The sequence below is a fragment of the Silene latifolia genome, chromosome Y, assembly GCF_048544455.1.
Source record: "Silene latifolia isolate original U9 population chromosome Y, ASM4854445v1, whole genome shotgun sequence".
NCBI lineage: Eukaryota > Viridiplantae > Streptophyta > Magnoliopsida > Caryophyllales > Caryophyllaceae > Silene > Silene latifolia.
The window spans coordinates 396969261-397041349 of record NC_133538.1 but is presented as its reverse complement, the minus strand read 5'-3'; the positions used below and the strand labels follow the sequence as shown (position 1 = coordinate 397041349).

Below are 72089 nucleotides of genomic sequence, written 5' to 3'. Positions count from 1 at the left end.
TCAGGTTTTTCAGAGGAGAATGCTCTTCAAAACCCTAATTTTTGTTTCAAATGATGATTAGGTCGAAGGAGGAGAAGCTCTCCTTTTGATCCCTCTCACTCGGCAAAACCGAGACCCACACAAGGGAAGTGGGCTTCCACTTCCTCTTGGTTTTAACTCGTGGTCCGGTTCATTAAATTCCAAATGTATATGACGCGGTTTGATTATAAACCTGTTATCGGTTACGGAAATTTAGGCATCAGCTAATAATACGGGTTAGCTGAATTATTAATTCGTGTCCGACAAAAACAGTATTGTATAGTTATATTCAATATACATTTAATTAAATATAAATCGTTTATATTTAATTTTACGAATTAACTGGTTAATTCGCCTTAGCCCATGATATTTAATCCGTATTAAATATAATATCTCAACATCACATATTTGACTAATTACTAGTCAAATAACTCGGACTAACTGGTTAGTCAATCTTGGCATCTACATGACAAGTATTTTCATCTTGTCACGTCTCTCAAACGTATCCTATAGGTGTGACTTTTAGGGACCAGTTGATCACCGCCATCTGTATGACAATAACGTCAAACTTATCTAGCAAGCCAACCGTTATTGATAAACGTGGATCAACTGATAATAATACCAAAGTATGCCCTTTGATCCTTTTAGAGGTTTATAAGTCCTTGCACTAACTGTTAAGGACACCAACCCCAACAAGCTCCCACTTGTCCGTACAAGTGTATGTGCAATGACGTTATCCGCACTAACTGGAGGACACAAGCTCCAACAAACTCCCACTTGTCCGTACAAGTGTACGTGCGATAACCGATCCTCATATTCATTTAAAATTTCTCCCACTCAATGTAAAACAATTTGCAGATCCGAATCCACAAAGGTCGTATTTTACAATCGATCTGTATCAAGAGTGGTTTCCCCGACTAGAGAGTAACTTAACTGATAAAACGAATCCGTATCCGAGCATGGCCATGCATTTCGATTCTGACTCCTCGAGTGGCCCCGAGAAATATCGAGTACACGATAAAGGTGAATATTTCCTTCAACTCGACTCCTTCCGATCTAAGCACAGCATGAAATGACCCAGAAAAAATCTACTTGGCCCCCTGTTACGGATGACCGTGAGAAAGAAACCAAAGTCACCCAAGACCTTGTCCGAGATATGCCCTTGTGCTAGATGGTGTTCTCCGATTGCCTTGCAATATTGGGAGAACTGATGTGTGTTTTCTCGAGATGAGAGATCTCAGGTTTTTCAGAGGAGAATGCTCTTCAAAACCCTAATTTTTGTTTCAAATGATGATTAGGTCAGAAGGGAGGAGATATCAGCTCATGTGGGCAATTAAGGACTGAAAAGATATAATGTTCGTTCAGTTCACTTTGTGGTGTTCAAAATTTGTCGTACAAATCCACATGACAAACAAAATATATATATAAAATATCAAAACGATGATGTCGTATAGAGTACAAGAGAGAATGAATCTGATCCATAAAAGAGTACTACAACTTAGGAACACGTTTAATTCCCATGGAATTAACATGCCCTTCATGCTTATCTTGTCATAATGCTTTAGTGAGAGGATCTGCTATGTTATCATCTGTAGCAATCTTTTCTATCACTACTTCCTTTTGCTCCACGTAATCCCGGATTAGATGAGCTTTCCGTTGTACATGTCTAGACTTGTTGCTAGACTTTGGCTCCTTAGCTTGGAAGATGGCACCACTATTGTCGCAATAGATGGTGATCGGGTCATTCGAACTAGGCACTACAGAGAGCCCATGTAAGAATTGACGCATCCATATCGCTTCCTTTGTAGCTTCAGACGCGGCATAGTACTCGGACTCGTCGTAGAATCTCTTTGTATGATTTGTTTCGAACTCTTCCGGTGACTGCAGCGCCATTAAGAGTAAAAACGAAACCAGATCGAGATTTCGAGTCATCTCGATCCGTTTGGAAGCTAGCATCTGCGAATCAGGTTGCGCATAGCTTTTGATCGCCTCCATAAGTCAATGCCCAATCTTTAGTCCTCCGTAGGTACTTAAGAATGTTCTTGAATGACCAGCCAATGTGGTTCACCTGGATCTTTGTTGGAATCGAATTGTCATACTCAATGCATATGCCACGTCCGGACGTGTGCATATCATGGCATACATGATTGATCCTATAGCCGAAGCATAAGGAATCCGTGTCATGCGCTCTTTCTCTTCCGGTGTCTCTGGTGCACGAGACTGGCTCAAATGCACCCCTGGAGCCATAGGAAGGAACCCCTTCTTGGAGTTAGTCATACTGAATCTCTCTAGGACTTTGTCTATGTAAGACTCTGGATCGAGAGATAACATCCGTCGTGATCTATCTCGATAGATACGGATGCCTAGAATTCTTTGTGCCTCTCCCAGATCTTTCATCTGGAAATGGTTTTTCAACCCTACTTTCACCGAAGTTAAGAGAGGTATGTCATTCCCAATCAGGAGTATGTCGTCAACATACAATATTAGGAAGACAATCTTGCTCCCACTCGACTTGATATATAGATATGGTTCCTCGACCGATCGAGTAAATCCATTGTCTTTTATCACTTGGTCGAAGCGATGATTCCAACTCCTTGATGCTTGCTTAAGTCCATAAATGGAACGCTTAAGCTTGCACACTTTCTTAGGATGTATTGGATCAATGAAACCTTCGGGTTGTACCATGTACAACTCTTCCTCCAAAAAGCCGTTTAAGAAGGCGGTTTTCACGTCCATTTGCCAAATTTCATAGTCATGAAAAGCGGCAATCGCTAAGATAATCCGAATGGAACGCATCATGACTACGGGTGCAAAGATCTCATCGTAGTGCAAACCTGGCACTTGGGTGAAGCCTTTAGCAACTAGTCGTGCTTTGTAGATATCTTGCTGACCTTCCACAGAATGCTTTATCTTGTAAAGCCATTTGCATTGAAGGGGACGAACCTTAGCAGGTAAGTCAACAAGATCCCACACGTTGTTCTCATACATGGAGTCCATCTCGGATTGCATGGCCTCAAGCCATAGCTTTGAGTCAGAACTAGTCATGGCACCTTTATAGGTTGCGGGTTCACTACTCGTTAAGAGTAGAACGTCATCTATGTCGTGTTCCTCGACCATACCAATGAATCTGTCCGGAGGAATAGAGACTCTTCCCGACCTCCTAGGTTCCTCAGAATATTCACGCAGTAGGGATTGAAGGAACAGGTTCCTCCAATGGTTGCTCTGTTTGGTTTGGAATCTCCGACAGTCGAAGGTTCTATCACTCTTTGCATTCTCGAGAAATTCCTTCTCTAAGAATGTCGCACTAGCCGCAACAAAAACGCGTTGTTCGGTTGGCGAATAGAAGTAATGACCACGTGTTCCTTTAGGATAACCTATAAAGTATGTCTTGACCGATCGCGGGCGAGCTTATCCTCGTGTCTCCACTTGACATAAGCCTCGCAGCCCCAAACCCGTATAAAGGACAAGTTAGGGACCGTTCCTTTCCATAGTTCATATGGAGTCTTGTCATGACTTTAGACGGACTTGTTAAGTATTAGAGCGGTGACAAAGAGCATAACCCCATAATGAATCAGGTAAAACCGTGTGACTCATCATGGATCGAACCATATCAAGTAGTGTTCGATTTCTCCGTTCGGACACACCATTCCGTGAGGTGTTCGGTGGAGTTAAGCGTAGGGCGATCCCCGGTCTTTAAGGTGTTGATCAAACTCGTGAGAAAGATACTCGCCACCACGATCCGAACGCAGTGTTTTAATCTTTCTACCCAATAGGTTCGTACCCTATTCTCGGTATTCTTTGAATTTTTCAAAGGATTCACTTTTGTGCTTCATTAAGTAGACATAGCCATATCTACTTAAATCGTCCGTGAAAGTGATGAAATACCTATAGCCTTCTCGTGCGGTGATTGACATAGGGCCACATACATCCGTGTGTATGAGTCCTAATAGGTCAGCAGCGCACATTCCAACACCTTTGAAGGAAATCCGAGTCATCTTACCGATGAGACATGATTCACACGTGCCAAATGATTTAAAATCAAAGGCCGAGATAGCTCCATTTTGATGAGTCGTTTTACGCGTTTCTCATTGATGTGTCCCATACGGTAGTGCCATAGATACGTTTGATCTTTGTCACCAACCTTTAACTTTTTATTCATTACGTGTAATATTTCCGTGGTCTGATCTAAAACATAAATTCCGTTCATGGAGACTGCCTTGTCATAAATCATATCGTGTAATGAGAAAATGCAAGTATTATTCTCTATTACAAATGAAAAACCAAGTTTATCAAGTGCGGCGAAATAATGTTTTTCGAAAGACTCGGGTACATAATAGCAATCATATAATGATAACTCAAATCCGCTAGGAAGCTGGATCACATATGTCCCCTTTGAGATGGCAGCCACTCTTGCTCCATTCCCAACACGCAGTTCCACCTCACCCTTTACGAGGGGTTCGATGTTTCGGAGCCCCCGCACATGATTACGGATGAGAACCACAACCAAGTATCAAGTACCCAAGTTCCGTAACTTGCGTGGTTAATCTCAATCTTATGAATAAAAGTAGAAGAAGAAGACATACCAACAGGTTTAACACGACCTGCTTTTAAGTCCTCATGATAAACAGGACATGTGCGTCTCAATGCCCGATCATGTGGCGGTGATGGCATTCCATGTTATCTTTCTTGCTCTTTGTCGCGCCGATGAGTTACTCGACTCACCGGGACCACTCTTACCCGAGCCCGACTTCTTGAACTTCGCCTTACCTCGCTAGGTTTGCACGAGCTTTGCCCTTACCCTTTCCTTTATTTGACACAACGAGAACATCTTGTTTCATGCTCCCACTGGACTTCATGTCCTTCTCGGTCTGTACGAGAAGGGAGTGCAGTTCATGGGGAGTTTTCTTCAAATCATTCATATAGTAATTCGCTCTAAATTGCGAATAACCATCGTGGAGTGAGTGAAGTATGCGGTCGATAACAATGTTCTCGCTGATGTTACAATTAAAGGTCTCAGTTTTTCGACATTCTCAATCATGCTGAGAATGTGTGGGCTAACCGGTTGGCCCTTCTGGAGTCTCGCATCAAAGAAGCGAGTGGTATGCTCATAAGTCACGATTCTCGGTGCTTTCGAGAATTCCTTGGTGAGCGTGGTGAAAATCTTGTTTGCACCATGGGCTATGAAGCGTTTCTGCAAATTGGGTTCCATTGCAAAAATGAGTACGTTTTTAATCGCACCCGCTTCCATACAGAAATCATTAAACTTGGTGATTTCAGCAGCTCTAGCCGTGGGACCTGGGTTTGCCGGGATGGGCTCTAATAGATATTTGAGCTTCCCGTCAGCAGCAGCAGCATTCCGTAATGCCGCCTCCCAGTCCGCGAAGTTGGATCCATCATTCTTCAGTCGAGTAGACTGATTCATCTGATTCATGAAGATCCTAAGCCAGGACTCACGGTCCAATGTGGCACTTGGCATTGGGTTATCAGTAGAACTGACCATTTGTTGTTTAGCAGTTTAAAAACGTGATCTACACTGAAAAAGAAAGAAAAACAAAACGAAATAAGCAACTCATCGAGGTGATTTAAGTCTATTTTAAAATTCATTTTAAACATGTAGACTCTTGCACTTGCATAATTGATCTCCCTCAAGAATGATACAAGTGATCCCAAGACTCAATTTCGGTAAATTGATAAGCCAATTGTTTAGCTAATTCTTCTGGAAGAACTCTTGGTCGATAGATTTCCGTAAATCCTATCTATAGTCCACCATGATCACAGGATCGTACGAGTGACCATAGTGTTGAGATAAAATAGGTCAATCGGTTCCAACTTACCCGACGTAGAAGGGGTCATATTATGCCTACCGACGAAGAAGGGACTCATTGGAGTTTGACCTATAAAGACCGTTCTCAATTTTTGTTTATACGAGGAAGATCCCATCAACTAAATTATAATTCATATTAAGTGAACGAATAACTAGCGTCTGCGTGAATGAATTAATTTGGGTGATGGCTTATAAAAATCGTGTGACATACGAATGTCAAAGAAAACTAACTCGTGACCTCTATATGTGTCAGTTTTCATGCAATTATTAGGTGGTTTGGTTTTTAGGCGGAATATGATGCATATAATCGTTACGGAAAAATAAATAATTGAATGCAATACGTAAATAAAAATTCCTAGTGTGGCCTATCCTAGTAAAACAAAACATAAAACAACTTTGGAATCCACCGTTGGACCCGAGAAGCTTGTCTTGATGTTCCATCTTGATCCAAGTAGCGGGAGTGAGCATCCGGTCTCCATCTTTGGTCTTCTCAAAAATTACAATTTAAAATTACAAAAATAAACCTATTTACATTCTAATTAAAAACTGTAATTACAAGTGAAAAATCCAAAACGGAGATACGAGATCTCAAAATACAACCAAGACCGTGTTCCATCATTACGGTAACACGTTCTACTAAGGCCACACTAAGTTACAACCGTTTGCAAAAATTAAATACGTAACAAAAAGAAACATTCACGGCATTCAAGATAAACGATAAATAGATGCATCAACTAAAAACAAATTCATTCGTGACATAATTCCGTAATTATGTTAAATTTATCCAAACCACCTTTTAATGATTAAAATTCATGTGATAAAACCGCTTCTATCATTTAATTTTAATCCATTACAATCCGTTACTTTAAATGCGCTTTAAAATAACTTAATGGTACGTGTGTGAACCGTGTCACAATCATAGCGAGTGTACAATATCCGTATAAAGTACATATTAAAGCCAAAAGAAAATTTAAATCAAAAGAAACAAATTTTCAAAGCTGTTAAAACGGAAATCCTTCGATCCAGGGACATAAGTGCTCGATCGAGGGACAAAGGAACTCGATCGATCGAATCGCAAGTCGATCGAGAGGGTTGCCAAACAGGAAGTGCTCGATCGACTAAACTGGTGGTCGATCGAGTACCTTTATCAGCAAATCTACTCGATCGAGTACGAGGACAACTCGATCGAGTAGTAGGGTTTAGAAAGGGGTCGATCGAGTACAACAGGGACTCGATCGAGCAAAAGGTTTTTGAAACGGGGTCGATCGAATACAACAGGGACTCGATCGAGCAAAAACAAGACAGGAAAAACACTCGATCGATTAAAAACTTGTTCGATCGAGTACAAAACTTTCTGAAAAACTCCAAACCCTCGTGAAACAAGTTTTATGATACAAAACCACAACAATTTTGATCAAAAACGCATAAAATCAATTTTAACAATTGACAAAAACATGACATATTGTTATAATCTCCGTATAAAACAACAATATGCAAAAATCAACGAAAACAACATGAAATAACCGTGTAAAACATGTCACGGTTTCATAAAAACGCAATGACCAAATCAAAAAATTTCTGCCGTGAGAAAAATTGGTGATGCCGCACGGTTTTTAAGACAAAAACAATCGTTTCAAAATCGTTTTATGAAAAACACATAGAAAATTTACGTGGCCTCGCTCTGATACCACTTGTGGGTTAATATCCGTATACTACCCTTTAATTGCAGGACTATAACGTAAATTTAAACATGCAATTTATAGTCATAAAACGAAAAACATAATGAAATGATTAATGTATAGAAATCAACCTCGGGTCCTTTGATGCACGGCGTAAAGAACAGAAATCAAACCAGATTCCCTCCTAATTGTTGCACCCAAGACCTTGTCCGAGATATGCCCTTGTGCTAGATGGTGTTCTCCGATTGCCTTGCAATATTGGGAGAACTGATGTGTGTTTTCTCGAGATGAGAGATCTCAGGTTTTTCAGAGGAGAATGCTCTTCAAAACCCTAATTTTTGTTTCAAATGATGATTAGGTCAGAAGGGAGGAGAAGCTCTCCCTTTTGATCCCTCTCACTCAAGCAAAACCGAGACCCACACAAGGGAAGTGGGCTTCCACTTCCTCTTGGTTTTAACTCGTGGTCCGGTTCATTAAATTCCAAATGTATATGACGCGGTTTGATTATAAATCGTCATCGGTTATCGGAAATTAAGGCATCAGCTAATAATACGGGTTAGCTGAATTATTAATTCGTGTCCGACAAAAACAGTATTGTATAGTTATATTCAATATACATTTAATTAAATATAAATCGTTTATATTTAATTTTACGAATTAACTGGTTAATTCGCCTTAGCCCATGATATTTAATCCGTATTAAATATAATATCTCAACATCACATATTTGACTAATTACTAGTCAAATAACTCGGTCTAACTGGTTAGTCAATCTTGGCATCTACATGACAGTATTTTCATACTGTCACGTCTCTCAAACGTATCCTATAGGTGTGACTTTTAGGGACCAGTTGATCACCGCCATCTGTATGACAATAACGTCAAACTTATCTAGCAAGCCAACCGTTATTGATAAACGTGGATCAACTGATAATAATACCAAAGTATGCCCTTTGATCCTTTTAGAGGTTTATAAGTCCTTGCACTAACTGTTAAGGACACCAACCCCAACAATTACCGTCCCAGAAACGGATTTTCCTGCATTCAGACGGGCCCGGAGTGGGCCCGATTGGTTGTAGCTTCCCTTCAGTCATAAGCTTTTGAAGAGCTGCAGCATAGGTTGTGTTGAGGTTGGTGAATGTCCTTTGAGAACGTTCAACCTTGCTGTTTGACTTTAGACATTCAGGAGGATTGTCTTGACTGAGAGGTGCAATTATGATTTTGCCAACTTGAATCATATCTTGAATGGCATTCTTGAGTTTGAAGTAGGCTACGGTGTCATGGCCCTTACCTTGATGGTATTGGTAATAAGCATTACCGTTCCAGAAATGTTTTCTTCTGTGTTCTGGTGGGTCCGAAGTCGGGCCAATGGGTTACAGCATTCCTTCTGAAGCAACTATCCCCAGAGCAGTGCCATATGTTATTCCCGGATCTGTGAATACCCTTTGATGTTTTCCCATGATTCCAACATTGGTGTTTTTTGGGATGTTTTTGTGAGTTTTGTTTTTCTTGTTGTCAATCCTGGGCGGAAGCAGGATTTGGTTGTTGTCAATGGGAAGTTTTTGGGACGTTGCTTGGTATTTTGAAGGGGTATTTGGCGAGGTAATTTCATGTTTTTTGTTGGGGGGTTCATGGGTGTGTGGACCATTAGATGACTCCTCATTTTCAATAGTTGTTGGTTCGTGAATGGAGGGTTGGTCTTCTCCTTGATGGTTAGCTTCATTTTCGGTACTACCAAACCTCTTCTCCAAATTAGCTACCTGAGTGTTCAAATCATCGATAGCCACTTGCAGCTTTGAGAATATGTTGTTGATAGAGACGGAGAGCATCATTATAGCGCTTTGTATGCCATCTTCATCAATTGCATGAATTTTCTCATCGTCAGGAGAGATGAGATGAGAGCAGTCTAGGGAAGATCCCTGACCGTCTCCAAAAGGGTTTTATGAAGGGTTGTTTTTGTTGTTTGTTGATGGAGGTAATGGTAACTCTCCCTTTTCGATCATATAAAGTATGGTACCTTTTAGTGGGAGACACATTTCAGTATCGTGTCCGCGACCTTGGTGATATTGACAAAACAGTTTTCCGTCCCATCTACGTCCTCGCTTGCAAGGTAGAGGGTCTAGAGTTGGACCAATCGGTTTGAGCTTTCCTTTGGAGATTAGCCTTTCCAAGGCTATGGCATAAGGCATACCCAAATCGGGGAAGGACCTATGAGGTCGTCTGGTATTGGTTGGTGGAGCACCCAAGGAATTGGTTTCAGTGGTTTTAGTAGCCTTCCAACTAGGGTTGGTTTTCCCATTGGCAAGCAGTCGGTTTTCAAGGAGCTTAACCCTTTGCTCAGTATCAGAAGAGGAAAAATTCCCGGTTATCATTTTCTCCTCAACTTGGGAGAGACGAGTGCTCATGTTTTCCACGGTAGCTAGGAGTCGAAGGACCACGTTGTTGGTTTCAGCGGAAGTCATGGCGGATGAAGGTTGATCAGCTTCTTGAGTTTCTAGTTGGCGATTGATGGCACCCAAGGGATTCCTATTTGACATAACGATAGGCGTTATAACTTGTCTTAGCAAGGGATTTCACAAACAAAGGCAAGTACGACACATATGTACAAAAGGCAGTTTTGTAGTGAAGACGCGACGGTGTGACTAGGTTATGAGTTCATTAAAGATCGTGAATGACCTCTTGTGTTTGAACTCTTGGTGCATGACTTAGACTCGAGTGTCAACATTGGCATAGTGACGCCTAGACAGACGACTTCTGACTTAGTTTGGAGGTTTGTCGATGGAGTGAAGTCGTTGCACAAGACATACATACAAACTTTACCTTTTACCCATAATGTAGGGGGGAAGACGGGTTTAATACCCGAGAGGTTTTGACTCTGCTAACGCCACTGAAGATATCTCGATAATTAGGCAACACGACGTAGATCAGAAGCTAAGCACTAATTTCGGCGGAGACTTGAAGTTATCTAGTCGACTTGACTTGAAATCGACTCGAGGCTGAATCGGAATGGTGGATGAAATTCTCGAAAATAGAAATTTTAAAAAAGATTCATTTGTCGTTTTATGGACGTCTTCCAAAGAGTAGGGATCTTCAAAAGATCGGCCAGTTGAAAGGATGTTCTTAGGTTTGCTTTCAAAAGACGGCTTGAGTTGAAATTACGGCGGCTCTGAAAACAATGTGTTGTTTCCGAAAAACGGTTTTTGAAATTCCGAATCACGGATTTGAAAATCGAGAATTGAAGAATTTGGAATCATCATCACAATGGCCATGAAAGCGGTTAAATTAGTTTTCAAAGAATTTAAAATAGGGTTGAATAATTGAAAACGGTTAAATTTGTTTTCAAAGATTGAGTTTTGATTTGAAATATGAAAATGGTTTAATTAGTTTTCAAAGATTTGATTTTGAATTGAAATTTGAACATGGTTAAATTTGTTTTCAAATAATCTGAAATTGGATTTGAAATCTGAAAACGGTTAAATTTGTTTTCAAAGATTTGATTTTGAATTGAAATTTGAAAACGGTTAATTTTGTTTTTAAAGATTGGATTTTGATTTAAAACTTGAAAACGGGTAAATTTGTTTTCAAATGATTAAGTTTTGATTGGAAATTTGGAAATAGTTTTAATTGTTTTCAATGATATGAAAATTACAGAATTTGAGGATCGAATTCGTCATTATGACGAGTTAGAAAACCGTTTTAATCTTTGAAAGACGGTATGCAATTCGAAAAGTGTGAGAATTGAAATCGTCATTACAACGGCTTAGAAAAGCCAATTTTGATTTAGAAAACGAGATTTGAAATTTGGAATGTTGCACAGGTTGAAATCGTCATTACGACGGATTGAAAAACGTTTTTATTTGAAAACTGATTTCGAATTTTTGAAAATTCGAGGCTAGAATTCGTTATTACGACGGCATAAAAGGGCGCTTTGAGAATGCAACGGTCGGCGAGGGACGAGGTTTGAAACGGTCATTACGACGACGTAAAAGGGTATTTTGAAATGGTTTGTGAAAACTAAGCGTCATTACAATGGTATGAAAAGGTGCATTTGAAATTGGTTATAAAAACCGGGATTATAAATGTCCATTATAACGGCATCAAAAGTTGTGCAACGGTCGGCAAAAGACCGAGGTTTGAAACGGTTGTGAAAACCGGGTTTGAAATCGTCATTACGACGACCTAAAAAGGCGTTTTTTGAAATGGTTGTAGAAAACCGGGTTTGAAAGTCCTCATTACGACGGCATGAAAAGGTTTTCAACGGTCGGCGAAAGACCAAGGTTTTAAACGGCCATTATGACGGCGCAAAATGTTTTTTTGAAACGGTTGTAAAAAAACCGGTTTTGAAAGTCGTCATTAGGACGGCATAAAAAGGGTTTGCAATAGTCGGCGAAAGACCGAGGTTTGAAATGGCCATTATGACGGCGCGAAATGTGTTTTTGAAAGTTTGAAATGACATGGAAGGACTTGTGATCACATAACACATAAGCACTCGTAGTTTCATTATATTATGCATAATGCTGACACGGGTTTTGGCTTAAAAGGGTGGGTTACACACCACGCAATCAAACCCCGATTTTCGAGAGGGATACCAATCCGAACAAAATGAGTAAGGAGGGTGCCCTAGCCTCGTGGTCGAAGGTGATAAAAGCTCTTTGATGAAACAGAAATGTGTAACATCAATGTTATGCTTGACTCAATCGGGATGAGAAACGCGGGGATGAGAAAACTCACGCCGATGAGACGAGCCAATTGGTCGATAAAGGTTACGTTGTGGGCCCGGACAAGGAACCCGACTTATGACTGTAATATCAATTAATGCATGATACGCGCATTTTATATAGTCTTTTTAAGCCTCCTTATGCACGTAATTCTATGCGATTCTCGTGGTTCTATGCTACGAAATGCCCCGAATATTCTACTTTGGTTTGTTTTGCTTTATTTGCAAGAATTGACCTGAAGTAGCGGAATCAAGCCTTTTATCGTCTGTTTTGCTTGCATTTAGAGGATGAGTGGATTTGGAGCAGAAACGCTGCTGGCTTGGGACGTGTAGTGTCATTTCGGAAGCTAAATAAATAATTCAAGGCTGAAACTAACGACTAACGTTGCTGGCTGAGTCAAAGTCACTCGATCGAAGCCCTTATTGGTCGATCGAGCACTTTTGGAGAGGAGAAGACCTCGATCGAATGATTTATGTGTTTGATCAAAATGTGTTATTTAGGGTTTCCTCGATCGAGTTGTTTGTTTATTCAATCGAGAGGTTTTTGCTGGTTTTTGTTCGATCGAGCAATTTTAAATGGCTCGATCGAGTTGTGTATTGGACATGGGCTTTTTAGCTTAATAACGTGTTTTAGGTCAAATAACAAATCCTTATCCTATAAATAGGAGAGGGTTAATTACGTTTAGGGGTTCGACTTCTACCTCCGGTTACTGCTGCTACTTTGTTCTTTTCTTTTCCCGAATCTCTTTATCTGTAATTCTTCCCTTACTCTTTCTCTTTCTTTATTCTCTCTTTAATTACAATGCTTATTATTTCTCTATTCTTTCGCTCTTGCTCTACCACTATTATGTCTAGCTAATTTGCTTGCTAGGATTTAGGGGATTCGGTGAACTGTTGTTAGTTGCTAATTAGGTTTACTGATCTTCCGTAAGCCTTAACCTAGACCGGAAGGTTGGAAGGGGTGAGACCCGCATTGAACAATATGATGCTTTAGTGAGGGCGGAAGTTAAGCTAATAGTATTTTAGGGTGAATTGAGACCGGAAGGAGATATTCACTGCCCCCTAGACTGATACACGCGATCGATCTGTGACCTTAGCTGTAATTAACCGATATTCATTGATGACCCAACAATCCTAGTTCTCTTCCTTTACTGTTAATCTCTCTTACTCTTTTCTCACTTTAATCTCCTTTAGTTTTAGTTCAAACAACTTAAACCCCCAACCGTGACTATAGACAGACCAGGATTAATGAGTTGATAGTGACCGCCTCCCTGTGGAGATCGACCCTACTTACCGCTGACTTCTGTTAGTAGTACTTAGGTATTTATTTTTGGAACCTGAAGACGGTATCAAATTTTGGCGCCGTTGCCGGGGAGGCAACTATTTTATTTACTTGTTTCTTTTTGTCTGTCTTTAGCCTCAAGGAATTTATTCCTTGAGGCAATTCTTATCTTTTTCCTTGAGTGGTGTCTGTCTATGCGTTTAAGCAGCGTAGACAAGCTAATCATTCCATTGCAATTGTGCCGCAACATCCGCCTTCTCAACGAGGCTATCAAAAGCCTCCATATGTTTGGCAACTGCAACAACAAGCTACTCCTCCTCCTGATAAACAGAAAGAAGAGATTGCTGAACTGAAATCTTTGGTAAAGGCGCTTGCTCTTCAATTGCAAGAACGTGATAGATTTAATGACGCTCAAATCTATGAGCTTGAGTCTGAAATAGCTCAGTTAGCTGCTAAGACGAACTTTAGGCACGCAGAGAGTGGTCTTTCCCATGAGGGACCCGAGTTGCCTATCGATACTAATGATTTGTATGACTCAGAATACGAAGATCTATCTAAAGACGACGCAATACTTGAAGATTTCTGCACTGGACAGCAACAAATGATCGATCGAACTGATTATAGTGACGATCGAGTGATATGTCTGAGGAAGTGTTCGATCGAACAGAAAATATCACTCGATCGAACAACTGTTATGAGGGAGTTCTCGATCGTGCGGATTCTTTTGTTCGATCGAGTGATATTCAAGAGGAAAGCTTTCGATCGAGTACTACCTTTACTCAATCGACCATATTGGCCATGGAAAGCAATGATATGTCATCTTGGTCCCGTTCAGATGACGATTTTGGAGAAGACAATGGTTACGGTGAATCCCCCATTTTCAAAGCCGAGCTCGATGCCTTGAAGGTTGCGATATATGGGACAGAACCCACAAAGGAGGGAAACGAGAAGGTAATTGAGTCGGGGATTGTTTCTAGCACGAAAGAGGTAATGTATCCTTCTGTCAATGATTCCGCCGCTAGCAACCGTCCTGAAATAGTAAACGATAATTTTATTATTGTTGGTATTAATAGTACAATATATCTTGTGATTCCTGTTTCTTATTCTAATGCTCTACCCCCTCCCGGTTGGACAAATAATTTAATAAAGTTTCACCGTATTTGTGATCGAAAATTTGTTAGGCTGAGATGGTACTTTAGATTTCTTTCATATGCTCTTTCTTTATTTTGGTGCTACTTATGCTCTTGTGTAGCACATGCGCAGATTTATGATCTAATGCTAAGAGCTTTGAATTGCTTTGATCGTGACCACTGGTTTGGCTGAGGTGATAAAGAAAAGAAGGTCAATCTGGGACCTGTCTGAAACTAGCGCTGCCCGGGAGGCAACCCGGAGTTTAAATTTTTAGTTGTTTTGCTTTTAAGTTTCTGTTGCGTATGTAATAATTGGTTTTAAACCATATACTGGAACAGTTAAGCTTGTTTTGTTAGTTTCGCGGACTGCTTATTGCATCTTTGCAAGAATCTATCGTGGATGGCTCGATCGAGTACTCTATATACTCGATCGAACAATTTTGCTGCTGATTTCACTCGATCGAGCGTATCTTCTTCTCGATCGAGTGCTTGCGAAAGAGGGTTTTTCGATCGAGAGCCCTACTTCCTCGATCGATCTGTTTATATGCCCAGGTCACTCAATCGATCATTCTGTCATTTCGATCGAGTGCTTTAGCTTGGATTCGATTCCTGTGATGCTGTTATGCAGCTACTGGCGACCTCCCATGTTGCTGGGTAGTTTGCAGAGGTCCCTAATTCGCGTATTCTTGTGAGTTTTCCGCATATCCACTCTCTCCTTTTTAGTTTGCATTTCCTTTCCCTATTTTTGGGTACAATGAGGGCATTGTACGGTTTAGTTTGGGGAGGTTATACATCCAAATCTGTGTCTGCATGTTGTTTGTATTGCATCCCTGTTATCACATTTAATTTCCGTATGCATTGTTGTTTATTTTCGGAAAATCAAAAATCTCAAAAAAAAAAAAATAGAAAATTTTCAAAAAATTTCACGTTTATTTTTGCATATAGGTCGAGTCGGAACGGTAGTTTTTGATGATGAATTGCACTATAATTTGTCCTTTTGCTTAAGCCTTGCATAAATTAATATCTTCAGCTTTGTCTTCTGCATATCTACGAGTTAATGTTTAAATTTAGCTGAACAAATAGATTTGATCTGAAAATTTTGGCAAACTACTTATAATTTCTAAAGATTAGAGCTTTATAAACTGGTGTCATTTATGACCAGTTTCATGTAGGATTGTGAGTAGTTACTCCTTGCATAACATGTATCATCAATTTGCACGTATATGAAATTCAATTGCTTTTTGACTACATACATTCGGGTTAGTGGTTGGTGTTATATGCAGGGAGGTACTTACATTCCCTTTTTTCTTCCATTTTTACCCATAAACTCCACATTAGCCAAATTTGCCTTTTGACCCTTAACTACATACAAATTTAGCCTGCCTTGTCAAGCTAGTTAGTGTATGTTTTGCGGTATATAGTTTATTGTGCCAAGTTTGGTTTGTATTGCATTACTTGGAGTTGGTAATTTGTGAAAAGGAAGGAGGATGATGAAAAGAAAAGAATTCAAAAAAAAAACGTGAATCAAAAGGGAAAAAAAGGAAAAAGAAACCGAAAAAAAAGAAGAAAGAAAAAAAATGATGTTTGAATGTTGAAGGTTTCACTCCTATGCTTTATTTATATCTTTTGAGTAGTATTTTCGGTTCGGTTTGGTGAGTTTGAATGCCAATTCAAAGGCACTTGTGCTTAATTTTGATGGATTAGAGATGGATATGTTCCATTTGGTTCTGTTCAAGTACTAGCTTGGCCGCCTATACCTCCACTTTCCCAAAAAAGTTTTGTCTTTTCTTACCCATTACCTCACTTTACCAAACTTTTGTAAGCCCTCGGCTGTGACAGACCTTATTTGGTTGGAATGTATGTATGGTGATTAGAATTGTCTATCATATCAGCTGCATGCATGTTTATGTGGGTCGTAGTTCAAGTGAGCGACTATTTTCTTTCTCTCTTACATTCATATGCTTACCCTTTGATTCATGAGAGAAGAGTGACCCGTGAGAGTCCAATTTTAAAGGTCTTGCAAGGTCAAAGGTTCAGCTTTATCATAAACATCCTACAACTCGTTTACATTTGACAGTTTTCGCTATAAGTGTTAGTGCTTGCATTAAATTGGTGTAAGTGGACATTTGTAGCTAGCTCTGAGCTTTATTTTCTGTTCCTTTAGTTTGCATTTACTTTACTCGAGGACGAGTAAAGGTTTGGTTTGGGGAGATTTGATACGTGCATTTTATATAGTCTTTTTAAGAATCCTTATGCATGTATTTCTATGCAATTCTCGTGGTTCTATGCTTCGAAATGCCCCGAATATTCTACTTTGGTTTGTTTTGCTTTATTGGCAGGAATAGACCTGAAAGTAGCGTAATCAAGCCTTTTATCGTCCATTTTGCTTGCATTTAGAGGATGAGTGGATTTGGAGCGGAAACGCTGCTGTCTTGGGACGTGTAAAGTCATTTTGGAAGCTAAATAAACAAGTCAAGGCTGAAACTAACGACTAACGTTGCTGGCTAAGTCAAAGTCACTCGATCGAAGCCCTTATTGGTCGATCGGGCACTTTTGGAGAGGATAAGACCTCGATCGAATGCTTTATGTGTTCGATCGAAATGTGTTATTTAGGGTTTCCTCGATCGAGTTATTTTTTTATTCGATCGAGAGGTTTTTGCTGGTTTTTGTTCGATCGAGCAATTCTAAATGGCTCGATTGAGTTGTTAGTATTGGACACGGGCTTTTTAGCTTAATAACGTGTTTTAGGTCAAATAACAAATCCTTCTCCTATAAATAGAAGAGGGGTAATTAGGTTTAGGGGTTCGACTTATACCTCCGGTTACTGCTGCTACTTTGTTCTGTTCTTTTCCCGAATCTCTTTATCTGTAATTCTTCCCTTACTCTTTCTCTTTCTTTATTCTCTCTTTAATTACAATGCTTAATATATCTCTACTCTTTTGCTCTTGCTCTACCACTATTATGTCTAGCTAATTTAATTGCTAGGATTTAGGGGATTCGATGAACTGTTGTTAGTTGCTAATAAGGTTTACAGATCTTCCGTTGTTATTATGTCTATGTTGTTTATCACTGCAACTAACTGTAACTAGCTACTTCAATCGATGCATTTAGCTTAATTAATCTTGGTAAGCCTTAACCTAGACCGGAAGGTTGGAAGGGGTGAGACCCGCAGTGAACAATAGGATGCTTTAGTGAGGGCGGAAGCTATGCTAATAGTATTTTAGGGTGAATTGAGATAAGAAGGAGATATTCACTGCCCCCTAGACTGATACACGCGACCGATATGTGAGCTTAGCTGCAATTAACCGATATTCATCGATGACCCGACAATCCTAGTTCTCTTCCTTTATTGTTAATCTCTCTTACTCTTTTCTCACTTTAATCTCCTTTAGTTTTAGGTCAAACAACTTAAACCCCCAACTGTGACTATAGACAGACCAGGATTAACGAGTAGATAGTGACCGCCTCCCTGTGAAGATTGACCATACTTACCGCTGACTTCTGTTAGTAGTACTTAGGTATTTATTTTTGGTACCTGACGACGGTATCAATGTACTTTTAACCACGACCTTGTTCGAGTTTCACCTCTAAGGATCACAAAGACACAAGTGTCCAAATTATCCCCAGCGGAGTCGCCAATCTGTGGACATGGGCCATAAGCCGGTCTGCGGGAAAGAGCCGCCTACCGGTCCGTAGTCACGGGCCACCTGCACGCCAAGCCAAATTGTGGACATGCAGCGGTCTTTTAAAAGCCACGCTCGGTGGCGTAGAAATGCTTTCGACCGGATCACTTTAGATCGGTCTGTTTTGTCTCGGCAAAGGTCTCGAAACGATGTTTGAGATGTTAGGAGTCGCTACCAATCATTTGTGGGATGCCTGGAACTCGTTCGAATCCACTTTATACCTAGGTCAATCAAGGCAAAAAGCGGTGCTTGACATAGGTACTAAAGATAAGGACTCGTCCCCCTTTTAGCATTCTATGCCTAAAATGACTCTCGTACGCCCTGGATAAGGTCATCCACTATCCAAAGGTTCTGAGTAAGGAGTGAGGGTACGTATTGGGAAGCCCTTTAATCGGACACCCAATGCCGCCCGCGTTAGCGGCCTCTACTGATCGATCGTGGTTGTTTAAGTGCAAAAGTTGATAAAACGGTTTAAATGCATGAATACGCATCCAAAAGTCTTAACCTAACATGTGAAGATTTCCTATGTCGGTTTTTTTTATCCAAATATCAAGTAGTTGATGTCGGGTTGGATTTAGATTGATTTGCATGTGAAAATGGAAATTAAACATCCATTTACCAAATTCGGGTTATGATGCTTAACACGATCCATTTATTTGAAAAAGTGTGTTTAAAAGATAAAGTATAAAATGCAAACTCGTTAATCTGATCCGTCACGTATTCGGATTAACCGTAATCAGGATCGTCCTAGACAAGTACCAGAACGAGACAGAATAGTGCCAGGCAGCCCTATTAAGGCGCGAGCTTATTGGCGAGGGAAGGGGCTCTGCCCGGGTTTTTGAAATATGAAAACAGGCGGCCTCTTGGGGCGCGAGTCAGACGACGACCCAAGGGGCGTCTCCTAGTTGTTAAAAAAAGGTTGTTTAAAACCGTATTTGTATTTAAATGATTTACAAGTATGATTTGCATGACTCGGAATAATTACTATTATGTTAGTAATATTCGTTGTCGTATTTGCAAGTTTGAAAAGCATAGTAAAGTGTGTAAAAGGAAAATGTTTGATTTGAACTAATTATGTTAAGTTCAATTATTTGTAATTAGTCAAGTTTGTCATCTTATTCGGATTAAACCGACACGGTATAAAGAACCAAGGATGATTATGAATTATGACTAATATGTTTGCAAGTGTAAATAAATGAGAAAAATGGTAAATATAAAGAAAAGGGTGTTAAAATACCCATTAAAATGTAATTAACCAATAATATCATCGAGTCACGGAATAAACCGTCATGGTATAAGGAACCAAGGATGATTTTTTTAATGGTCAAAATATTTGTCATAAAAATGAATTAAAATGGTAAAAACCGTAAAAAGAAAGAAGTAAAAATAAAGAAAAGTGTTGAAGGAAAGACAAACTCAAACACATTTGAGTCTGACCTGGACACCCACAAGAGGCGCGAGCCTCCCTGCATAGCAAGGAGCTTCTGTCTCAGGCCAAAACTCGGTTTTGGCTCGTCTAACCTATTTTTGAATTGTGTTATGCATTATTCATGCTTATAAAGTTATGAAAACAGTAAAGACATGAAATAAATGAGTTATTTACACCCTCAAACTTACGTGTATTGATGTTTTCGAAGTAGACGACTTTAGAGACGGTTTTCTCGTTATGACTAATCGCGATCAAAGAAGTTTAAAAAGGTGCCTTAAAAAAGGATTTTGTTGTGAAAATGAGTTGAAAATATGTTGTTGAAAAACATGATGTTGAGTTGGTCGAATGGGTCGGTCGAATGCACGTTGACGGTACCAAACCAAATGTGTAAGGCTTGTGTTTATGATCGGCAGGTCGTAAACACGTGTCGATTTTATGACTTAGGAAGTCGAGTCTAGAAGTTTAAGGGAGAAGGAGGGGGCGGACTCTCACGTGAGGATTATGGTGTGTGATGGTGGGTATTTATAGAGAAATGGGGATGGTAGCAAGTCAGTTAAGTTTGCTTGCTGGCCAAGGGCATGCCCAAAAAGGCGCGAGCCACCTAGTGATTGAAAGGGGTGTATTGTCCCTTTCAATTTGGACGTGGCCTTTGCTTTATCTATTATTTGGTTGGTTTGATGTTTGCTATACAAATAGGATGTCTTGTAAAAATATGGACATCTAATAAGATTATTTTGGGTGTTACTTGAGGTAGGTGTTTTGTGTGCTTGACTCGGGTTTGACCCGTGTGAGTCAGGATTTGAATTTGGAGTCGGTTTTTGGCCCGGTGTCGGTTTTGACTCTAATTAGGGTTATTTTAATGGAAATGAAATGATAAAGACATTCATGGCATTATTTTTAACATTCGAGATTTGGGTTGACTCAAGTTGCGGGTTTCTGAGTCGGTTTAAGGTCCGAAGACGGTTTTAACTCTAAATAATGTTATTTTAATGCAAATGAAGTTAGAAAACTTTTAAAATCATTTTTCATATCCGAGTAGTGCATCAAACCATCTCATGTATAGCCAATCCACGCACGTATATCAAAAATACGTTATAGTCCGATCATCATCGGGTGGTTTTTGGGAGGTGCAGATACTGGGTATCTACAACGCGTTGCTATCAAACCCAACCGAAAACTCGTATAACCCGACATACTCGATCGAGTAACTAAGGTACTCAATCGAGTACCGCCTACTCAATCGAGTAGCCCTTATTCGATCGAGTACCCATCAAGCAGAACGTATTCCAGAATGCAAAACTAACTTACTCGACAGAATAAGCCCTACTCGATAGAGTACTTCAAAGCTCATAAATCTAAGGTATTACAGTCTTCCCTCCTTAAAAATGAAGTTCGTCCCCGAAGTTCAAACCCATACAGAAAAACAAACTTACTAACTCAATTATAACACAACGACACAACTAAAACTCAGAAAAACAAAACTTAAACACAACTCATTATGACTTAAACTAACACTAACTTTACCAAAACTGACCAAAAACCGTACCAAAAGCTTATGAGATCATCTCCTACCCCCTAAAAGAAACATGGTTACGTCCCCGTAACCACACATAACTGATAAAAAGGAGACGGGTAGCGTTCCCTCGTAGCTCTCCCAAGTTGCTTCCTTAACGTTGTGATTGGACCATAAAATCTTTAACGACACTGTCTCCCCAGTTCTATTCTTGCGAACCTTGCGATCTAGGATCTCTTTTGACACTTCAAGGTAAGATAAGGATTCATCCAACTCAATGTTTTCAACCTCTAGCACATGAGAAGGGTCACTCACATACTTCCGTAGTTGAGACAATTGAAACACAGTATATACACGATCCAAAGCTGGTGGGAAAGCTAACCGATAAGCAACCTCTCCCACACGATCCATAATCTCATAAGGGCCAATGAACTTTTAGCTTAGGTTCCCTTTCTTACCAAATCTCATCACCCTACGCATAGGTGACACTTTCAAAATAACCTTGTCCCCAACTTGCAACTCAATGTCCCGACGATGTAAGTCCGCATAACTCTTTTGTCGATCTTGTGCCGCTTTCATCTTTTGTCGAATCAACTTCACATATTCAACCATATCTTGTACCATCTGTGGACCTAAAACAACTGTCTTAGCGCTATCATCCCAGCTAATCGGACTCCTGCATCTCCTCCCATAGAAAGCCTTAAACGGAGCCATCCCCATACTCGTATGGTAGCTGTTGTTGTAAGACAACTCTATCAGATCCAACCTCTCTTCCCAGCTACCACCAAACTCTATCACACAAGCCCTTAACATGTCTTTCAAGGTCTTGATTGTTCTCTTTGTCTGCCCATCTGTCGCAGGATGAAATGCAGTACTCATCTTGAAGGTAGTCCCCATCAATTCCTGCAACTCTTGCCAAAATCGAGAAATGAACCTCGCATCTCGATCTGACACAATGTCCTTTGGCACTCCATGTAACCTTACTACATTCTTCCTGTAGCCATTTGCCAACTGCACCTTACCCCACGTATCTTTCATGGGAATAAAATGACCTGACTTGGTCAAACGATCAATGATCACCCATATCATGTTATTACCTTGCTGACTCCTCGGTAACCCCACAATGAAATCCATGGAGATAGATTCCCATTTGCACTCAGGTAACTCAAGAGACTGAATCTTACCTTGCGGTCTTCCCTATTCCCCTTTGACTCTCTAGCAAGTCAAACATCTAGCCACAAACTCAGCTGTTTTTCTCTTCATCCCAGGCCACCAAAACATGTTCTTAAGATCCCTATAAAGCTTGTCACCACCTGGATGCACTGAATATGGTGTGCAATGAGCCTCTGTCATGATTATATTTTTCAACTCCTCATCCCTAGGTACACACCATCTCCAATCAAACCGAACACTCCCATAAGAATGAATAGAGAACTGAGACACTGTCCCCTTCTCTACTCCAGCTCTCCACTCCTGAATCTTGGAATCAAGAGCCTGTTTCATGCGAATATCGTCATAAAGATCTGGTTGCACTGTCAAATCTCCCCTAGAATCTCCCTTTTGGATCACATGTATCCCCATCTTGGTCACTTCATCTTTCAACCTCATCAGTGACATAGCTGTGCATTCATGCACAGTCTTCCTGCTCAATGCATTGGCCACCACATTAACCTTTCCTTCATGGTATATAATATCCATGTCATAGTCTCATATGAGCTCCATACACCTCCTCTGTCTCATGTTCAAATCCTTCTGATTAAAGATGTACTTTAAATTCTTGTGATCCGAAAACATCTTAAAGGTCGCCCCATATAGATAGTGTGTCCATATCTTGAGAGCAAACACAACTTCACCCAACTCCAGATCATGCATCAGATAGTTCTCCTCATAAGACTTCAATTGCCTAGAAGCATAGATAATAACTTTCCCATTCTGCATCAACTGACAACCCAACCCGTTCTACGAAGCATCTGTATACACCTCGAAGTTCTCACTCCCTTCAGGTAAAGCTAAGACTGGAGCTGGGGTCAAATGCTCCTTTAATGTTTGGAATGACGTCTCACAGCTTTCATCCAAACAAAACATGTTCTCTTTCTTTATCAACGTTGTCATAGGCCTGGCAATCTTTGAAAAGTCTTTCACGAATCGTCGATATTACCCTGCCAAACTTAAGAAACTCCTGATCTCGGCCACATTCTTTGGTGCCTCCCAGTTAGACACCGCCTCAATCCTGCAAGGATCCATATCTACACCCTCTTTAGATATCACATGGCCTAGAAAAGCCACTTTCTCTAACCAGAACTCACACTTAGATAACTTAGCATACAATTGGTTGTCACGGAGAGTTTGCAACACCAATTGTAAGTGCTCCTTTTGCTCCTCATTAGTCTTGGAATAGAATAAGATGTCATCTATAAACATCACCATAAACTGATCCAAGTACTGGCTGAAAACCCGGTTCATCAGATCCATAAAGAATGCTGGCGCATTAGTAATCCCAAAAGACATTACCACATACTCATAGTGACCATACCTCGATCGAAAAGTTGTCTTTGATATGTCTTCATCCCGAATCCTCACCTGATGGTACCCCAACCTTAGGTCAATCTTCGAAAAGACACCTGCTCCACTCAACTTGTCAAAAGATCATCTATCCTTGGTAAAGGATACCTATTCTTCACTATAATATGGTTCAACCCTCTGTAGTCTATACATAACCTTAAACTCTAATCTTTATTCTTCACAAACAAGACTGGTGCACCCCACGGCAATACACTAGGTCTAATGTGTCCCTTATTCACCAAATCATTCAACTGTTTCTTCAGCTCCTCTAACTCCTTACGACCCATACGGTATGGAGCCTTAGAGATTGGTCATGTCCCTGGTTTCAATTCCACACTGAAATCGATCTCCGTCTTCAGTGGTAAACCTGGTATCTCATCTCGAAAAATATCTGGAAACTCCCCCACCAATAGTATCTCAGCAGCTGTCTATTCCACCGTACTAGTATCTTTCACATGGCATAGGATCAAAGGACACCCCTTCCTCAAATAAGACTTCCATGTCACCGCTGCAATAACTTTGACTTTGGGTTTCATAACAAACCCACGATAAGACACACTAGCCCCCTTAGGACCTCTAAAAGTAACTTTCTTTTGGTGACAGTCTATTCTAGCCTTATACTTACCCAACCAGTCCATCCCGACTATCATCTCAAAACCATCCATAAGAAAACAAGTCAACTGGAAGATCAAGTTGCCCAGTAATCATGGACACCCCTCTATATAGTTTCCCACAAGACACTGACTCACTAGGCGGTATAAAAAAACTCCATCTTTTACAGACTCAAACTCTCTCAAACCCTTAGACCTAGCATGACTTGACGACATAAACGAGTGTAACGCCTGTGAATCAAACAAAATAAAGGTAGAGACGTTGTTAACAAGAAAAGTGCTAGTGATCACGTGTGCATCATCCTCAGCAGCTTGCTTGTCCATCATAAACGGTTTGCCACTGCTCTTTTGTCCACCCCCTTGCATTGTACTATTTAATGTAGACGCGGTTGAACCCATTGTTGTTGTTGCTCTGCCCTCCTGGGTTGTTCCACTACCCTGTTGATCGGTTGCTAGCATAGCTCTGCGTCGGTCCCTGTAAAAATCTCCCTTAAGACTATCTCGGAAAGCCTCTCCCCACTGCACTAGTACACTCATGCCTCTTGTGACCAATATGATAGGCTTATCGTGTACCTATGTAAAGATAATTACCCTAAACAACAAATGAATGTAGCAATAGGGGTCGAAGACAAGGAAACGGGAATTAAGTTGTGAAATGCTTTGGGAAAATTTCTATCAAGATCGATTTCGTTTTTGGGTTCGGTTGTTTGATGACTGACAAAAACTATGATGTAAATTATATAATAAAAAGGAGTCTAAGGGGGTCGGGTCACACATGCAAAGGTAAATATATAATTATGTTAAACTCGGTATTAAAAACATTGTCAATTGCTTAGGCTTAGAGACACCCACCTTACGACATTAGTATCAACCATAGACGGGGTCCTAGAGAAACTTTCGTCCATGATTAGGTCGTCCTACTACGCATGCTTTGTCTAATTCGATTCCATGCCTCTCGACTTTTAGAATGAATGAACAAACTTAACCAATGGATAAGGCCTTAAACAAAGATTAAACATTATGGTGCAAACATGTGATATAAACAATTGAAAAATATTATTATCAACCTATTTTAAAATGTTATATACTTGATTTTGCATGGCACCCCTAGCCCTTAGACTAGGAAATTTAGCTACTCATATTTAAGTGTAAATTATAAACTATATTGTAAGAAATGGTAAACATGATTGTGTGATTTATATAAACTAAATGATATAACATGTAATATAAAAAATGCTAATGAAATGTAAATAAGTACTAATAATAAACTATGCGTAAACTAAATAGAAATGTAAAATTGTGAACTAGAAATAGAAATACCTTAATAGAAAAGAACTTGTATGGAAGAAACAAATAGAACCAAATGCTTGAAATGTATTAAGAACCAAATGTTGATAACTACAAGCTTAACTTATATTGAAATGAAAACTATTGAGATAATTATAATGCTTAAGCCTATTGTAAGTATATGAGACGTAAAAATTGAGATGCCTAAGCTATGAAGTGGCTCCCCTTTATATAGGGAAGGGGAGTGAAACGCAAACATACTAAAGACAGCCAACCCCAATCGGGGACGTGTGTTTCCAGCTCCTTTGCCTTAATTCTCCTCTTAATTGCTTGGAGAATCCTATGTTGGTGATTAATTGTGCGATTAATCACCCGGTTAAGACCTTAATTCTTGGCATCCTAGGTAGTTTGGAATCCTATCTTTTCCACCTTGACTTGGACTTGAGTTTGGGATTGACTTTGATTGTTGGCAATATTTGCATTACACACATTAGTCCATCAATTTCTTCATGCAAAACCCATGCCAATACTCCATGCTAGTCCAATACTTAGTTTTATTTACCCATTGCACTCTAGTAGCACATCTTGTAGTATTTTAGCTCCAAAAAGCTTAAGTATCCTACAAAACATGTGGAAAGTAGCAAATGCAACTAGAATAACAAATATCAGCTCAAAACACTATGATAAGTTCTAAATGTCATGTAAAATGGAGCTAATATAGGGGGTGAAAATATATAAAATATGCACTTATCAAACTCCCCCAAGATAAACTCTTGCTTGTCCCTAAGCAAGAAACCACACCCCAACAATTGCAATATCCCAAAACAAGCTAAGCATAATGATTCAAAAACCCGAAACAACATGAGCAAGGAATAAAGCAAAACATGGATGAGATTTACACGACGGTGTAGCATGGAAAATATTGAATGAACCTTTAAGCTCTTGTATGATATTTTGGACTCTTACGGTGCACTCAAACTCTTTTATATGCGAAAGGACAATTTTGTGAATAAACACTCAACTATCCTCGACTTATAATAATGTGCCCGCAATCTAATATGGAAATCAATCAAAACTAGTAAGCCAAAACAATCAAATGTAAGCATGATAAAGAAGCCAAGTGGGTAGGAAGAAGGCAATATGTAATGGGTAAGAAGAGGGAACAAATGAATTGTGGATTGTGGAGCTAATGTCAAGCTAGCAACAACCAAATGTAAGGATGCTCAATCCCAATTCTAACCCAATTTTGCAATTCAAAACATAAGAAAACTCTCCATAATATATGAATAATGCATGAGCGTTTCTCACATTAACATTTTCTTCTCTTTTTTTCTTTTCAATTCGTATTTTTTTTTTCATTTCATTTTCATGCTTTTTATTTCATTCTTTTTCTTTTCTTTATTTTTTTATTTCAATTCACCATCATTTTTCTTTCATCATTTTCATTTTCTTTCTTGAGCATTAAGACCAAGCTCACATGATAATCAAACTTTAATACAAATCCCAATTGAGCACCCAAACAAAACTAAACAAAGCTACTAGCTCAACAAGGTAGGCAAGTTATAATGTTGTTTGAGTCGGTTTAAGCTTTCTTTGGTAGAGGTTGAACGGACATTTCCTCTATCACACCTACGATCTTATTCTCATGGTATAGCTTCAAACGATGACCGTTTGCTTTGAAGTTTTTGCCCTTTATGGTTATCACTTCAACGGAACCAAACTTGTTGACATTTGTGACGGTATATGGACCGGTCCACTGTGATCGTTACTTTCCCGGAAATAGCTTGTAACGGGAACTGAATAGCAACACCTTATCACCAATTTGAAATTCCTTGTTCAAGATCTTCTTGTCATGCCATATTTTTGTTCTCTCCTTGTAGAGACGGGAGCTCTCAAAAGCTTGCAAGCGGAATTCATCAAGTTCATTGAGTTGCAATAACCGCTTTCCACTCAATTTCGGATCCATGTTAAGATCCTTAACCGCCCAATAAGCCTTTTGTTCCATCTCAACAGGAAGATGGCACGCCTTTCCGTAGACCAACCTATATGGTGAGGTACCAATAGGTGTCTTATATGTGGTACGGTAGGCCCACAAGGTATCATCGAGCTTCATACTCTAATTCTTTCATGATTTGGCAACAACTTTCTCAAGTATGGACTTGATCTCACGGTTAGAAACCTCCACTTGGCCACTAGTTTGTGGATGGTAGGCCAAGCCTCTTCTATGATAGACTCCATATTTCTCCAATAAGGTATCATGTTATTTCTCACCAAAATGTCTACCACGATCACTAATGATCGCTCTTGGAACACCAAACCTTGGAAATATGATCTTCTTGAATAAGTTGATCATGGTATGAGCATCATTTGTTGGAGTAGCAATTGCCTCTACCCATTTAGAGACATAATCAACGGCAACCAAAATATACCAATTCTCGTTTGAGGAAGAAAACGGTCCTTGATAATCAATACCCCAAACATCGAACACCTCTACTTCCAAGATACCATGTAAAGGCATCTCGTGCCTCCTTGATATGTAGCCCATTCTTTGGCAAGCATCACAAGCCATCACGAAATTTTTAGCATCTTGGAACATAGTTGGCCAATATAAGCCGGATTGCAACACTTTTGCAACGGTCTTGGACGGTCCATGATGACCACCATAAGGAGAAGAATGGCAACCTTCTAGCACCCCTTTCACATCCCATTGTGGGATACATCTCCGGAATAGCCCATCGGAGCAATGTTTGAATAATTTTGGATCGTCCCATAGGAAGAACTTGGCATCATGTAAGAACTTCTTGTTTTGTTGATATGAAAGGTTGGGTGGCAATTCTCTTCCAACTAAAAAGTTGGCTATGTCGGCATACCAAGGAGTATTGGCTTCCAACACCATCAAAACATCATCGGCGAAGGAATCATCAATAGGTAACTCAATACCTCCATCATTGAACTTCAAACGGGATAGGTGATCGACAACAACATTTTTGGCCCCCTTATTGTCTTTAATCTCCATATCAAATTCTTGCATGAGCAAAATCCATCGTATCAACCTTGGCTTAGCTTCTTGTTTGGCTAGGAGGTGCTTCAATGCGGCATGATCGGTATGAACAATGACTTTTGAACCGATCAAGTAAGAGCGGAATTTGTCTAAAGCATAGACAATAGCAAGTAGCTCTTTCTCCGTGGTGGCATAATTGATTTGAGCCACATCCAAGGTTTTGCTAGCATAGTAGATAGCATGGAGAACCTTGTCCTTTCTTTGTCCTAGCACGACACCTACCGCATAGTCACTTGCATCACACATGAGTTCGAACGGTAAGTTCCAATCCGGTGATTGGATGATAGGTGCGGAAATCAAAGCCTTCTTGATCCTATTAAAAGACTCAAGACAATCGTTAGTAAATACAAAGGGAGCATCTTTTAAAAGAAGCTCCGTAAGGGGTTTGGCAATCTTAGAAAAATCTTTAATAAAACGGCGGTGGAATCCCGCATGGCCTAAGAAACTCCTTACACTCTTCACATTTACCGGTGGGGGTAGTTGCTCAATAACTTGGACCTTAGCACGGTCCACTTCAATTCCTCTTTCCGAAACAATATGACTAAACACCACTCCTTCATTCACCATGAAGTGGCACTTTTCCCAATGCAACACCAAGTCAACTTTTTCACAACGCTTTAAAACTTCAGACAAGTTAGCCAAACATGCATCAAAAGAAGAACCATAGACACTAAAATCATCCATAAACACCTCCATGATAAACTCGATAAAATCGGAAAAGATGCTTATCATGCAACGTTGGAAAGTGGCGAGGGCATTATTTTAACTAAACTTCCTTTTTATCATTTTTATCATTTTTAACTACGGTGGTTCCCCCTTTTTTAGAAACCACTTGGACCGGACTCACCCATTTAGAATCAGAAATAGCATAGATAATTCCCGCATCTAACAATTTAAGTACTTCTTTTTTTACCACTTCTTGCATGTTAGGATTTAGTCGTCTTTGACCTTGGACACATAGTTTATGATCTTCCTCAAGATTAATTCGATGCATGCAAAACTCGGGGCTTATGCCCTTTAAATCGTCAAGTTTGTATCCAATGGCTTTCTTGTGAGACCTTAAGACATGAAGAAATTTAGCCAATTGACTCTCATCTTACATAGCACTAACGATTACCGGACACATCTCCTCATCATCTAGAAAAGCATACCTCAAATTGGAAGGAAGAGGCTTAAGTTTGGGTTTTTATACCTCAAGGTCGTGAGGTGTAGCAACCAAACCTATAATGTGTGAGCTTTCCTCTAATGATAGATCCTCTCCATCTAATTCTTGCTCCAAAGCATCAATATCTTCATTCCCAATCTCATCATCACCTGCAAATGGTTCCAATAACAAGAGTGCCTCCAAAGGATCTTTGGATAAATATCGAGGTGTAGAGCCATCTATAACAATGTCAACAACATCCAAAATGTCAATAGAATAACAAGACTCTTTTATCTTGGGACTCTTCATGGCACTATTCAAATTATACGTGACCTTATCGTCACCCACTTCCAATGTAATTTTACCATTCTTGACATCAATTAATGAACCCGCGGTATGTAAAAAGGGTCTTCCCAAAATGATTGGGATTTGGGCATCTTCCGCCATGTCAAGAACAATGAAATCAAACAGAATAAAAAACTTACCAACTTTAACGGGAACATCCTCCAAAACTCCCAAAGGGCATTTTATGGAACGGTCCGCCATTTGCAATGTGACACTAGTGCATTTTAAGACTTCCATATTAAGCTTAGCACTAATAGAGTAAGGTATTACACTCACACTAGCACCTAAATCGCATAAAGCTTTATAAATTTGATAGGTGCCAATTGTGCATGGAATAGAAAAGCTACCGGGATCTTTTAACTTAGGAGAGGACTTGTTTTGCAAAAGAGCACTCACCTCGGCGGTGTGAGCTATCGTTTCAACTTTGTCAAAATTCCTCTTCTTAGTTAAAATGTCTTTCATGAACTTAGTATAAGATGGAATTTGAGTAATTAATTCGGTAAGGGGACGGTTACCTGGAGATTCTTCACAAATTCCATGAACTTACCAGATTGAGAATTCTTTTGATGCTTTGCCAATATATGAGGGAATGACACTTTGACTTTTTCCGGCACCTTTGCTTCAACATATTTCTTTGGAGGAGCATCCTCCACTCCCTTGACTTTCGCAACAACAAGTGGATCATCCACCTTCTTTGGAACATCTTCACTTTCCTTACCATTTGGAGAAATCTCCAACTCAAGAAGTACCTCCTCATCTTTTGTGGGCATGGATGGCCCATCATATTTCATACCACTTCTTAAGGAGATAGCATTAAGGGTAGCATGTGGTTGCTCACCTTGAGGGGGTAGTTGACCCGTTTTCCTTGCAAAGCTAGATGAGGCAAGTTGAGCCATTTGTTGTTCCAACATCTTGATCGGGGCATTTTGAGCTTGCTCATTCTTTTGGATTTGAGCCAACAATTCCTTTTGCTTTTGGACTATCAAGCCCTCTAGCTTACCTCCTCCTTGGTTGTTTTGTTGGCAATTTTGTGGTGGGGGTTGATTTTGTTGGTAATTGTTTTCTGGGGGCCTTTGTTGATTTTGATAACCCGGTGGAGGATTATACTTTTGTTGTTGAGGGACATAGGCATTTTGTTGTGGTGGGGGTTGTGGTTGAGGATTGAGCACATTGTTGCTTCTATAAGACATATTCGGGTGAAATCTTGTATTTGGACTATATGTGTTTGAGAATGTACCCGGTGGATAAGCATTTTGTCTTAAAGCTAGAAAGGCATTTACCTCTTCAATAGGAGCTTGGCAATGAGCGGTGTAATGACCCGCACCTCCGCAACTGTCACAAATGATGTTTTGACTTGTAGAAGACATGGCATTGGGTTGTTCAACGGAATCTCTAGCATCCATTTCCGCCAATTGTTGTTGGAGTGAGGCAATTTGAGCTAGCAAGACGGAGTTGTTGGAGGATTCTTCTTTACCTTTGAGTGGCACAATGCAGGAATTGACATATTGTGCATCATGGGCCACCATAGATTCGATCGTGGCATGAGCAAGACCAGTGTCAATTTGAAAAAACCGCCCATTGTTGGCGGAATCAAGAATCCTTCGGGATTCGGCACAACATCCATTGTAGAATGTTATAACTAGAAACCAATCATCTAGCCCATGATGTGGGCATTGTCTTTGTAGCTCGTTGTACCTCTCCTAAGCTTCATATAAGCTCTCAAGAGCTTGTTGACGGAATCTGGTGATTTGGCTCCTCAAAGTTTGAGTTTTCACCGGTGGAAAAAACTTTTGATAGAAAGCAAGAGCCAATGTCTCCCAATTGGTGATTCCCATGACGGTGCGGTCAAGGATATTGATCCAAAGCTTGGCCTTGTCCTTCAAAGAGAAATGGAAAAGTATTTCCCTTATTTGGGCTTGAGTGACGCCCGTTTGACGGATCATGGAGCAATAATCACAGAAATTTTGCACATGCAAATTGGGATCCTCCAAAGGACTTCCCCCAAATTGCTTCCTCTCCACAAGCCTAATGAAAGCCGGTTTGATCTCGAATTCCGGCGCGGTAATTTGAGTAGTTGTGATACCGGCCGGAAGCATGGCCGTGGTGGGCTTTAAGTGATCGGAAAGTTTCACCATCTTTTTAGTAGTAGATGGTGGTGGTGGTGGATATGATGAACTTGAAACCTCCTCCTCTTCAAGAATTTTTAGATCGTCTAGGTAAGATTTTCTAGCACTTTCAAGTTGTTCAGAAGAAGCGGCTTCTTTCACTTCCTTCCAAAAACGTCGTCTTCTCCTAAAGGTTTTCTCGGGATCGGAATCCGGTGAAAGCAAATATCCACTACGAGAGGACCTGGGCATAAGACAACAATTTCTAGGAAAATGATAAGTAACAGTCTCAAGGAACAAGTGTTCCTCAAGACAAAAGAAAACAAGATAAAAATCGACAATTCAAAACGTTACCGTTTCCCCGGCAACGACGCCAAAATTTGATAGGCTTATCGTGTACCTATGCAAAGATAATTACCCTTGTGGACAAGGCCCTCGGGAACTGCGTCCGCGGGATCCACACTAGGCATAATCGACTCGAGGTTCTTTCGAATCGAATTAAGACATATTAGAGTCGCCACCAAGTTTTTTGGGAACTTGGAACCGTTCAAGTCAACTTTACACCTTTCATCGAAAAGCATAAAGCCAATCGACTACGAGTGATTAAAGATAAAGACTTGTACCCTATATCACTCGATTTGAATGACTCTCGTAATCCAATGGTATTTAGACGGATCCACAAACCATAGATCTTGAGTAAGGGGTGAGGGTACGTGTTAAGAAGCCCATAAGGACACCTAACCCCGCCCGTCGATAACGGCCTCTACTAAGTCAAGTGTCGGAGTTCAAACAAGGTCATAGCTACTACGATATATGATATGCAAACATCGTTTTAAACCCTAACATGTGACAACAATTTCTATGTCGTTTTAGATGCAACTAAACTAACTTTGTCAAAGTTGTAATTTAGCATGTGGGTTGATTAATCTAACTACATACAAAACAAAGCAAACAAGGCTTAAGGGGGAATGGGGGGAGCCATGGGATCTACCTATTACAAACCAGGCATTTCATGCCGACACAACAATAAATTAAAGATACAACTCGATCTAAATACAATTGCTACATACGATACCATACACGACATACGGCCAATTCGGCCTAGGAAAACGTGCACAAAGGGGTGGCCCACGGCTCACATGACTCACGGCCTTGGGTCACTCCTCGTAATGTGTGCTTTCACTTAATCTCATCGATTTAGACATAGGGCTACGCACCAAAGCATGCATTAGCATAAACCGGGCCATGTCGCTTTAAACAACATGCGGTTTACTACGCTCTTACATGCATTGGGACACAACCATCTAACCAAACAAAACTAAGGTTTTTGAAAGAGTTTTTGACTCGATAAAGGGAAACTAACTTGAAAATTACAACTCGATGAAAAAACGATAAATTACAAGTTATAAAGCGATAAAGAACAAGCGATTCATAAAACGGACGAAACCAGAAGGACCAAAAGACACGGCCAAACCAAACACGGCTACCCTAGGTCCTAGGTCAGGTTCATTAGTTAGATCAAATGATTGCGAAACGAACTCGAAACAAATTAGAAAACAAGTTAGAAACAACGTCGATCGATTGAAAGGATGTCGCGCAAAGGTGTATTCTACACGGCCTAAAAGGGGTCAAATTAGGTCAAGTTTGCTAATTAAGTTAACTCATCGAGTGTTAATAAGAAGGTGCTAATCACGCGCTCTTATACTAGCGAGAAATTAGGTGAAAGAGAGAGATGCATTCATTAAGTTACAGAATTGTCGATTGATTTTAAAAGCTACGTCGATGCACCCTAACATGTCTAATTAGGTTATTTAAATGATCGAATGTCGTCTAAATAAGTCATATGTTAACAATAAGAGGTCATACTAACATGCAACGGGTCCTAAGATGGGTCGAATTGGCCGAGACAAACAAAGGGTCGAAAACGAGGAGCGAAGTTAGAAATTCGTTTTATTTATGCCCTACCTTGAACACGAGGATATGTAAATGAGACGGGGGTGTACGACCGACTGATGTAGCGGTTTCTTTTCCCATCTCAAGTCAACGCGGGTGTTCATGGTGGTACTTTAACTCATACTCGGACTAAACTAGTTTCATAGTTAATTTAAACGATAAACAAAAAGCGATAAACAAACAAAACAAACTATAAGAAAAAAAAACATAAAAACGAAATAAAAAAGGAGAAAGAAGAGGATTTGATGCACCCTCAACCTACATGTATCGTTGACACCGTCTTGGGTCGTAATCGATGGTTGATTTTATCTCGAGAGGCCGTCGTCGACGAAGAAACAAAGCAAACACGCGTTTTTTATCGAATCTGGACAGCAACTTTCAAACAGCGATTTCTCCCTCGTTTCACGATGAAAATTCGATTTAAAAGATGTTTTGAAAACTAGAAAGAGAGGAGAACATAGATCTTAAAGCAACCCCTGCTTGTTTTGAGTTATTGGGCATGAAAAACGAGCACAAACAGAACTGGACAGACAGGAACAAACCGCGAAAACAGAGTGTATAACACTCTGTTTTTCGAGGGATTTCGTGTACTCTCAAGGGCAATTTGGCTCGTAAATCTTTGTCTAATGTGTAGAGGGATGTTGTATGGTTAATTAGGAACAAGAAACTCGAGTTTTGATGGAGGTTTGAAGGAGGAACGAATTGTTTTTCGAAGAGGACACACAAACTGTTTCAGTTTGGATGTCGGTTTTGTGGAGGGTTTTTGAGAGGCAATTAGGGTGTGTTTCTGAGGTTTAAAGCTTGTGAGTGAAGGTAGTATGTATGGAGAACTTAGAGGAATGAATGTATGGTGAAGGGGTCGTATTTATAAGGAGTTAAAGTAGGGTAAAAGGGAGGGAGAGGCAATCGGGCCTGTTGAGCATAGCTGCTGTCCAGCAGCTTTTGGGGGGCTTTCTAGGGTTTGTATGGGGGGTTTTCTTGGTGATTAAGGTAAGGTAATATGGGTAGGATATTAGGGTATGGGTTAGGGTTAATGGGTCCGGGTTTTGGTGGTATTTGGAGCGGGTTTTGGGCTCGGGATTCATCACGCAAAACAGGGGGTAGGCTGTTTGTATGCGGGCTGTTGGGGCCTGTTTTGGACGAGAATTTGGGCCGTGGATAGGGGGTTCGAACTGGGGTGGATGGGTAGTGGTCTAGGTTGGTTAGTGTACTCGAGATTCGTGCCAATTCGTAAAGGAAACGGGCTCAAAAACCGAGCTAAAATCGAGCTCAAAAACGCATGTTCAAAACGAGTTCTTTTCGATTTTCAAATCAATTTTTCAAATCAATTAACACATTAAAATAAATGATTTTTCAAACCAAATATACTCATAAAATGATTTTTCAAATCAAATATTTATTTTATTTTCAATAAAATAAACTTGGGAAAATAAATTCAAAATAAAATAAAAATAAAATGAATTCACTTAAAAAACATTTAATTTAAATATCATTTAAATTAATAAAATACTCCGTCGACAACGCTCGTTCTACATCGCAAAACGAACCCAAATAATGACAAATGACAACTAAAGAATACATGTGTCCTATCATCATCGGGTGTTTGTCGGGTTCTCTATAAATTCCAATATCGACGGATACGGGTATCTACAGAGCCCCCACTTTGACTGAGGCTTGGACAAGGCGAAAGTCAAAGTATACCCCAGGTCCCTCTCGACCGAGGATTAACGCAGTCGTTTATAGTCCATTATACTTGCGTATATAAGCTGCTTGACCATAAGAAGAGATCATACCTGAAACTTCGTTGGGGATTGACTCTTGCTTCTGTTGTGTCAAATTATCGTCGTTGGTCGTCGACCCATAAAATTGCATATATGGTGGAATGAGCCTTATCCTTAGGCGCCTACGTATCCGTTTCTGACGGAATCAAACCCGCGTCGTAGTTCGGCAACTGCTGACACTTGCCCAAAGTTTATCATCTGCTGGCGTTTGTCCAAAATTCATCATCTGCTGACATTTGCCCAAAATTTATCATCTGCTGGCACTTGTCCGAACGGGACGGGACTTTCCAAGGAGGTTGCCGCCGCTTTCCTCATTTGCTTTCAGCTACGGAATTCTTCCATCTCATACTCTTGTATTGAATTAAATTCTTGGTGGATATCATCCTTTACATCTTGATAATGGTCTCTGAAGCCAACGGCCAGAGCCCTGATTTGTGATGGCTCTAAAGTCGAAGACTTTAGAGCCCCCAGTTGAAGCATATCCTGCTATATTTGAAACACAAAAACGTACTAGCAATAATCATCACATAAGCACATTTGGATCATCGATCTTAAAATTGTATTATTTGAAAGATTGGGTCATCGACCCGAAAATTGAATTTGAAAATTTTGAAAAACTGGGCCATCGACCTGAAGTTTAAATTTGACATCACTTGGTATGTTGGGCCATCGACCCTTCAAAAATTGAATTTGAAATTTGGAATTTCGAAAGATTGGGGTCATCGACCCGAAAAGATTCCACTACTTGGATCATCTATCCATAATTCGCAAAAAGTTTTTGGAATTTTGAAATTTTGAAATTTTTTAAAATCGAACCTTGATGGGTGAGCATGAAATACAGCTCAGACACTCCGTATGACCCATAAACAAACGTGGGCGTAGCCCGCTACCGTAAAACAAAAAAGGAAAATAAAACCGTAAGTGTGCACGAGTTTAAATTCAATTATTGACTTGTTGGGGGTAGAAATGTAAATTGGTCGTTCTGACGCCAAAAGATGGCAAATGGGAATCACAAGGTCGTCAGACTTGGGACAGAGACATCGTAAGGCATGGGCGTGCTCCCGAGGGCACATGGGAATCAAGATCACTTGGCATTGACAAGGTGGATTAAAATCACAGAGCAACAACGTTGGCTTCGCCCGACACTAAACACAGACTGATCTTATGAAAGCACTTAGACATCACACATCACTCTTGTTGGGAACATTTTGTCACTCTTCTCCTCGCCTCCTTTCTTTTCAGCGAGTTTTCATCATTTCTTGTCACCGCCTTCTTTCTTTTCAGCGGGCTTTTACTATTTTTTCTTCCACGCCTTCTTTCTTTTCAGCGGGTTTTTCATATTTTCTGTTCCCAACACAAACCCACATCTATGTGCCTCAGCATCTTTGCCTAAACCGTTAGATAAAGCTCATTCCGAGACTTGACACTACTCATCTGAACCTATATCCTTATCCTAGCCTACATCGAGTGCTAAGACCGACTCAAACAAAGGTGGCTTCATTTGGACTTGGTTAAGACCCGTAAGAAACCGACAAGATGACAACTTGGTTGATGAGTGGATTGAATCCTTTATTCGAAGGATGCCTACGTATTCGCGTGGAGCGAAATCAAATCCGACGTAGTTCGATCATGGTGCATAAACATGGCATTTTGATTGTGTGTACACACTCAAAGGTTTCACCTAAGGTATCATGTCGTATCCCATTCTAGCCTGTAAGGTACCATTGTATCCCGTGTCTAGGGTTGGTACAAAAGGTTTTGATTCTTTGGGATGTGGAACTTGGTAATAACAAGTTTGAATGGTTAACCATCATTCTGAAGGTTCGTTTTGTGGTGTTAAGGCCAAGGGCTATGGCTTATAACGTGGTTGGAAAAGGTGTCTCGGTTTTGATGAAATCCGAGTGCAAATGGGTTGGAAAACAATGTGGGTTCAAATTTCCATGTCTGGACCCTAAAGGTTGGGTGTAACAACACAAGCGGAATGATTCTCAAAATTCCCGACTATCCCCTTGTAACTGTCTCAGGAAGGACTTAGGGGTAAAGAGGTTACTGCTTAAACTTTTGGGCTTCGCTCATTGAACTTCAACTATGAGTACTTGACTTGACTTCTGGCTTCCGTAACTTCGTCATTCAACCAAAAGCGTTCTGTAATGACTTCAACATCTTTTTTCTTTTTTTTCTTTTTCTTTCATCACTTTTCATTTTTCATTTTTTTTCATTTTTCCAATTTTTCTCTTTTTCTCATTTTTTCATTCTTTTTCATCTTTTTTTTCTCTCTTTGAAAATGATCTTCTATTCATTCTCTTAGTCATAAATGGATACACCTTGAAAACTGGGCTTCGCCAACTAATTTGGGTAGGAACTAACAATTCCTTGTTAGAACGGGTTGATATCTTCTCTCTTCGAGATGGGATGATTTTGTTGGGGAAAAGGCTTGCCTTCCATCATCGATAGGGGAAACAAGGAGCTAGTCCGGGTTCATCCTAGAATCATCTAAAAGCCTGTCATAAGCCTGGTTTTGATGGAGGTTTTCTACCGCCAGACATGGAATAGGTAAAGGAATCAAACACGGAATCCTATTGTACCTTACATTTTGAAACAGGACATATTTCTACCCCAGGGATGCCTTTGAGTGTGTTGTGCATTTCATCATGCTTTCAGAATGATTGAGGATTGAAAACAAGACAAATTTGGTAACGAAACTGCAACTTTTATTGGAATGACAAATGCTTAACAGACTCGAAGGAACGATTCCTAGGACACACCCTAGGTCATCGCGGAACAAACGACTCAACTTCAGGAAAAGAAATTCCTAGACTCGGCTCGACTAAGAAAAGAAAACAGATCCCGACTCATAATTTTCAAATCTAGTTTTGAGCTTTCCCTTGTTCAGCTGTCAGCTTAGATGCCCGGCTCTTGTCCTTGATCCCTGTGATGGTTTGCCTCCATCCCGAGGTAGTCCTCTGAGGATCTACGCCAGTGATGAAAGTTGGTGAATCGAATTGTCTTTTATTAACTTCGTTAACGAGAGGAGTACATTCTAGAGCAAGACTCCCGAATTGAATTTCATTCTTCGGGTTTGGCAAGAATTCAAAGCAATCCATAAATATCTTCCCGATAAACACCCCTTTCGAGTGACATGCGCGGATAAGATGGGAATAATCGACATTGTCTTCGACAGAAACAAAGTTGGCGTGATCGCCAAATGGATTGGTGATGTTATTGGGTTTAACAGTTGGGATTGGGAGTGTTCCATTCTCAATCATGTCTTGGATTTCGTGCTTGATCGATAGCACCTTTCGAGTATCATGGCCTTTCCCTTGATGAAAGGCACAGTAGGCATTTGGTTTATACCATTTACCTTGTTGATCAGCGGGAGGGTCCGGAGTTGGACCAATAGGCTTCAGCTTTCCTTGGGCTATGAGCCTTTGGAGAGCGTATGTATAAGTGCATCCGATATCGGTGAATGCCCTAGGCGTTTGGCGCTGCGACTTCTTCGATTGCCCTTCTAAGAGATTGATGGCTTCATCAATATGGGTCGTTGCTGGGGCTTTTGTCTTAGACGATGAGGCCCCTTGGTACCCTTTCGGCTTTTCAGCCTCTGCCCTTATGACATCATCTTCTACCTTTATCCCGATTCTTATCAATTCTTTGAAAGAGCCAAAATTCTGGTATTTCAGAGCATTGCGGTAAATAGGTCGTAGATTCTTTACGAACTTATCTACCATTTCAACTTCATCAGGCTTCTTAGCTAACTTCACGCTTTCAGCGCGCCATCTTGCAAGGAATTCAGTAAAGCCTTCCTTTTCTTTCTGCGTCATAACCTCTAGCGTTCTTATATTGGTCCGAATCTCGACATTGTCAGCATAGTGTTTACAAAACTCCACCGTGATATCTTCGAAGGTGGGGAAGTTCTTAAGGTCCAGATTATATAACCACGCCTTCGGGTGTTCATCCAGAGATTGAGCGAAAATTTGGAGAGCATGTCGCGGTACTCCCTTCGGTGCTAAGTACCCCTTATAGGCCTTAACATGGTGGACTGGATCTTCTGTGCCCTTAAACTTTGGGATGTCAGTGAGTACCATGTTCGTGGGCAACTTATCCTGCACCGGGGCATAGGCCCTAGCATTCTCATAGTGAATGTTCTTCCCCTGGGAGAGTTTCAAACGGTCTTTGATGAACTTGAACAGTTTTTCCAGATCAGTCAGTGGTGGAGGGGAATCTTCACCCAGCTTAGATTCGATTGCATCCATTCGGGTCATCATGAGGTTCACGGTCTCAGTAAGCTTGTTAACAGCATCTTCCATTGCTTGACGTCGGGTTTTTGGCGGCCTTTCTACAAGAAAACCCCGTACTGAGTCAATATTTAAAGTAAGAGCCCCTGCACACTTAAGGACACGACCCCAACTTGACTCAAACAAAGACTCGACTTGAGATTGACTAAATAAGGGTTCGACTCACGGTTTGATTTAGACATCGGTTCATTTTAGACTCGACCAAACGACATGACTCGAGCTGTCATAGCTCGATTCTAAACTGGACTCGGTGTGACTAAACCCGTGATTGGACCAACATAGTCCTTAGGTTCGGGTGAAACGTCCTAAAGGGCCTAGCTTGGACGTTTTTTGTGGACTATCCTAGACCAAAAGGTCGACCAACACGACTCAAAGCCCAAGAGGTGAGCTTGGGTGACCCAACAAGGTCGTGTTCTAGACTCTTAGAACGAAACACACCCGGCCTAACACGGCCATGACCCGGACACAACTTGACGCATTTCATGCTTGGTTGAGGTTCGAGAGGCATTTTGGATTGGTTTTGAAAAAAATGAAAGATTGATTCGAAAATGAGATTTGAAATGGGCGCATCACGGCTATAAAAGCTCATTTTGGGCGAAAATTCTAGTCCTATTTGGGCAAAGCATTCGCGTTTTTAAAACCATGCTATTTTGAAAGTAAGTTGTTCAAAAGTTCGGTTTTGAAAAGGACATGGGAAATTTCGAAAAAGACTAGGGAAAACAAATTGCACATTGTCATTCTCATGTTATAAGGATGTATGCTCCTAGACATCTCTAAGTCTCGGCAAGTCTTCTACAAGAAGGTCTATGCCCTCCATCCTTTTGCGGTCTTATAGAGCAAGGTGTCTTAAGGTAGAGTACCTAGAAGATCGTCCCCACCATCAAGAACCATGCGAGGTGAAGTGGAAGCGAGCAATGTGCAGCTTCCTAGCATAGTGGGACGTCGCCCCCCACGCATCACGAAGAATTTGGGACGGCCGGGCAAGTCCTTAAGGGTTTATGCATGAATCGTAGCACTATGAGTAATGTTTTACTTTCCAACACTTTCTTTTCAAGTTTCACCTCGGAGGAAAAGACCCTAGAAACAAAGTGTAACTAGTCCTCTTTTCCCCAGCGGAGTCGCCAAAGCGTGGACAAGGCCCTCGGAAGCTGCGTCCGCGGGATTTACACTAGGCATAATCGACTCGAGGTTCTTTCGAATCGAATTAAGACATATTAGAGTCGCCACCAAGTTTTTTGGGAACTTGGAACCGTTCAAGTCAACTTTACACCTTTCATCGAAAAGCATAAAGCCAATCGACTATGAGTGATTAAAGATAAAGACTTGTACCCTATATCACTCGATTTGAATGACTCTCGTAATCCAATGGTATTTAGACGGATCCACAAACCATAGATCTTGAGTAAGGGGTGAGGGTACGTGTTAGGAAGCCCATAAGGACACCTAACCCCGCCCGTCGATAACGGCCTCTACTAAGTCAAGTGTCGGAGTTCAAACAAGGTCATAGCTACTACGATATATGATATGCAAACATCGTTTTAAACCCTAACATGTGACAACAATTTCTATGTCGTTTTAGATGCAACTAAACTAACTTTGTCAAAGTTGTAATTTAGCATGTGGGTTGATTAATCTAACTACATACAAAACAAAGCAAACAAGGCTTAAGGGGGAATGGGGGAGCCATGGGATCTACCTATTACAAACCAGGCATTTCATGCCGACACAACAATAAATTAAAGATACAACTCGATCTAAATACAATTGCTACATACGATACCATACACGACATACGGCCAATTCGGCCTAGGAAAACGTGCACAAAGGGGTGGCCCACGGCTCACATGACTCACGGCCTTGGGTCACTCCTCGTAATGTGTGCTTTCACTTAATCTCATCGATTTAGACATAGGGCTACGCACCAAAGCATGCATTAGCATAAACCGGGCCATGTCGCTTTAAACAACATGCGATTTACTACGCTCTTACATGCATTGGGACACAACCATCTAACCAAACAAAACTAAGGTTTTTGAAAGAGTTTTTGACTCGATAAAGGGAAACTAACTTGAAAATTACAACTCGATGAACAAACGAAAAATTACAAGTTATAAAGCGATAAAGAACAAGCGATTCATAAAACGGACGAAACCAGAAGGACCAAAAGACACGGCCAAACCAAACACGGCTACCCTAGGTCCTAGGTCAGGTTCATTAGTTAGATCAAATGATTGCGAAACGAACTCGAAACAAATTAGAAAACAAGTTAGAAACAACGTCGATCGATTGAAAGGACGTCGCGCAAAGGTGTATTCTACACGGCCTAAAAGGGGTCAAATTAGGTCAAGTTTGCTAATTAAGTTAACTCATCGAGTGTTAATAAGAAGGTGCTAATCACGCGCTCTTATACTAGCGAGAAATTAGGTGAAAGAGAGAGATGCATTCATTAAGTTCTGAATTGTCGATTGATTTTAAAAGCTACGTCGATGCACCCTAACATGTCTAATTAGGTTATTTAAATGATCGAATGTCGTCTAAATAAGTCATATGTTAACAATAAGAGGTCATACTAACATGCAACGGGTCCTAAGATGGGTCGAATTGGCCGAGACAAACAAAGGGTCGAAAACGAGGAGCGAAGTTAGAAATTCGTTTTATTTATGCCCTACCTTGAACACGAGGATATGTAAATGAGACGGGGGTGTACGACCGACTGATGTAGCGGTTTCTTTTCCCATCTCAAGTCAACGCGGGTGTTCATGGTGGTACTTTAACTCATACTCGGACTAAACTAGTTTCATAGTTAATTTAAACGATAAACAAAAAGCGATAAACAAACAAAACAAACTATAAGAAAAAAAAACATAAAAACGAAATAAAAAAGGAGAAAGAAGAGGATTTGATGCACCCTCAACCTACATGTATCGTTGACACCGTCTTGGGTCGTAATCGATGGTTGATTTTATCTCGAGAGGCCGTCGTCGACGAAGAAACAAAGCAAACACGCGTTTTTTATCGAATCTGGACAGCAACTTTCAAACAGCGATTTCTCCCTCGTTTCACGATGAAAATTCGATTTAAAAGATGTTTTGAAAACTAGAAAGAGAGGAGAACATAGATCTTAAAGCAACCCCTGCTCGTTTTGAGTTATTGGGCACGAAAAACGAGCACAAACAGAACTGGACAGACAGGAACAAACCGCGAAAACAGAGTGTATAACACTCTGTTTTTCGAGGGATTTCGTGTACTCTCAAGGGCAATTTGGCTCGTAAATCTTTGTCTAATGTGTAGATGGATGTTGTATGGTTAATTAGGAACAAGAAACTTGAGTTTTGATGGAGGTTTGAAGGAGGAACGAATTGTTTTTCGAAGAGGACACACAAACTGTTTCAGTTTGGATGTCGGTTTTGTGGAGGATTTTTGAGAGGCAATTAGGGTTTGTTTCTGAGGTTTAAAGCTTGTGAGTGAAGGTAGTATGTATGGAGAACTTAGAGGAATGAATGTATGGTGAAGGGGTCGTATTTATAAGGAGTTAAAGTAGGGTAAAAGGGAGGGAGAGGCAATCGGGCCTGTTGAGCATAGCTGCTGTCCAGCAGCTTTTGGGGGGCTTTCTAGGGTTCGTATGGGGAGTTTTCTTGGTGATTAAGGTAAGGTAATATAGGTAGGATATTAGGGTATGGGTTAGGGTTAATGGGTACGGGTTTTGGTGGTATTTGGAGCGGGTTTTGGGCTCAGGATTCATCACGCAAAACAGGGGGTAGGCTGTTTGTATGCGGGCTGTTGGGGCCTGTTTTGGACGAGAATTTGGGCCGTGGAGAGGGGGTTCGAACTGGGGTGGATGGGTAGTGGTCTAGGTTGGTTAGTTTACTCGAGATTCGTGCCAATTCGTAAAGGAAACGGGCTCAAAAACCGAGCTAAAATCGAGCTCAAAAATGCATGTTCAAAACGAGTTCTTTTCGATTTTCAAATCGATTTTTCAAATCAATTAACACATTAAAATAAATGATTTTTCAAACCAAATATACTCATAAAATGATTTTTCAAATCAAATATTTATTTTATTTTCAATAAAATAAACTTGGGAAAATAAATTCAAAATAAAATAAAAATAAAATGAATTCACTTAAAAAACATTTAATTTAAATATCATTTAAATTAATAAAATACTCCGTCGACAACGCTCGTTCTACATCGCAAAACGAACCCAAATAATGACAAATGACAACTAAAGAATACATGTGTCCTATCATCATCGGGTGTTTGTCGGGTTCTCTATAAATTCCAATATCGACGGATACGGGTATCTACAACCCTAAACAACAAATGAATGTAGCAATAGGGGTCGAACACAAGGAAATGGGAATTAAGTTGTGAAATGCTATGGGAAGATTTCTATCAAGATCGATTTCGTTTTTGGGTTCGGTTGTTTGATGACTAACAAAAACTATGATGTGAATTATATAATAAAAAGGAGTCTAAGGGGGTCGGGTCACACATGCAAAGGTAAATATATAATTATGTTAAACTCATTATTAAAAACATTGTCAATTGCTTAGGCTTAGAGACACCGACCTTACGGCATTAGTATCAATCATAGACCGGGTCCTAGAGAAACTTTCGTCCATGACTAGGTCGTCCTTCTACACATGCTTTGTCTAATTCGATTCCATGCCTCTCGACTTTTAGAATGAATGAACAAACTTAACCAATGGATAAGGCCTTAAACAAAGATTAAACATTATGGTGCAAACATGTGATAGAAACAATTGAACAATATTATTATCAACCTATTTTAACATGTTATATACTTGATTTTGCATGGCACCCCTAGCCCTTAGACTTGGAAATTTAGATGCTCATATTAAAGTGTAAATTATAAACTATATTGTAAGAAATGCTAAACATGATTATGTGATTTTTATAAACTAAATGATAGAACATATAATATAAATAACGCTAATGAAATGTAAATAAAGTACTAATAATAAACTATGCGTAAACTAAATAGAAATGTAAAATTGTGAACTAGAAATAGAAATACCTTAATAGAAAAGAACTTGTATGGAAGAAACAAATAGAACCAAATGCTTGAAATGTATTAAGAACCAAATGTTGATAACTACAAGCTTAACTTATATTGAAATGAAAACTATTGAGATAATTATAATGCTTAAGGCTATTGTAAGTATATGAGACGTAAAAATTGAGATGTCTAAGCTATGAAGTGGCTCCCCTTTATATAGGGGAGGGGAGTGAAACGTAAACATACTAGAGACAGCCAACCCCAATCGGGATTGGGGGCCCCGATCGGGGACGTGTGTTTCCAGCTCCTTTGCCTTAATTCTCCTCTTAATTGCTTGGAGAATCCTATGTTGGTGATTAATTGTGCGATTAATCACCCGGTTAAGACCTTAATTCTTGGCATCCTAGGTAGTTTGGAATCCTATATTTTACACCTTGACTTGGACTTGAGTTTGGGCTTGACTTTGATTGTTGGCAATATTTGCATTACACACATTAGTCCATCAATTTCTTCATGCAAAACCCATGCCAATACTCCATGCTAGTCCAACACTTGGTTTTATTTAGCCATTGCACTTTAGTAGCTCATCTTATAGTATTTTACCTCCAAAAAGCTTAAGTATCCTACAAAACATGTGGAAAGTAGCAAATGCAACTAGATTAACAAATATTAGCTCAAAACACTATGATAAGTGCTAAATGTCATGTAAAATGGAGCTAATAAAGGGGGTGAAAATATATAAAATATGCACTTATCACCATACCACCACAGTTGAAACACGAGATACCCTAGCTGCTGCTACTACCATGACCAAGCCCATAAGAAGATCCTCCATTAAAGCCCAACCCAGAAGAATAAGCCTTTGCTTGATTGTGGTTACCCCGCTTCTAACTAGATTGGGCACCACCATCACTCTCAGCCTTCCTCTTTTCCGAGCCCTTCTATTTATTTTCCTTGGCCATCTCGACCAACCTCTCAGCCCGTCCAGCCCTCTCATAAGCCTCCTTCAAATCGGTAAGAGTCTCCGTCGGTAGCTTCTCCATAATCTGATAAGTCAACCCTTTCTCGAAGCGAAGTGTTAAATTCTCCTGATTTAGCCCCATATCCTCAGCATATCTTGCCTTTTTGTTGAACTTATGATAGTACTCTGTCACCGTCATATCCCCGGGCATTTTAAAGGAATCAAACTCGTACCATAGCTTGCTGCGAACATGCTCCGAAATGAACTCCTGCCTCATAGCTCTCTTGAACTTAGAATACGGGATTGTAGTCTTACCCTGCTTCCTATAGATGTCTAAAGCAATGTCCTTCACCTTATTCCACCATTCCCCAGTTGAAACTCTTAGGTAGATCGCAGCTTATTCCACGTTAAACTCTTCCGGCCAATGTACCACCCCTAGGATATTCTCCATCTCGATCACGGTGCCAGTTGTCGAGCAAAATCGGCGCATCTGTACCCACATAGGTAGTGGGGTTGAAGCGAGATATCGTAATGCTCGTCTTGGCAAAGTCTACTCCGGCCTCCTTATCTTTCCCCATCTTATTGAGAGTTTCAGTTAGCGCGTCTTGATGCTCTAGCATCTTGGCGATTTCCTCAACACTCATATCTTGAGCCCTAACGTACAAGGCTGATCTCTTTGGCGACATATCTTTGAGCTATAAAAGGGAGATAAACGTAAGCACATAGCCTTCGACTCAAAGCAAATATGACCCGCAACATGACTTACTCGATCGAGTAACCACACATACTCGATCGAGTGGGAGTCACTCGATCGTGTAAGCTACAAACTCGATCGAGTACCCCGACTCCAGAAGCTGCTCAGATCTGACATAAAACTTACTCGATCGAGTCACATATGTACTCGGTCGAGTACCAGACACTCGATCGAGTACTCCCCTTACTCGATCGAATAACACGACTCCAGTAGCTATTCACCAACGTATACACATATCCACTCGATCGAGCCCAGCATACTCGATCGAGTTCCCCCCACTCGATCGAGTTATGCACACGTACTATAATACCCGCATGCCTTTACTATATAACTTTTCCTAAAAAAATATCATGTATAAATCATCTCACATCCCCTAATCACATGTTACTAGCATAGCCACATTGTAAATTTACTTCCATCATATAAACATGCTTAAATCATAAATCAATTTCTTATGCAACAATTACTTCATCTTTTTCCACCAATTCATCCATCATACACTTCATCCAACATATGCATATGAAATAGTAGTAAACAAGTAGCGATCCCATGACACCCCATAGCGGCCGGTTCAAAGTTGTAGGGCGAGTTCGCGACTTTAGGACGTCTCCCAAGCCTTTGCATTAGCTCCTAACAACTCCTACCCGGGTTCATTTTAATTTGACTATCTACATTCATTGGGTTCATTAGTTACAGGTTCCAAAATCGTCGCTCTAATACCACTTTGTAACACCCCCATACACTAAGGTGCCTTACCAAGACCACCTAGCGCATGAGAATGCTACCATCTCGGTTACCCGAGGCATAGTAATCATAAGTGACCATCAAGAAACGTACTTTAAGTAAATAAGTTTAATGCGATTACATCAAAACCAAAACTAAAAAGTAAAAGTACAACTGTTCCAAAACCAAAATCCAACTAAACAAACGTGTCATGAAAAAACAGCGGAAGACTACAAGTCTGACTCGTGGTGACTCCATCCCAAGCTAATCCCACGTGAATCCAAGATATACCTGCTAAACAACTGCTCACCATCCCCGGATGGATCACCACAATTTTCTAAACATTTAAACGGGGTCAGTTACTGCATAAATAATATAATACAATACAACAGACTGTTACACAATCACAATCCTCCAAATCGGTCACATCACCAACATCTGACTACACACTAAAGTATGTAGCCCTACCAGAATATCCATCGCAACAGATATTTCACACCGCCAGTGGGGGACCGCAGCCATTCTCACCTAAGCCCCGCTCATCTCCATCGAGCAAATAACTTATGTACATTAATGTGCACATCCCCCTTGTGACAGGAACCACAAGGGGTGAATCAAGGGCGTGAAGCCATTCCCGCAAGTGACTGCACTCAGCCAAGGGCGTACCTCGCGAACCACAGACAAACAACAACCAACCACAATACCAATGTAAACAATGCCAAAAACCAATTACGATATAATCAACATGCCAATCAAGCAAACAACCATCTTATAACATTTACACAATAACTGAGTAGGAAATCCTACTTGAAATGAAATCACCAATTATCAATCACAAGCAGCGAATCAAAATTCTTCCTCTACGAAATCACCTCCTATAACCAATTAATCACATAATTACAATCTATAACATCAACAATCTGAATAACCCCAAATCACCCAATTAGGGTTTAAACAAAATTAACGAATTGACATAAAAGCAGTACAAATATCTTACCCACAATACGACGATCACAACGGTATAAAGAACTCCGAAATCCGACAACCCTAGCCCTTTGATTTGATAGCAATGAGAGGACAGAAACTGACGTTGTTTGTTTTCTTTTGTAAAAAGTTTTAAAGAAAAAATTAAAAGGTAAAAAGAACTGACGAATTCTTTTTATACAACTCTTCACGCGTTGATATCAAACCCGGTCGAAAACTCGTATAACCCGACATACTCGATCGAGTAACTAAGGTATTTGATCGAGTACCGCCGACTCGATCGAGTTACCCTTACTCGATCAAGTACCCATCAGGCAGAACGTACTCCAGAATGCAAAATTAACTTACTCAACAGAGTAATCCGTACTCGATAGAGTACCCAACAGCTCATAAATCCGAGGTATTACAAATAATCAAAACATTTTTGACCAAGCATAACGATCGTTGAAGAGACCCTTACAACGGCGAATACAAGGATCAATATGAAAATACAATTTGTCATTTACTATGGTGGTTTTACGGAGACTTACGGCCCAATCGAAAATTTTCTCAATGTCTTCCTTAAGGAAACCATTTCCCTGGAAGAACAGAGTTATGAGTTTAATAGTGAGGAGTATATATGTCATTGCGCGTTTAATAAAAATGAAATAATTGGGAAATTTAATATTCATCGTAAAAATTACTTGAAAAAAAGTTTAAAACATGCATTTATATAATGATCTCTAACCTGAATTATATATATGATCCCGAGATCCATCTCTAAGTAAATCTGGGCACGGGGAGGCCGATTCATCCCAAACCTAAATAGATTCGGGGAGTCAACTCTTGACTGATTCTACTCCTAAACTCTCGGTCGCCAGATTTCAATTAAATCTATCCCATAGCCCCGAAACACAAGACCGTCTTTATATCCCGTTGAGTCCAACCAACTTTTATGTGTGATAACACTTATCACCCTACTTACCCGAGGTAAAAAGGGAACACCCCGCGGAAGGCGAGCGTGGCCCTAATGAACAAGAGATTCATAGGTGTTACTAATTGGTAAATCTAATCTCAATTTTAAATATGTGAGAGATCTTGTCAATTAGTTATCAATTCCCTATAAATGAACTAACTCGTCGAATTGTAGATAACTGTAAATTGACAATAGTAGGATATGAAATAAGCAAAATAAAATGCATGTGATGATTTGGCATGAAAGGCATATTATAAAAACATGTAAAATGCAATTAAATACGAATCCTAGTATGGCCTCGTAAATCTAGCTAATCTAATTAACTAGACTATTACAAATTGGAAGCAAACTCCTTGGTCCCTAATGGATCTTCATCTGAACTCCTTCCGATTTGGCACCTCGTTGGACATCGTCGATCTTCGTAATAATTAAATTACAAATATGTATAAAAATGAATTACGTTGCAATTCCTATTATACATTTGTATTAATAAAATAAAATAAAGCTATTAATTATTACAAATTGGTGATACGAGATCGCAATTAAATTACAAACCAATCGGTAATCCCTTTCATTACGGGTAATACCGATTAAAAACTAACTAGGCCATGCAAGGTACAAATTACATGAATAAATTAAATACATAATTTAAATGACATTCATTAGAAAATGAAGCAATTAACATAAAATTAAAATGCTTTAAAAAGCATGCCAAATCGTCATTTTACCATCATTTGATATTTAAGCTTAGTTTTAGGAATTTAGCGATTTTTAACCATTAAAAATCAAAATCAACACTTAAATCATATTTAAGCTCAAACAAATTATCTAAACTCATTTAGAACTCAAAAATTAATCCCCACTAATATTTTTATTAGTAATTAGTTCGATTTGATTCTAATCGCTAATTTTATCGGTTTTATGATAACTATTATGAAATAAAACCAAATTAATCATAACAATTATGAAAAATTTGAAATTTTGTATATTCTATAACATTTCCAGGAACCCAAATTTGCCCAAAAATTAATTTGTATCAAATACACAATTTAATCGTCTTTTTCATAACTTTTATGAATTAATTCCAAATTAATCATAAAAATTGTGAAAATTACAAAATAATTTGTTTATGAGTTAAGACTAAGACAAGGACCTGAACTATCCTTTTCTTTTTTCAGGACCTATACCTATACTATAAAATTTTCCAGTTAAGAACCTTGGCTCCTCATTCTGTTAACTCACCGTTAAGCATCATTCATATTCAAACCTTTTTTTTCAGAGAATTTAATTAACTTTCGCAATGTAATTCTTAACTTTCCTATACGGCAATAATCCTTTTTTTTTTTTTTTGAGGTAACCTATACGGCAATAATCTATTTCTCTTCGTTCAGTTCTTTTCTTTGTCTAGCAGTTAAACGTTAGTCACCCATGTCCTCATCAGTTCTCCCTTTTGTCCACTTTCTTCTTCTTCTTCTTGGATTCTTTTCTTCAATTGTTTTTCAATTAATTGAAACCGCTATAATACCTAATTCACCATGCTAATTCAAATTTCCCTTTTCAAAATTAAAAGGACTAATCAATAATCTTTCAAGAATGATCCCATATAACCCCACAATAGCTGTTAATAAGACCATTGCCAATGTAGCGGGGTTCATCGTTCATCGTCTATAAAGAAAACCTTCACATTGCACCCCAAAGCCAAAACTTTAACAAAACCCACCAACATATGTCGAGATAAAATGATGTGGTTCACACGGTGATTGCTTTTCTATCTCGAGAAAGTTACGTTAATAGATTGCTTCACTTAACTGCTATTACATGGTAATAAAAACAGTTTCGAAAAAAAAAGTGAAGCAAGATATTGTTGTTTTTATTGTCTCATATCTTATTTATATAAAACCAAAAACATTTCAAGTAGTATCCTTAAGCCACGTCATCACATAAATGTTTTTATTTTTATTTTTTTAAGTAAATGTGGAACTCGTAGAAAAAAAATCTTATTCCTGAAAAACCTCTATGTTTAAGTTTTAGATGTAAATGTTTACGTTTATGTTTTCTACACGTAAATTGAAAGGATTTGTCGGTCCTTAAAACCATTTAATAAGACAAATCTCCAGCACCATATGCATGTTAGAAATCAGAATTAAACTAAATAAAGAAGGCAATCGAATTACCTCGCAGCAGAATTAATCCGTGAGCAAATAATATCCAGCAAATAAGAAAAATAAAAACCGGATCAGAATAACCCAACTGCTACAAAAACAAGAGCACTCCAATTGTAGTGCCTCCACTAGTATCCACACGTATGAATAGGAGATGCGATTTGTATGCTAGTACACAAGGTAGGGTTTTGTTATTTCTCACAGAGGAATAAGATCGATGAAACTGACTCCCATATATCTCTATATATAGGAAAGCAAAGACTCAGTTTCCTAATTAAACCCTAACTTTAATCGCAGCTGAGCCTAATCTAATTAGAGGCCTATTTCTATATTTCAGTCTGACTGTAAAAGGAAATACCGTATTCATCTTGTGTGTGACCCAATGGCCCCTTTAATTCTACACGAGTCCTTAAACTCATTTAAGACTCGGTCCGTAAGTGGCTAATAGAAAAACGTTACGGTTAAATAGAATATAAACCGGGTTACCTTAATTGGACTCCGGACATAAGTCCAACAGTCTCCCACTTGTACTGTGTCCAATTAAACATGTCTCTTTGCTTCTATTGTTCCAATCAAGACTAAGGTAGGAAAAGTGTCAACCTTATATGTCTTAATCACTTTTCTCGAATCTCTAAGTTGAATTGTTACAGCAGACGACTGACAATCACCTCGTCTGAGCGCGGCCACGCATTTTACAATTCACACTCTTCGAGAGGCCGAAAACAATAAACTTCCTTCAGCAAGGAAGGAACAAATCCCATGTTGTTTAACCACATCCTAGCACATGATCTATAGTAAGTCCAAGCATTGTTGTTATAGTCACCAGTCACGGCTGGTGTTTGACAATGTCAAAACAAACTACTTAGCATGTACAGAATAGTGAAAAACTCAGGTCTAAAGACTGTATATTCACTACTAACTAGTGATAAGAAACTTTATTGAAACTAAGCGAATCCTTAGTAAAGTTCTTAATGGGTCTGTCTAATACATGTTCGCTAACATGTACCCATATGCCTGGTTTGATATCCCAATATCATGACTTAAGGAACTTAGTCATCAACCAGCTCATATACTAATCATTTTAGGCATTCAAGCGTTCCAATTTAATGCCTCAATTAGAGACTATAATAGAAAACATCATCCAAATAGAGTTCCAAAACTAAGTCACGTACTTAGTGATCTATTTAATCAATGTTGAATATTGTGGAACAAACATTCAATTAAACAATAAAATGAATAAAATCAAATAATAATTTTATTGAATAAATGAAGTAAATGTTACATATAACTAATTAAACATGTCAAATAAACTCCCACTAAAATAAGGATCTCATAATAGGACTAAGACCACTCGCTAATGCATCTTAGACCAATGGCAGCTTTATGACGCTCATACTTAGACCGCGAGAGAGGCTTTGTTAAGGGATCTACAACATTTGCATCAGTCGGTACTCTACATATCTTTACCTCACCTTTATCAATATAAAAGCTAGCATCGGTGTAACAACGTACAACGAGCTCCTCATACCCACCAAATACCAAGAACATATCCTTAATTCCTTTCAGACACTCAAGGATATTCTTGACAGCTGTCCAGTGACCTTCACCGGGATTAGATTGGTATCTACTCGTCATAATCAATGCACAAGCTACATCAGGACGAGTGCATAACATGGCATACATGATAGAACCTATGGCGGAAGCATAGGGAAACTTTCTCCTACACTCTTGCTCATCAGATGTCGAAGGACACGGAGTCTTGCTAAGAGTAATGCCATGAGACATAGGCAAGAAACCTTTCTTGGAATCAATCATATTGAAACGTCGAATCACCTTATCAACATAAGTGCTTTGACACAGACCAATAAGTCTGTTAGGTCTATCTCTATAGATCCTAATACCCAAGATGTAAGCTGCATCACCCATATCCTTCATGGAAAAACAACTTCCAAGCCAATCTTTAACGGATTGTATCATTGGAATGTCGTTTCCCATAAGGAGAATGTCATCGACATAAAGAACCAGAAATGCAATTGCACTCCCACTATTCTTCTTGTACGCACATGGTTCTTCTTCGTTTTTAAGGAAACCAAACTCTTTGATTGCCTGATTAAAACGAAGATTCCAACTCCGAGATGCTTGCTTCAATCCATAAATGGATCGTTGAAGCTTGCAAATCTTCCCAGCATGTGTTGTAAAACCTTCAGGTTGTGTCATGTACACATCCTCTTACAGATTTCCATTAAGGAAAGCTGTTTTCACATCCATTTGCCAAATTTCATAATCATGAAATGCAACAACTGTTAGAAGAATCCGAATGGACTTAAGCATCGCTACTGGAGAATAGGTTTCATCATAATCAATACCGTGAATTTGCTTGAAACCTTTAGCTACCAGTCGCGCCTTATATATATCCACATTTCTATCCATGTCAATCTTCTTTTTGAAAACCCATTTACACTCGATGGTTTTAATACCATCAGGTGGATCAACCAAAGTCCATACTTGGTTATGGTACATAGATTCCATTTCGGATTTCATGGCCTCAAGCCATTTTTCGGAGTCAGAGCCCATCATTGCTTCTTTATATGACCTTGGCTCATCATTCTCTGCCAAAAGTAGATCACGATGCTCAGTCACTAAGAACCCATATCTCACGGGATCCTTACCAAAATTAGATCTTTCAGATCTACGTAGGGCGGGTTCTATAGGAGTAGAAACTGAAACTCTTTGTAAATCTAAATGTTGTTCCTCCTCATTAGGTGGAGGAATTTTCTGTGTCTCTCGAATTTCTTCGAGATCAACTCTACTCCCACTGGTTCCTTTGGAAAGAAATTCTTTTTCCAAAAAGACACCATACCAAGCTACAAACACTTTGCCCTCAGATGGGTTGTAGAAATAGTACCCTTTAGTCTCTTAAGGATACCCTACAAAGAAGCATTTGTCGGATTTGGTGCGAAGTTTTTCAGGAATTAACTTCCTTACAAAAGCTTCGCGACCCCAAATCTTTAGGAAAGACATCTGAGGAACATTTCCAGTCCATATCTCATATGGTGTCTTTTCTACCGATTTTGATGAACACCTGTTAAGTGTGAACAAAGAAGTTTCAAGTGCATAACCCCAAAATGAAATTGGAAGACTAGCATTTTCTCATCATAGACCGAACCATATCAAGCAAAGTCCGATTCCTCCTCTCAGACACACCATTCCATTGTGGTGTTCCTGGTGGAGTTAGTTGTGAAATGATTCCACAGCCTCTAAGATGAACACCAAACTCTTGGCTCAAGTATTCTCCTCCACGATCAGATCGTAAAGCCTTAATTGTCTTGCCAAGCTGATTCTGCACCTCGTTCTGAAATTCTTTGAATTACTCAAATGATTCAGACTTGTGTTTCATCAAGTAAACATAACCATATCTACTGAAATCATCAGTAAATGTTATGAAATACGGAAATCCACTTCTAGCAGTATGACTCATTGGACCACAAACATCAGAATGTTTAAGGCCTAATAAATCAGCCGCCCTTTCACTGTGACCAGTAAAAGGCGTTTTTGTCATTTTGCCAAACAAAAAAGACTCACATCTCTCAAATGATTCAAAATCAAATGAATCCAAAAGTCCATCTTTATGAAGCTTTTGTACGTGTTTCTCATTTATATGACCCCAACGACAGTGCCAGAGATAAGTAGGGTTAAAATCATTAGTTTTTAATCTTTTGGCATTAATGTTATAGACCTGCTTAGTTAAATTTAGAACATATAGTCCATCAACAATCTGAGCTTGACCATATAAAATACCATTATGCATAATAGAACAACACTTATCTTTTATTCGAATATCAAAACCATTCATGTCCAAACACGAAACATAAATAATATCCCTGCTAATGTGATAGAATCAAATAGTGTCGGCCTAATTAGGTAACTTTAGTTGAATAAACTTGTCACAACGCCGGTTTTGAGTGTTAATCGTTGTATTTTCCGGTGAATCTACTTTGGTTGTAATTTGGATCATTTGAACTTGTTGTTGGTATTTACATCTCAAGGTAATTCAAGTACTTCATATGAGTAAGTTGAGATGAATGGATCATTTTGTACAAGCCGACTCACAGGTCAAACCCAAGCCACGGTCAGCCAAAGTGAAGGGAGGAGAGCCAAGAGTAAGCCAAGAGAATAAGTGAAAAGTTAAGAGAAGCAAACAAAAGGAAGATGAAGCCTTGGAATGCGCAAAAAGGAGCCAAAATGAAGAATTCAAAACTCGGTTTCACAAGGGTCAACTTCAAACAAGCATATCTCAAGTTCTATACCTCGTATCAATGCAAGGCCAAGTGGAGGTTAAAGCTTGTGATTTTAGATTTCCAACGGTAGGTCGCATGCCTTATTTGACCAAGAAACGAGAGATATATGGCTTTCGCAAGATTGTGGTGCAGGCTGAAACTGGAGCCTGCGTCCCATACCGGAGCATGCGGCCCCCACTGGAGCCTGCGGTTTTCCCCTGATCATTACGACGGGTTTTCTTTTTTTTTCTATTTCCGAAAGCCCATTTGTTTGCGACCTAAAAAGGAAGAGCCAAGGGTATAAATACCCACATTATGAGATCTTAGAAGGAGGCTTCTTATCATCATCTAATCATCTTGTTAGGCAATAATCTAAAAAAGCTTGTGTGTTAAGAAAACTTGATATTTTAGGAACAAAGGTGTAATCTTTGACATTAGATGTTAATCTTTCTTCATTTTGTGGGTTGTAACAAGATTATGGAAGGATAAATCTTTCTTTGCTTGGTGTAATTCATCCAAAGTTTCCAACTTTGGTATTGTAAGACTCTTTTAATCTCTTTTTATTTATCTATTGATCTTTCCTTATGCTTATTTCTATGTTGAGTAGATGAATGTATGAATTGATCACTCTTGCATCTTATTTACCCAACTATTGTAAATTCTAGAGAAATGGTTTAATCTATCTAAGATTAATTGGAGCAAGCTTGTTGTATGTTGATTTGGTTTAAGGATTCATGCAATAAGAAGGAAATTTCATGTCTTTTCTCATTTTTATGGTTTAATCTTGTGAGAATTGATCCTAGATTCTTATCTCGGCACCACTCTTAATGCTCATGTTTGATTTGCACTCATGGTTTAATGAATTGTTGGTTAAACTTGAAGGATATACATGGATGGTTTAATTTGTGTATGTTGACATCTTGATTTGATTGTATTGGGTGGATAATAAGAAGAGAGTTACAAAAGAGTCAAACTTTATCTTTGTTGGTTACTAAGAAAGGATTACATCAAGTGCTCTTTAATATTGAATTTTCTTGCTCACCAAGTGTTTGTCATATTGCTTGTTGTAGATACCTCATTTCTGCACCTCCCGCAAACCACCCGGTGATGATTGGGCCGCATGTTTGGTACGCGGAACGATTTGTGACAATTCGTAAGATTATCGTCAAGTGATTGCTCAAATATTAATGTCTACCTCTTAGTTGTCATCTACGTCCCGATACGGTCGTTTTGTGATAATTAGAGTACATTTGAGTCCGGCCTAAAACCGTCTCCATTTTCTCGATAAACCGTTAAATCCCGAGTCGAGAATGTTCGGAATGTTCCGGATATTTCTATTCCATATTTCATAAATTTTATCTTTTAGTAAGCAATTTCCGTAATATTCACATAAGATATTAAGGAAAACCGAATTATTTCCGTCCTACCATAACTCAAACACGGAAATCTTTCTTCAGCGGGGAGGAAACCACTTGGGAATAGACGCGGCAGTCTTTGTGCCTCTTCCAAGAGACGCGATGGTCGCTGCGCCTCTTCCCGTGCCCTTTTTTCGCATGTTTCTCGTATCTTTCCGAGATTCACTTCCAAAGAGTCTCCGAAACCCTAATTCCTTCACGTGATTAGTATAAATAGGAGCCTTCGCTCCTCATATTTCTCACGCGAGTGTCCGCCCTTCTCTTCTCCCTTTGCATTCTAGACTTTGTTCTTACTTTTTGGCGTCTACGTGCTTGAACATTCGACCACGTAAGCTCGGATCCTTCTGAGTACCAGCCTCCCCGTTTGCATGACCGACCAATTTGACCAACTCCACATCAATCAACTTAATTAATTAATCGTTTTCCTCTTACGAGGGCACTTTCTTTGCATTCGCGTCGAGCATCACTAATCGATATCTTAGTCCTTCTCGTTTCGTCAACATGTAAGTCTGACGGTGTATAATTCTCTTTATTTTACTGTATTTTAATTATTGTAATCATCATTGTAAGGTTTACGTCGAAAATACCATTAAAACCGATTTCTAAAACTATGCTTTAAAACCTCTTTTTACGGATTTCCAGTAGATAACCGTCGAGAAAGGACGCAGCAACTGCTGCGCCTCTTCGAAGGAGCGCGATTCTCCTGCGCTCTCTTCGTGAGGGCCGCGCATTCAGCTTCCTTTCTTCTTCGTTCGTCCTCTGTTATTCGTCAAAATCCTTTTGTTTGTTTCGTTTATTTGTTAATTCTTCGTTAGGATGGTATATAATTCATATGTATGTTATAATCATCATCATTAATATGTTTTTATTATTTAAATCCGACTTAAATCCCAAATAATCCAATATTTGCGGGTTTTCGTCATTAAATTCAATTCCGGGTTGTAGAGATTCAATTCATCAATATTGGGTTTCTGGAATTCGTCTTTGATATAGTTTTCATCTGTCTTTTGTCATATCTATCATATTCGTCATTAATCCATCGTATCTAACCTAGTTAATTGATTTAATTCGTTTGACTCATTAATATTTTTCACTTCTGTCATTATTCCATCATGTGTTAATCCGTTTAATTCCGTCTCATTCATGTTTTACTGTTTTTATGACCCATTCATATGTTAAATAACATGTTAATCACTTTCATCCGAGTAAATATCCTTAATCAATCGTTAAATTCACCAATTAACATTAACGGCTTGCAATAACGGCTTCACGGACCGAGTTAAGGAGCCAAGAGCAGGCAGCGTCACGCGCCTATTCAAAGGACGCAGCTCTTTGCTACTGTTCTGGCCGAGTCCCGTCTCGAACTCCGTTTCGCCTTGACATAATTTAATTAGTTTACATATTAATCAACTATTATCCGTAATATCACCTTTCGATCATTTCGTTAGTTTATTTTATTCCTTTATTCTTTCTTTTTCAAATTATCCGTTTTAAGGGTATTTTCGACATAAATCGCTAATCCCAATGTAATTATTGTAATTTTTATTATTGTAATTTATAATTATTGTATTTTCTTTTATTGTTTGTATGCTTTCACATGTAATTGAACATTAAATCCTACTTCGACATTAATTGCATGCTAATTACGTGTTAACCGACTTAGCCTAATTCTCACATGCTATGATTAAAACTTGGATGTTGCATTGCATGCATATAGCCGACGATATATCAAGTACGAATAACTTCCCTAATCATTAGTAGAGGCCGCTATCGAGGCGGGCGGGATTAGGTGTTCGATCAAAAGAGATTCCTAATACGTACCCTCACCCCTTACTCCGGATATCTGTGAACACTCGTGTTCATTGGCATCCACGAGAGTCATTCTAGACATAGAATGCTAAGGGTAACGATTGCTTAGTGTTCATGTCTCTACTTTGTGTCTTGACATGACGCGAGGTACTCGAACGGTTCCAATTTCCCATAAAAATTGGTGGCGACTCCATACAAAATAAAAACGCTTGTTCGTTCCCAAGCGCCCCCGTGGCCCATGTCCACAGTTTGGCGACTCCGCTGGGGATAATACCCTTACTTGTAGCCAAAAGGGTGAAACTTGAACAAGGTTAGGGAATAGTTTGTACAAGACAATTGTCGGTTTTCATAACTCGGTCTTCCTAGACCGTTTTATTCGGCCTTCCTAGGCCCAACCCAACCCATTCGACCAATCGTCCCGTCTAAACGGTCCTAATTCTTATTTGGGCCTAAGGATGGATAGCGATTGACGTCATCTATACCATGATGCTTACTCTTGTTTGTATCAAGGGCCTTCACTACTTGAGGAAATGGACTAGGAATCGGCCTTACTCTTGTTTGGCACGAGCCTCTCCACAGACTTCGGGTTTGATGGTTCGGTATGGCAACCCACCCTTTAAACTAAAACCCTTTTAAATGCACTCAGCATCCTGTTATAATGCTTGTATAAACGTGTATACCTTACATGATCACCATTTCTAAACAAAACCATGACGATTTTTCAAAAAAAAACCAAAACCCATTTTCAAGCAAAATTTCGAAATGGGCTTTTAATTAGCGCAAAATCCGGTCAAAACTCTGTCCATTTGTCGTGTCAAAATTCGGGCCACAGGCCCATTTCAAAACCTCACTTCGAGTCCACTCCTACAACTACACTATAGTTGACTAGGACACACATTTTCAAAGACCTTGTCTTTCTTCAAAACTCACTCAACACAAGTGGCACACACCCACTTCACGAGTCAAAACTTTTCCTCTTTTAGCAAGTGTGTTAGAATGGTCGATCGTGTTTTGATTCGTCGCCGATATCTTATCCAGTTTCCAAGATGCCCGGATCAAGTGATGAAGCAAACTTCAACCAACTTCAAAATAGTAATGATCGAATCCTAGCCGCGCTAGCCCAAATGCAATCTACTCAAGAACAAACCTATGACCGCCTTGAGCTCATCGAAGGCCGTATCTTTGCCGTGAAGGGAAGGTTGCCTCCTCATGAAAGTGAAGTACTACGTGACTCTGACAACGAATCCAAGGACGAAAATCCTCTCATGGGGATGACTGTAGCTGAGAAAAGACTCCAATACCTAGAGGAGCAATTGATGTACCTTAAGGGTGATGATATTTATAGGGAGAACAATCGCAAGTATGAAGCCGTCAATTCCAAATTGCCAACCAACTTTAGTATGACGGATATCCCTAAGTTCAAGGGACACGAGAACCCTTTGAACCACATTCGTGCCTTCAAGGATTACATGTCTATCAAAGGCATCAAACCCGAGATGTTCTTAAGGATCTTTCCTTCATCTCTTGATACCATCCCAAGGCAATGGTTCTACTCTTTAGATCACAAGAAGGTCGCTACTTGGGAAGATGCCGCGATCGAGTTCTCCAAGCAATATGCGGATAATGCCGAGATCCAAGTCAACATGCGTACTCTATAGGTTCTTACCCAAAATGACAAAGAAGGATTCACCGACTTCCTAAGTAGGTGGAGGAAGACTAGCACTCAACTAGTAGAACGCCCGGACGAGGCTACGCTTGTGGAGAAGTTTGTGGATAATCTCAAGCCCATCTATGCCAATCATTTGAGATACCAAAACATCAAGACTTTCAAAGACTTGACCGTACTAGGGACAAGGATTGAAGACGACATCCGTAAAGGACTCTTGTCCAAAACGGTAGGTCGAGGATATCAAGGGTCCACAAGTCGTTCATACGACTCTACTAGTAAGACCGATGAGGTTAACCTTCTCGAGCCATCCAAGAAAACTACCCCACCAAGGAAATTCACAAACCTTGGGGACACTTACTCCAACGCTCTAAAGAGGCTAATGAAGCAAGGTAAACGCCAACCCATTGGACCTACTCCCGAACCCGAAAGGAAGTCCAAGTTTTGGGACGAGAACTCGTACTGTGAATACTATAGGGGCAAGGGGCACGACACAGAAAAATGCTACAAGTTGAAAAACGTGCTTCAAGACATGATTGAAGATGGTCGACTCCCAATACCACCAGGAGGTAAACCCAACAACACTCAGAATCCTCTTGGAGTTCTAGTGATCACAAGTGATGAATCTACCTTAGATTGCTCACACCTCATTTCTCCCATCGAAAATGAAATTCATGCAATCGAGAATGAAGGGCTCTACTCTACCATCTCCCCTACCATTTCCGACTTCATCACATGGGCAAGGAGTGTAGATAGACAAGTTTGGGAACTAGAAAACATGGTAACAACTCTACGAGATCCCAACGCAATACCCGAAGAACGTGTGCCACTAATCTTCTCTCAAAATGCCACTATGCAAGAAATAATCACCGTGGTTGATAAACTAGTCGATCAAATCATACGACTAGAAGATGACATCGTGAGAATGAGGGAACTAGCTGCAATCAATGGAGTTTGGGCCGATGATGATAAGGACGAATATCTCATTGAAAACTCCCTAGCCAAAGAAATAGTCCAAAATGGTGAAGACCAAGATGTGGACCACCTAACTCGTTCAGGTCGCCCATATCAAAGCACTACTCAAAATGGTCCAACCAACGAAGATGACTCCACTGATCACTTGCTCAAGCAATTACAGAAAATAAAGGCTGATCTTTCAGTCTGGCAATTAGTAGCAAGCTCATTCCCACATCGCCACGCTTTACTGCAAGCTTTGGCCAAACTAAATGTAGCACATAACTCCACTCCTGAAGATGTAGTCAACTTGGTCTTTCAAGAATCACCTAAGCTAAGTAATCCTATTACTTTCTCAGACGAAGATTTGCCACCTTTTGGCGCTAGTCACAACCTTGCTCTATACATCACTGTCATTTGTCTAAAGAAGAATGTGCCAATGACCTTGGTGGATGATGGCTCCGCGGTCAACGTCATACCCCTCAAAACGGCATACAAGCTAGGCATGAAAGAGTCGGATTGGACCCCTACCAATCAAGGTGTGCGTGCATATGACGGTACACGACGAAAAGTAGTAGGACTTGCTAACTTAACCATAGCCACAGGGCCAATCGAACGAAAGGTTAGCTTCCAAATAGTGGACATTGAAGCTTCATTCAACATACTTCTGGGAAGGCCTTGGATTCATGCTTCCAAAGTGGTAACATCCACCCTTCATCAAAAGATCAAGATCCCACTAAACGGCAAAGTAGTGACGATCACTTCGTCACCCATCAAGGCAATAATCGATAAACAGTCGAACAATCAAGTCCTTGCAGATCCCGTATACGAACTTGGGGGCTTCCAAAGTGTAAGCGTCATAGAAAGTGAGTTGGCACCCTTATACTATAATCCCTACTCTAACTTAGTGGTCAACCACATACTCAAATCCCAGGGATACTTCCCTGGAATGCCTTTGAACCCTCTTCGGAAGAATACCTTCGCACCATACAAGGAAGGCAACTCAACAAGGATACCACTTGGACTAGGGTACAAACCTACAAAAGAGCAGGTTCTCGAAATGTTCGCCCAAGTCCAAAACCGCAAGCACGTAGGAGTCCAAATGAGGCCCTATCTCCCTACTTTGAATGGGTACTTTGTTCAAGAAGGAAGTCTAGAACTTTTTCACGGATTTCCCGAACCTTGGCATTATCTCGAGAGGAAGTTAGCCGGAATCGAGATCTTTCACGATTGCTACTTCATCCCTCCAGAAACGGTTCCTACCGTCAGAACCCGTCAAGCACCTTGCTTAGACGAACAAGCTGTTAGCCTATTGTTTGGAGAAGATCGATTCGTTAGGGCCGCGCAGGATGAGATCATTACTATGATACTTCAAGACGATCGCTTCAACCCCACCGCGTTAATCACAGAAACCGACGCGAAACAGCAGAAAGGATGGAGAAAATCTATCAAATGGACCAACAATCAAGGAAGACTCTTCAAGCTCACCACTGGAGAAGGAGAGATGTTCAAAGGAGAACCAGAAGACGATGAGTTTGAGTCGGAGTCGGAGTCAGAGTCGGAGTCTAGAGAAGTCATTAGAGAGTCTACTCCTGTCGTCATCCCCACTCCCTTCGTTTCTCCTAGCTTAGTCTCGAGTAGTCACAGTAGTTCGGGAAATGCCCCAACCACTGTCCCTTTGCCGCCACTGACCATGGATCAGTTGGCTTCTTTGTTTCAACTTTACTCAAATTTTAATATGAATAAATCAGGTTCTGCTTACTCTTTGTGTTATCTTGAGTGCAATTCTGTTTACGATGATACTGAGGATGACCAAGACCCAGACTCAATCGAAATACCTCCCTACGTAGCCAAAGAAATACTACAGGAAGGGGAAGGGGGACCAGTAATAGAAGACACCGAACCCATCAACGTAGGAACCGAACTAGAACCCCAAGAACTTAGGATAGGGACTACCTTGAGCTCTACCGAAAGGGCCGACTTCATAGACCTCCTAAATGAATTCAAAGACGTTTTCGCTTGGTCCTACAAAGATATGCCAAGGATCGACAGGGATATCGCTGAACATAGGATTCGATTAAGCCAGGTTTCAAACCGTGAAATGAAGCTTCGACGAATGAGAACGGAATGGGCTCTAAAGATTAAGGAAGAAGTCGACAAGCAATTCAAAGCCGGGTTCATCAAAGTTTCCGAGTATTCTGACTGGGTAGCTAACATAGTACCCGTACCCAAGAAGGATGGGAGAATCCGCGTTTGTGTTGACTTTAGGGACTTAAAAAAAAGCAAGTCCAAAAGATGACTTCCCTCTACCTCACATCGACATATTGGTAGACAATACTGCGGACCACACATTACTATCCTTCATGGATGGGTATGCGGGTTATAACCAAATCAAGATTGCCATGGAAGATATGCACAAGACCGCGTTCGTCACCCAATGGGGAACCTACTGCTATACGGTAATGCCGTTTGGATTAATTAACGCCAGAGCTACATATCAACGCACCGCAACTACACTCCTACATGACATGATGCACAAAGAGGTTGAGGTATATGTAGACGACATGATTGTCAAATCTAAGGAAAGAGAGGGACATATCGCGAACCTTCGCAAGTTCTTCGCAAAACTACGAAAGTACAACATGAGGCTCAATCCTCAGAAATGCACGTTCGGGGTAACATCTGGTAAACTCCTGGGATACGTTGTTAGCCAACGAGGTATAGAAATAGATCCTTCCAAAATCAAAGCTCTAATCGAAATGCCACAACCTCAAACAGAAAAAGAAGTCAGAGGATTCCTGGGAAAGGTACAGTACATAAGTCGATTCATATCGAAACTTACGATGATTTGTGAGCCTATCTTCAAGAAACTCAAGAAAACAGACCACACCATGTGGGATGACGATTGTCAAAAGGCATTCGACCGGATCAAGGAGATATTGGCTAAACCACCAGTGCTCATGCCACCACAATGAGATCAACCTCTTGGTTTATATCTCACAAGAAGAAACGGCCATGGGTGCCATCTTTGGCACAAACGTAGGAAGTGAAGAAAGAGCTATCTACTACCTTAGTAAGAAGTTCTTGGAGTACGAGTGCAAATACTCACAACTCGAAAAGACATGCCTCGCTCTTGTGTGGGCAACGAAGAAGCTACGCCATTACATGCTTAGCTACTCCGTCAAAATATACTCCAAAATGGATCCAGTCAAATACCTCTTCGAGAAACCCGTCCTCAACGGACGTCTAGCAAGATGGACCTTGATGCTCTCAGAATTCGACCTCAAATACGTGCCATTGAAAGTTATAAAAGGTCGCGCCGTCGCCGAATTTTTCGTAGAAAATCCTATCGATGACGCACAAACAATAGATACTTGGTCATTTCCAGACGAGGATATACTCCAAACTGATGTGGACTCCTGGGACCTATACTTTGATGGAGCATCAAACTTGAGAGGATTCGGAATAGGAGTGTTGCTCATTTCTCCTGAAGGCGAGCATACACCCATTGCTGTCAAACTCGACTTCGAGGTGACAAACAATGCTGCAGAATACGAAGCTTGTCTCATTGGACTACAAGCGGCAGTGAGCTTAGGCATTAAAAACCTCCGAGTACATGGGGATTCATCACTAATCATTAACCAAGTTACAGGATCTTGGAAAATCCGAAGTGAAAGCCTCGCACCTTATCAGGCTAGGATAGACCAAGTCGCTCAATTCTTTGATCACGTAACCTACCTACACCTACCTCGGGAGGAAAATCAATTTCCAGACGCTCTTGCGAAACTTGCATCATTGATTAATATGCCAGATCACATGGTTGAAATGCCTTTGTGCATCGAACGACGGTCAGAGCCGGCTTATGTCCACCAAATCACCGATGAAGAGGAAATCGCGCAGGAACCCTGGTTCCAAGCAATCCTGAATTTTAAGCTTAATGGTACATGTCCACCAGATATGGATAAGAGGGGACAACGCGCTATACGCCTACTAGCTTCCCAATACATTCTCATGCAGGGAGAATTATACAAAAGAACACCTCTTGGTGTAGTCCTACGTTGCCTCGATCATTCACAGGCACGAAAGGTGATGGAAGAAGTCCACGACGGATAATGCGGTCCTCACATGAGTGGGCCCATGATGGCAAAGAAAATCACACGTTTGGGATATTATTGGACCACAATGGAATCCGATTGCATCAAATACGTAAGACGTTGCCACAACTGCCAAATCTTCGGGAATGTACAACATGTCCCTCCTTCGTTGCTCTATACAATGACATCCCCTTGGCCATTTTCTGCATGGGGAATTGACATAATCGGGAAGATAACCCCGCCGGAACAGGAGGTCACTGTTTCATTCTAGTAGCAATCGACTATTTCACCAAATGGGTAGAAGCGGCTTCCTACACTGATCTTACAGCTAAAAATGTGGCAAAATTCATACAAAATAACATCATCTGTCGATATGGTTGCCCACATGAGATCATTAGCGATAACGGATCACATTTCTAAGCTGAAACCGAGCAATTGCTAGCCAAATACAAGATTAAGCATCACCACTCTTCGCCCTATAGACCACAGACTAACGGCGCGGTAGAGGCGGCAAACAAGAATGTTGTCACGATTCTCAAGAAAATGATTGACAATTATAGAGATTGGCCAAGCAAGATACCCTTTGCTTTATGGGGGTATCGTACATCTGTCAGGACGCCCACTGGGGCTACTCCTTTCTATTTGACCTACGGCATGGAAGCTGTACAACCAGTCGAGCTAGAAATACCATCCTTGCGTATTTTGCTAGAAACTCAAATCCCGGAAGCCGATTGGAAGAGGGATAGATATGAAGAGCTCATCCTCCTGGATGAACGTAGGCTACGCGCCTTGCATAATGTCCAAACATACCAAGCACGTATCAAACGAGCTTTCAACAAAAGGGTTAGGCCAAGAAACATCAAAGAAGGAGACTTAGTGCTCAAATCGGTTAGAGCTCTTTTACCTGTCGACCCACGGGGAAAATTCAAACCTAATTGGGCCGGACCATTTCTAGTCAAATCCATACTCCCAGGGGGTGCGGTTAGGATCACAGACCTAGATGGGAATGAGTTTTCAAACCCAACAAACCTTGACCAACTGAAACGGTACTATGCCTAGAATAGGAACAAAAACGCGCCTCGCGTAACCCCACGTGTCGCTCTTGTGGCACTAAATAAACGGCCCCTGGCCAATCTGAAATAAGTTAATGTCACTATGCTCTTGCATTTTGACGAATTTGTCATCCTCGTATCATCAAATAAACTAAATTCGCACCTTCATAGTAAGCAAAAGCTCATGCTTCTTTTCTAAGTTCATTACAAGCTCTTGCTTAGAACAATTATTCTTTTACATTTACTCGAACTACGCGCAAGGGTTTGATTTCGCTTTTTAAGTGAATACGTAGGCAATCCTTCACAGGATTCAACCCATCATATCTAAAATGTAAATAGAAGGACATTTGCATTGCATTTGAAATTCGACAAGAATAATAAATAGAAAACCACAATGGTTTCATAACCATTTAACCTTTTTTATTTCATTCATTTTCTAATAATAATAGTACGCTACATAATAAAAATAGAATAGGCTAGGATTCTAAAAACCCCACCTTTTTATTACAACAATAATAATAATAATAATAATCAAATAATAAATAAAGACTCGGGCTATTCCTCCATCTTCCCCTTGCCCTTGTCATTCTTGTCATACTTCTTGTCACGACCTCGAGCCAGACGCTCTTGCGCCACTTCAGACCTAATCACCAGCGGTCTTTCTCGAGGCCAAGCTTTTCCATTCTTGCCAATCACCATTTCCGCGACAGGAGTAGTCTTTGGTTTCTTCGACGGATGAATGACTTGAAACTCGGCTTCTTCTTCTCCCTCTGTCAGATGCTTCTCCTTCTCTTTCTCTCCCTCGTGCACCTTGTAGTCGATAGGCTCGCGCTTCCTCAACTTCTCGCGCTCTTCCGGAGTAGTAGCCTTTCTCCACCTCAGATAAGAATCCGACACCCATAAAGCATTGGCGGAGAAATTCAAGAACCACATGTTTCTTTGGGCCCATTTGATAGCCCACTCTCTTCGGCTCTCTGTAGTAAGTGCCACAGCAGTCTGCGGGACGGTATCCAACCTCGGGATCGTCTGTTTCAGCCCAACTTGCCTCATCAGCCTTTCCGGAAAGATGCATACCATAAACTCCAATCCGGGAATGCGCACCGACCTAGTGGGATCCAAAGAAGACACTCCAGTGACGGACTTGAGGTGCCACCACGGTACGACCCACCTGATCAACGGGCCATCATCACTCTTCAGCTTGTTCTTCCAATAATCACAGACCCGGGTGAAGTCCACCATGTACAACCTTGTCCTCATCGCGATCGAGCGGGCATGATAGGAAAGCGCATGAACTGGGGGCTCGATCAATCGGAGCCGCTCCATAAGCCAAACCTACCAAAAACAGGTATTAGACATCAAAAACAAAAAAAAACAAAAAACAAAAAACAAAAAAACAAAAAAAAAACGAAACAAAAAAAAAGAAAAAAAAAAAGAAAAGGTGTCTTTTACCTGCAAAATGACGGGACTCCCCAAGAACGGCAGATCACGATTGGATTTCCTATTATCCAAGCCCAATATGATCTCTCCTAAGCATAAGCAAGCTGGGCTCCTGCGCAGCTCCATCTGCTCAACAAGGCCCAAAAGACGGGGATCACCTCTCAAGTCTTCGTCAACATGCCCTTGGAAGACATACACATGCAACAAGCAAAAGCCAAATGCCCTCCGCCTAGCAACATGAGAAACGGTGGGGTCGGCCCTGTTGATAAATCGATCTATGAAGTCCAACATTCTCATACCTTTTGAGGTAACTAGACGGTCCACCTCAAGTCTAGTCAATCCGAGCAAATCTCTAAATTTGCTTTTGTACCCTTGAGAAGTAGAAGGAATGGCAGGCAAATGTTCGGGGTCCCATCCACCAATAGCAGCAATTTCTTCAGGAAAGGGGCAAATATCACCTCCAGGGAACGCAAAAACATGGTAATTTGGGTCCCAATAGTCAAGACAAGCATCCAAGAACGGTTTCACAACCTTGATGAGTTTCAAACTCAACAACGATCCAAAGTTATAAGAACCCATATCATGCTGATCCATATTTGAAAATTCATTGGTCCATTCCTTCAAGCGGATCTCCAAAGTATTCATGATGAGAAAATTTATTTTGAAGAATTTTGTGTATTTAGACGAAGATGAGACGGAAGATTTGTGTGAATAAACGCTCCATCAACGTTTCTATTTATACTAATTGCTGTTTCCAAAAATCCGTCAGAACGGAACAAATTGGGAACAAAGCGCAGACCGCCGCGCCTCTTCAAAGGGATGCAGCCCATGCTGCGCCTCTTCCTGAGCTTCACTTCTGTGATTTTCCGCGTTGGATCTTTCCTAATTCCATAACGAATAATTTCCTATTCCTACAGGTTATTATTTTGGTAAATACGGGAAGATTACCATGTTTCAGGTTTCCTAATTTCGCGGGCACGCATTTCGAAGCGACATCGACATTTCTGCCACTATATCACACTTGTTTATTTTCATTTTAGGAAATAAATTTCATTTTCATTTTAGGAAATAATTTTCATTTTAAATATTAATTTCTATTCTTTAATTTCGTTTCTAAACTTATAGATTTCTATTTTTTTTTCTTTTTTTAGGGGGTAACCCTCCCTACCGTCCGGTCATTTCCGGCAAAATTTTTGCATTTTTGCATTTTTTTTCGCGTTCTTTTGAGTCTCTCATTTTGCGCTAATTAAGGCCATATGTATATAAAAATGTATGCTTTGAGTGTTTTTCTATGTAAATTTCGGCAGCATGACGGCGTAAACCGTCATCTACCAAACCTGTTCGAAACTAACCTGCCGATACAAGCAACACAACCCAGCAGCAAAGGCACTCAGGCCATCGTATATATACCAAACGAAGGAAATGTACAACAAACTTGGGGCTCGAGCCCCAAACAAAGTCCGAAAATGTTCAAAATCAACGTACAAATGTACAAAATACAGCCAACAAACAAAAACTACTGCTGGGCGCCCTCCAACTCTGCAACTCTCACCACAAGAACGGAGATCTCGGCGTCCCGAACCTCGAGCTCCCTCAACAAGCGAGCTGTCTCCTCCCGAGACTGGGTCAACTCTCGCTCCAGCCCGCGGTCACCCTGTAAACAATAAATGGGCTCATGTCAATTGTTTCAAGCAAAATCAAAAAATCAAAAAAATCAAAAAGGATAGGCGTAAGGTTCATACCTGACGACCTCGACCGCCGACAAGTGCCTCGACGGCAGTAGCTCGCAGCCGGTTGGCCACCCTCCACAACGCGACAAACCGAGACGGCGCAACCTGCATTTTCAAAAAGAAATTCTCAAACAATTGGACAAACTCAACCAAATGTGTTCTTACACAAAGGTCATACAAGTTAGAGGCTCACCCTCCGAATCAGATACTGCCAGTCGTCTAAGCCAGCATCCGTCACAGCTACGTCAAAGTCACGCAGCTCGGAGATCGTCGTCCTCCCGGTCGCGTCAGTGTACTCGAGGGTCTCGGGGTACTCTGGGGCTCTATGCCCGCCGCCTCGACCTCCTACAAAGACAAATGATTCTCATTAATCGATGATCTTTCATCATGTTTCTCAAAAATCAAATCAAAAGGAAAAATAAAAAATACTCACCACTACCGGCCAGTACGCCAACCTCCCGTAAAGGAACGCCGAGTAGTCCTCGCCAGGAAGAAGAAGGGCGTCACCACTGGCACCGGTCAAGTCCGCCTCCCTCTCGGCCTCGAAGGCTCCCTAAACATCGTCCGGGGATCGACGGAACCGTCAACACGCCCGCGAGCACCGACGAGCCAAGCGCTCGCCAAGTACCACCACAGGACCCATCGACGTCCTCAACGGTTAGTCGGCCCGAGCTCCTAGGTCGAAGGACCTCGCCCACAAAAGGAGGCGCTCAGCGTACTCCGCCCAAGGTCGGGGCACCCACCGTGACAAGATAAAGAAAGGATCATTCCTACGATCAATTAAAAGCAAATATAAGAAGCACGAGCAAATATAAGTAGGATACTCACGCCTCCAAGAGCGTTCACGTCCGCCGGTAGACATTGTGAGAAGAACGCTTGCTCTTCGTAAGCACATCACCCAATCCCTCACCACGGGATAGGCCCTCTCCAACGGCTCCGTCCTCTTGGGCGCGAGACTCGGAAAGTAGGAGTACACCCACGCCTGCAAAAGCAAAATAATCAATGACGATCTTTCGTAATTTGATAAAGAAAGGAATTTACTTTGGTCTAAAGGTAGGTTCATACCTCCAGTGAGTAGTCCGGTCCGAGACGGCACCGGGAGAAGTCCCCTTCTCCATCAACTCCGGACGAACCATGGCCCTCATGAAGCGGATGAGGACCGCGAAACCAGAAATGACCGGTCCCAACGTCCTAGGGAACTCGGGTCGAAAGGAAAGGAAGAAGCTTCGTCGACAGCCTCTCGCCCTTTTCTCCGAGGTAAATCGAAGACAGAAACCACCAGAGCCACAGACGAGCCCTCTGCTCAGCTGTGGAGGGAGGAGAAGTCGTCTCCCTCCCATCAATCGTCACCAGCGCCGGGGTCTTCCCCGCAAAGTAGTCTCGAACGTAGGAACTGGGTATCAAACCCGGCACGCTAACAGCCTTCGGCGACAAGTTCTAGCCGATCAATCTCCTCGCCTCGGCCGAGTCCGCCCTCATGGCAGTCTCCGGCCACACCACCTCCTCGGTCCCGCACGGCAGACCAGAAATCATGCCGTAGTCCTCCAAAGTGACTCCCACCTCACCAAAAGGTATGTGAAACGTGGAAGTCGTGTCCCAGAATCAGTTCAAGAAAGCACGGACCAGGCTAAGGTTAGCCCGCAACTTCCTCTTCGCGATATCCCTCCAGACCTG

General features: G+C 40.5%; 1 protein-coding gene and 1 non-coding gene across 2 annotated transcripts; one reads left to right on the top strand and one right to left on the bottom strand.

Annotated features, from left to right (window-relative positions):
• Positions 1-27500: 27500 nt before the first annotated feature.
• On the bottom strand, positions 27501-27848 carry LOC141632148 (uncharacterized). Its single transcript, XM_074444722.1, has one exon. It carries the CDS (start codon positions 27846-27848, stop codon positions 27501-27503), a length of 348 nt encoding a protein of 115 aa, XP_074300823.1.
• A 4093-nt stretch (positions 27849-31941) lies between these two features.
• LOC141635240 (small nucleolar RNA R71) lies at positions 31942-32048 on the top strand. Its single transcript, XR_012539939.1, has one exon. It is a non-coding gene; the product is annotated as a small nucleolar RNA R71 (small nucleolar RNA).
• Positions 32049-72089: the final 40041 nt, after the last annotated feature.

Bases quoted from the DNA above. Each gene is read 5' to 3' on its own strand.
- LOC141632148 (XM_074444722.1), bottom strand. From the start codon at position 27,848: ATGAAGCTCGATGATACCTTGTGGGCCTACCGTACCACATATAAGACA.